Below are 72,089 nucleotides of genomic sequence, written 5' to 3'. Positions count from 1 at the left end.
TATGGACATTTGGGTTGGTTCCATGTCTTTGCTATTGTGAATTAGACATTTAGAAGTTTACATTAAATAATGACTTAAGGGCTAATACAAATTACTTTTCACACTATCTGAATGGCACATCTGTATTATCATTGGTACATGGTACTCGATCATCTATACAATAACTTTGGTTTTAAATGTGATTAAATCAAATCGACTATTTAGTATCTTTTTAATCATAGGTTCTGGCATTCATAAACCAGTCAAAATTTTAGTCCAACTAGCCTCTGCATTTTATCTATATTCAATTCTATGAATCTTACTGTTTGGTCCCACAATAGCAATAATTTTGCTTCTATTAATAGTTTTAATAGACACAATTTAATGAGTATATACATATATATTTTGTACAAACCACTGTTACAGACATTATTTTATTAAATCCTTGAAGCAACACTTTGAGGTAGGTATTTTGCCATTTTTATAAATAATTTAATACTATTCAGAAAAATTACCAAGTAAATAAATTAAAAAAAAATAAATTTGGAGCCTAGATTTTTCTAACTCCAAAGCCCATTTACTTAACCATTTTCCATGTAAGTATTCTTATGTTTCATATTCTACATAGGTATATTCCATATTTTACATAAGTATAAAATTATAGAATTAAACAACAATATCATAAAACATTATTTGAATGCCGATTGATGGAGTGCTGCTCTGGCTGCTCGCCGATTCCCATATTTTTAGTATTGTGTGTCTTTGTCTATGTCCTGTCCCAGGGGTCAGATAAAGTTTCTCTTCTGAACAGAGTTGTGAGAGTTGACACTTTTATTTTTTCTGTGTACATGACTTGAATCTAGATAGAGTTTAAGATCCCAAAGGATGAATCATAGCACATCCCAAAGGCCAGGACTCCTCTGTGAAGCAGAGAGCAAGCGAAAACATAACTTCAGAGTAAAATGCCACCGCACAGGCCCATCTATCCTCTGCACCAAACTCCACTGGGGGCCAGTGAACTCTCCAGATAGTGGCCAGGCTCTCAATGATCTGAAAAACCTGTGAATCTTATGAAGAACTCTTTAGTCAGGCCTTGTATTCACCCCTGGGAGAAATCCTGTGGTCTGAAGTGTCTGCTTACTGGACTTCACAGCTGCTAATTCAGCTGCCATTGGTGGGATTCCTTCATTCTTGTCTTCCCTCAGTGACAGCACCCCACTTGGGCAGCCCGCAAAGCCACTCAGCTTTCTCCTCACAGCTTCTCTCTAATCCTTGTGGGAAAGTAATGATCAGCTTCATATCTTACTGTCTGTGCCTATGATCCTCTGCAGAGAGATACGCTGAGGCCTGGCCCTCATCCTGAGTCTTCAAAGCATTGCCCCATGTGATAGCTCCAACTGTCTCTTCTACTTCCTCAGCTAGGGCCTCTGTGTTCAGTCCGCGTCTGTGATTAAGCAGCCCTCCATGTTGTTACCACAAACATATGCTTTTCTTTGATTTATACAGTTTGGATTCAATCTAACAAACAATTCTAGGATCTTGGCCCCTGATCTTTTTCACCTTAGCATGTTGAAAGTCCACTTAAGCAAGAACGTAAATATTTGAATATTTACTTAAGGAAGAGTAGAGATTCCCTACCCTCAATTTAATGAATTCATTAAAGGTGAAATATTCTCATTAGTATAATAATAGTTTTCAATTTCTTTTTCCTAATGCTTTTCTGCAGTATTTGTATCTAATTTTAGAAATGTTATTTTTGTAACTTTAAGATAATAATTTTGCTTCTGGGCTTATTTTATTCTCATTAGTCTTGAATTTAAAAATTTTATAGTGAATTTTTATTACTTTTCTTAGAAGAAATTACACACAAAACAAGGAACATTTTTGTCATTTGTATTAATTGATCTGGATTTTTTTTTTCAGATTGAAGGTCTCATTAGAGGGTTAAATCTAAGTAAGAAAACTAAGACAAATCTCTCTGGGGTATGTGCCACACTTTTCAGTTATAAAACAAAGATGCTTTTAAGATCTCTTTATCATCCCCTGGTCTTCTCAGAATTTTTCAACTGATCTCTAAGTCACTGCTCACAAAAATACCAGGAAATACTATTATCTCTGTAGCAAGTAATTTTTCCCTGACCCCTTTATGATTTTGACTAATTTTCTAACATGAGTAATAATGAGGTAGAAAAGTTCATATTAATTATCTAATCTGAATTCCATTTGATAGGTCTGTTTTTAAAATAATTTTCACACATCACAATAGGAGAAGTCTAAATGGAAATCAAGAAATAAGTTAGGTTTCTATTTTTCACACTTTTAGACTATGATTAATTAATATTGAGATATATTTGTTATCGCATCCCAGTACGTAGATGAAATTATATTCAAAACTGAAATTAGAGCTTTGTGTGAGAAGTACCTTTTCATGAGCAATACACTAATATTTATTCTATTTTATTTTTATTTTTCTCAGTGTCTATGAACACATAAATTTACTTTGTAACCCACTAATTGGAACATATTACTTGAGTAATACTCTTATAGTACATTTCTCTTATTTGTCAAGTGAAAGCCCACAGATAATCGTTAAGAATTTTAAAATAGTACCTGGTGGCAAGATGGCCGAATAGGAACAGCTCCGGTCTGCAGCTCTCAGTGAGACCAATGCAGAAGGTGGGTAATTTCTGTATTTCCAGCTGAGGTACCCTGTTCATCTCATTGGGACTGGGTAGGCAGTGGGTGCAGCCCACAGAGAGCCAGTAGAAGCAGGGTGGGGCATCGCCTCACCCAGGAAGCACAAGAGGTGGGGGAACTCCCTCCCCTGGCCGAGGGAAGCTGTGAGGAACTATTCCGCGAGGGTCTGTAGTATTCGGCCCAGGTACTGCACTTCTCTCATGGTTTTTGCAATCCACAGACCAGGACATTCCCTCGCGTGCCTAAACCACCTGGGTTTCAAGCACAAAACTGGACAGCTGTTTGGGCAGAGACCAAGCTAGCTGCAGGAGCTGCTTGTTTTCTCTCTCTCTCTTTCTGTGCCGCGGTGGTGACTGGAACGCCAATGAGACAGAACGGCTCTCTCCCCTGGAAATGGGGCTGAAACCAGGGAGCCTAGTGGTCTCGCTCAGTGGGTCCCACTCCCACGGAGCCCATCAAGCTAAGAACCACTGGCTTGAAATTCCCTTGTCAGCTTAGCAGTCTGAAGTCGACCTAGGATGATTGAGCTCCGTGAGGGGTGCGGCGTCCGCCATTCCTGAGACTTTATTAGGCGCTTTCCCCTGACCCTGTTAAGGACTGTGCAGAACCCGTTGCAGCACAGCAAAGCGGCTGTAGCCAGGTTGCCTCACTAGATTCCTCTTCACTGGGCAGGGCATCTCAGAAAGGCAGTAGCCCCTGTCAGGGTCTTATAAATAAAACTCCCATCTCCCTGGGACACAGCACCTGTGGGAAGGGGTGGCTGTGGGCACAGATTCAGGGGACTTAAACGGTCTTGCCCATGCCGGCTGTCTCTGAAGAGAGCAGCGGATCCTGACAAGGAGGATTCTCTCAGCACAGCGCTGGAGCTCTGCTAAGGGACAGATTGCCTCCTCAGGTGGGTCCCTGACCCCATGTCTCCTGACTGGGAGACACCTCCCAACAGGAGTTGGGAGACACCTCATACAGGAGAGCTCCAGATGGCATCAGGCTGGTGTCCCTCTGGGATGAAGCTTCCAGAGGAAGGAGAAGGCAGCAATCTTGCTGTTCTGCAACCTCCGCTGGGGATACCCAGGGAAAGGGGTCTGGAGTGGAACTCCAAAAAATTGCAGCAAACCTGCAGAAGAGGAGCCGGATTGTTAGAAGAAAAACTAACAAGCAGAAAGAAATAACATCAACATCAACAAGAAGGACCCCCCCACACACAGAAATCCCATCCAAAGGTCATCCGCCTCAAAGATCAATGGTAGATAAATCCTTGAAGATGAGGAAAAACCAATGCAAAAATTCTGAAATTCCAGAAACCAGAATGCCTCTTCTCCTCCAAATGATTGCAACTCCTCTCCAGCAAGGGCATAAAACTGGACAGAGAATGAGTTTGACCAATTGACAGAAGTAGACTTCAGAAAGTGGGTAATAACAAACTCCTCTGAGCTAAAGGAGCATGTTGTAACCCAATGCAGGGAAGCTAAAAACCTTGACAAAAGGTTATAGGAACTGCTAACTGGAATAACCAGTTCAGAGAAGAACATAAATGACCTGACAAAACAGACTTTAAACCAACAAAGATCCAAAAAGACAAAGAAGGGCATTACATGGTGGTAAAGGGATCAAAGCAACAAGAAGAGCTAATTATCCTAAATATATATGCACCCAATATAGGAGCACTCAGATTCATCAAACAAATTCTTAGAGACCTACAAAGAGACTTAGTCTCCCACACAATAATAGTGGGAGACTTTAACACCCCGCTGTCAATATCAGATCAACAAGAGAGAAAATTAGCAAGGATATTCAGGACTTGGACTAAGCTCTGGACCAAGTGGACCTGATAGATATCTACAGAACTCTCCACCCCAAATCAACAGAATATACATTCTTCTTAGCACCACATAGCACTTACTCTAAAATTGAACACATAGTTGGAAATAAAACACTGCTCAGCAAATGCAAAACGCCAGAATCATAAAAAACAGCCTCTCAGACCACAGTGCAATCAAATTAGAACTCAGGATTAAGAAACTTACTCAAAACCGCACAACTACATGGAAACTGAACAACCTGCTCCTGAATGACTACTGGGTAAATAACAAATTAAGGCAGAAATAAATAAGTTCTTTGAAACCAGTGAGAACAAAGACAGAATGTATACAATGTACCAGAATCTCTGGGACACAATTAAATCAGTGTTTAGAGGGAAATTTACAGCACTAAATGCCCACATCAGAAAGCAGGAAAGATCTAAAATCAACACCCTAACACAACAATTAAAAGAACTAGAGAAGCAAGAGCAAACAAATTCAAAAGCTAGCAGAATACAAGAAATAGCTAAGATCAGAGCAGAACTGGAGGAGATAGAGACATGCAAAACTCTTCAAAAAAATCAATGAATCCAGGAGCCAGTTTTTTGAAAAGATTAACAAAATAGTTAAACCACTAGCCAGACTAATAAGGAAGAAAAGACAGAAGAATCAAATAGACACAATAAAAAATGATAAAGAGGATTTCACCACTGATTCCACAGAAATACAAACCACCATCAGAAAACAGTATAAACACCTCTATGCAAAAAACTAGAAAATCTTGAAGAAATGGATAAATTCCTAGACATATACACCCTCTGAAGGCTAAACCAGGAAGAAGTTGAATCCCTGAATAGACCAATAACAAGTTCTGAAATTGAGGCAGTAATTAATAGCCTACCAACCAAAAAAGCACAGGACCAGATGGATTCACAGCCAAATTCTACCAGAGGTACAAAGAGGAGCTGGTACCTTTCTTTCTGAAATTATTCCAAACAATAGAAAAAGAAGGACTTCTTCCTAACTCATTTTATGAGGCCAGCATCATCCTGATTCCCAAACCTGGCAGAGACACAACAAAATAAGAAAATTTCAGGCTAATATCCCTGATAAACATCAATGTGAAAATCCTCAATAAAATACTCGCAACCGAATCCAGCAACACATCAAAAAGCTTATTCACCATGATCAAGTCAACTTCATCTCTGGGATGCAAGGCTGGTTCAACATGTGCAAATCAATAAATGTAATTTATCACATAAACAGAACCAATGGCAAAAACCACATGAATATCTCAATAGATGCAAAAAAGGCCTTCAATAAAATTCAACACCCCTTCATGCTAAAAACTCTCAATAAACTAGGTATTGATAGAACATAACTCAAAATAATAAGAGCTATTTATGATAAACCCATAGGCAATATTATACTGAATGGGGAAAAGCTGGAAGCATTACCTTTGAAAACCAGCACAAGTAAAGGATGTCCTCTCTCACCACTCCTATTTGACACAGTATTGGAAGTTCTGGCCAGAGAAATCAGGCAAGAGAAAGAAATAAAGAGTATTCAAATAGGAAGAGAGGAAGTCAAATTGTCTCTGTTTGCAGATGACATGATTGTATATTTATAAAATCCCATCGTCTCAGCCCCAAAACTCCTTAAGCTAATAAGCAACTTCAGCAAAGTCTCAAGATATGCAATAAATGTGGAAAAATCACAGGCATTCCGATACACCAATAATAGACAAACAGAGAGCCAAATCATGAGTGAACTCCCATTCACAATTGCTACAAAGGGAATAAGATATCTAGGAATACCACTTACAAGGGACCTGAAGGACCTCTTCAAGAACTACAAACCACTGCTCAAGGAAATAAGATAGGACATAAACAAATAGAAAAATATTTTCTGCTCATGGATAGGAAGACTCAACATTGTGAAAATGGCCATACTGCCCAAAGTAATTTATAGATTCAATGCTATTCCCATCAAGCTACCATTGACTTTCATCACAGAACTAGAAAAAAAACTACTTTAAATTTTGTATCAACCAGCAAAGAGCCCATATAGCCAAGACAGTCCTAAGCAAAAGAACAAAACTGGAGACATCAGGCTACCTGACTTCAAACTATACTACAAGGCTACAGTAACCAAAACAGAATGGTACTGGTATCAAAAGAGATATATAGACCAATGGAACAGAAAGGAGGGCTCAGAAATAAGACCACACAACTACAAACATGTGATACTCACAAAGCTGACAAAGACAAGCAATGGGGAAAGGATTCCCTATTAAATAAATGTTGTTGGGAAAACTGGCTAGCCATATGCAGAAAACTGAAACTGGACCCCTTCCTTATACCTTATACAAAAATTAACTCAAGATGGATTAAAGACCTAAATGTAAAACCTAAAACCGTAAAAACCCTAGAAGAAAATGTAGGCAATACCATTCAGAACATAGGCATGAGCAAAGCCTTCTTGACTAAAATACCAAAAGCAATTGCAACAAAAGCCAAAACTGACAAATGGGATCAAATGAAACAGAAGAGCTTCTGCACAGCAAAAGAAACTATAATCAGAGTGAGCAGGCAACCTACAGAATGGAAGAAAAATTTTTCACTCTATCTGACAAAGGTCTACTATCCAGAATCTACAAGGAACTTAAACAAATATGTAAGAAATAAAAACCCAAACCCATCAAAAAGTGGGCAAAGGATATGAACAGACACTTCTCAAAAGAAGACCTTTATGCAGCTAACAAACATATGAAAAAAAAACCTCATCATCACTGGTTATTAGAGAAATGCAAATCAAAATCACAATGAGATACCATCTCCTGCCAGTTGGAATGGTGATCATTAAAAAGTCTGGAAACAACAGAAGCTGGCAAGGATGCAGAGGAATAGAAATGCTTTTACACTGTTCGTAGGAGTGTAGATTAGATCAACTTATTGTGGAAGACAGTGTGGCAATTCCTCAAGGATCTAGAACTAGAAATACTATTTGACCCAGCAATCCCATTACTGGGTATACCCAAAATATTATAAATCATTCTACTGTAAAGACACATGCACACATATGTTTATTGCAGCACTATTTACAATAGCTAAGACTTGGAACCAACCCAAATGCCCATCAATAATAGACTAGATAAAGAAAATATAGTACATATACACCATGGAATACTATGCAGCCATAAAAAAGAATGAGTTCATGTCGTTTGCAGGGACATGGATGAAGCTGGAAATCATGATCCTCAGCATACTAACACAGGAACAGAAAACCAAACATTTTATGTTCCCACTCATAAGTGGGAGTTGAACAATGAGAACACATGGACACAGGGAAGGGAATATCATACGCCAGGGCCTGTCAGGGGTAGGGGGCAAGGGGAGGGAGAGCATTAGGATAAATACCTAATGCATGTGGAGCTTAAAACCTAGATGACTGGTTGACGTGTGCAGTAAACCACCATGAAGCATGTATACCTATGTAACAAACTTGCACGTTCAGCACATGTATCCCAGAACTAAAAGTAAAATAAAATAAAGTAAAATAAGAGAATTTAAAAATATTCTCTGAATTGACATAACCAGCTAGCATTAGAATATGTATCTGAAACTGTTTTTTGATTTTCAGGTTGGTAATCCTATCTATTCATTGAATTATTCTTTTAACATCTACAATGATTGGACAGGATGTTTTAAGCAGTGGTGGTTTCAAACTTTCAACAACAAAAATATTTTTCTGGTGTTTTAAAAACAAGCAAAAATGATACTAAGTTGTTAAAAAGAATGACTGTAGAAAGAACCTTTAAAAAAGAATTAGTACATCCATTTTTTATAAAATGTTTAGCATTACATTTTTATATATTTTTATTACTATTTTACACTTAAAATAAATTTTATTATGTATAATTGACATACAATTAATACACATGAAGTATATAATTTGATACACTTTAGCTTATGTATACTCCCATGAGATAATTTTGTCCTCACAATGAAGGTAATAACTTTTCCATATCTATCACCCCCAAAGTTTTCTCATGCCACTTGGTAACTGCCTCTCTAGTCCTTCAAAACCCTGTTATCACGCACTATCCCTGGGCAACTGTTAATTTAGTTTGTGTCACTATATATTCGGATGCATTTTCTGAAATTTTATGTATGAGAGATTATGAACATGTACTCTTTTTTGAATTCAGTCTCTTCCACTTAGCATATTTATTTTGAGATTTATCCATGTGGTTGCCTAGGTAAATATCCCATTTCTTTTTATTGTGTACTATTCTATTGGAGAGCTATACCATGATGTGCTTATCCATTCACATGCTTTTTGATGTGCTTATCCATTCACAGCCTTTTGGGCTGTTTTCTCTTCATGAGTTATAAAAATAAAGCTGTAATGGCAATTTGTATAGCTGTGATTATATACCCCATGCTTTTGTTTCTCTTTGTTTAATGTGAAAAGTGCAATGGCTGTGGATCACATGGTCAGTGTATAATTAGTTTTTTAAGAAATTGCTTATTTGTACAATTGTACTTTTTATATTTTACCAGCAGTGTATGAAAATTTTAGTTTCTCAATGTTCTTACCAATAATTTATCCTTTGTCAGATATATGATTTGCAAAATATTTTCTCCTGGTCTGTGGCTTGTCTTTTTTATTTCCTTACCAGTGTCTTCCAAAGAATAGAAATTTTATAAGTTTTGACAAATCTAGTTTATCCTTTCATGGATGATGCTTTTGTTGTGGTTGGTTTTTTTTTTTTTTTAGACTGAGTCTCGCTCTGTTGCCAAGCTGGAGTGCAGTGGCACCATCTCGGCTCACTGCCACCTCTGCCTCTTGGGTTCAAGCGATTCTCCTGCCTCAGCCCCCCAAATACCTGGGACTACAGATGTGATGACATAGATCAAATTGAACCATCACGCTCAGCTAATTTTTGTATTTTTAGTAGAGGTAGGGTTTCAGCATGTTGGCCAGGATGGTCTCTATCTCTTGACCTTGTGATTCGCCCACTTCGGCCTCTCAAAGTGCTGGGATTACAGGTGTGAGCCACAACACCCAGCCTCTTTCGGTGTTGTATTTTAACATTCTTTGTCTAATATAAGGTCACAAAGATATTCTTGAATATTTCCTTCTATAATTTTATAATTTACGTTTATAATTTAGGTATATGATCATTTTTAAGTAACCAAGTAACATGAGGGATGAGATTAAAGTTTTTTATATAGATAGGCATACGTATAGATATAGATATTTAATTGTTCAAGCACTGTTTGTTCAAAAGATGCATCTTTCTTCACTGAATTGCCTTTTCATCTTTGTGAAAATGTTTTTTCATATGTGTGAGTCTGTTTCTGGGCTCTCTATTCTGTTACATTGTTATATTTATTGATATATACATTGATCTATTTATTGATGACATTGTCACACTGTCTTGAAGACTGTAGCTTCTGCTAAATTTTAATGAATTGAGTCTATGGCCATACCACCCTCAACACACCCAATCACTTCTAAATTTTAATAAAATATAGTGTTAATCATTCAATACTGTCGTTTTTTAAATGATCTTCAATTATTCTATGTCATTTGCATCTGCTGATGAATCAGTTTGTTAATTTTTACAAAAACCCAGCTGTGGGATTATCGTGATGACGTAGATCAAACTGAGGAAAATTGACAACTTAGCAATATTAAAACTGTCTGATCTTCCACTACGGTAATACCTCTTTTTAAGGACTTCTGTTTTTTTAATCTCAGAAAGTTTTTATAGATTTTAGTATACAGGTCTTTCCCATATTTACCAGATTTATCTCTAAATACTTTAAACATTTTAATGTTATTGAAGATATTATTTTTCTAATTTTACTTTCTGATTGTTCATTCCTAGCACATAAAATATAATTGATTTTTATATTGACATTTTATCCTGCAAAGCTGCTGAATTTACTTCAGGGTTCCATTGAGTTTACCACATACAGAATCATGCCACTTACATATTAATATGATTTTCCTTCTGTCTTTCTAATCTGGATGCTTTCCTGCGTTTTCTGTGTTTTCTTGGCTAGAATATCCTACATTGTGAATAATAGTGACAAGAGAAGACATCTTTGCATTTTTCCTGATCTTACTGAGGAAACATTCAGTATATTATCATTAAATATTATTTCTGATAGCAGGTGGAGGAAGCTTCTTTCTATTCCCAGTTTGTGAGAATTTTCATAAGTATTTGATATTGAATTTTGTCAAACTTGTGTGTCTGTTGAGATAAACATGTTTTCTATACTAATGTGATTATTATATTGATTGATATTCAAATATTTAAGCTATCTTTAATTGATAAATGTTGCTTGGTTATCCTATATTATCTTTCTAGCATATTACTCGATTTAACTTGCTAAAAAGTATCAGTTTCAAGTTGGAACTTTAATTTGGATTTTCTTTTTGGCTTCTGAAGCTGGACATCTTTTTAAATCTTTATTTGCCATTGTTAAGTCCTTTTTAGTGAAATATCCTTGCACATTTTTAATTGTTGAGTTTATTTATTTATTTTTTAAAAGAAATTTATTTTTCTTGTTGAGTTTGGTGATTCTTTATATTTTTGGAATTGTGCAAGTTCCAGCTTCAATGTTTGTTTTACAATGTTTGTTTTGAAATATATCTTCCCTTTGCCCAGTGTGCTACTTTTTTTTTTTTTTTTAATTCTCAATAAGTGTTTTTCACAGAGAAAAAAAATTAATTGTGTTAAAGTCAAATTTGTCTTTTTTAATTTTATGAATCACATTTTTCATGTTATGTCTAGGAACTACTTGGATAATGCCAAGTCATAAATATTTTCTTGTTTTTTAACTCTTTTATACTTTTACATCTTACATTTAGACCTATAATCCATATTGACATAATATTTCAAAAAATTTTTATGGATACATAACAGTTGCACATATTCATGAAGTACATGTGATATTTTAATACATGCATACAATGTGCAATGATCAAATCAGGGTAATCAGGATGTGTATCACTTCAAACATTCATTATCGTTTTGTGTTGGGAACATTCCAAATCCACTCTTCTAGTTATTTTGAAATACACAATAAATTATTGTTAACTCTAGTCACCCTTTTGTGCTACTGCACACTAGATCTTATTGCTTATACCTAACTATATTTTTGTACCCATTAACCAACTGTCTTTATGCCCCAGGCTTTCCTGTCCTTGCTGGCTTCTGGTACCCACCATTCCACTCTCTACCCTAATGAGATCATTTTTTTAAAGCTCCCACACAAGAGTGAGAACATGTGATTATTTGTCTTCCTATGCCTGGCTTATTTCACTTAATGTAATGTCTTCCAGTTCTATGGATGACGTTGCAAATGACAGGATTTCATTTCCTTTTACGGCTGAATAATATTTCATTTTGTATGTGTACCACATTTTATATAAATGTTTTCTCCCATTCTACAAGTAATCTCTTCATTTTCTGATTGTGTCCTTGACTGTGCAGAAGTTTTTAAATTAATGTGATCTCTTTTGTCAATTTTTGCTTTGGTTGTGCTTTAGAGAACTTACACAAATATCTTTGCTCAGACTAACGTCCTAAAACATTTCCTCAAAGTTTTTGTCTAGGGATTTGCTGGTTTCAGGGCTTATATTTAAATATTTAACCCATTTTGATTTAATTTTTGTCTATGGTGAGAGATAGGGGTCTAATTTCATTCTTCTGCATATGCATATTCAGTTTTCTCAGCACCATTTGCAGAAGAGACTGTCCTTTCCCCATTGGATATTATTGGTGTCTTTGTCAAAAATGAGTTGTCTATAAGTGTATTTATTTCCATGTTCTCTGCTCTGTTCCATTGGTCTATGTGCTTGTTTTTATGGCAGTGCCATGCTATGTTGGTTACTATAGCTTTGTAGTATAATTTGAAGTCAGATAATGTGATATCTCCAGCTTTGATCTTTTCACTCAGGATTACTTTGGCTATTCTGGGTTATTTGTGGTTTAATACAAATTTTAGCATTTATTTTTTGTATTTTTGTGAAGAATGTCATTGGTATTTTAATAATGAAAACATTAAATCTGTAGATTTCTTTGAGTAGTAAAACTATTTTAACAATTACAGATCTTTATTTTTAAAATGTTGATTCTTTATTATGTCTTTCCATTTTTGTGTCCTCTTCAATTTCTTTCATCAATATTTTATAGTTTTCATTGTACAGATCTTACACTTTGAGATATCCTAAGAGCTAATAAACTTCTTAATTGAAGTTTATTCCTAAGTATTATTTTATTTGTAGCTACCATAAATGAGATTGTTTCCTTGTTTTCTTTTTCATATTGCTCATTGTTAGCCTATGTAAACACTACTGATTTTTGTTGATTTTGTGCCTACTTTTGGATTTTATTGAACTCATTTATCAGTTATAATATGATTTGACCCTGTCTCCCCACCCAAATCTCATCTTGAATTATAGTTCCCATAATTCCCACATGTTGTGGGAGGAACCCAGTGGCAGATAATTGAATCATGGGAGCAATTTCCCTCATACTGTTCTCATGGCAGTGAATACGTCTCATGAGATCTGATGGTTTCATAAGGGGCATCCCCTTTCACTTGGTTTTCATTCTCTTTTTGCCTGTCGCCATGTAAGACATGACTTTTGCCTTCTGCCATGATTGTGAGGCCTCCCCAGTCACATGGAACTGTGAGTCCATTAAACCTCTTTTTCTTTCTTTAATTTAATTAATTAATTAATTTTTTTGAGACAGAGTCTTGCTCTGTCACCCAGGCTGGAGTGCAGTGGCTGGATCTCAGCTCACTGCAAGCTCCGCCTCCCGGGTTTATGCCATTCTCCTACCTCAGCCTCCCGAGTAGCTGGGACTACAGGTGCCCACCACCGCACCCAGCCAATTTTTTGTATTTTTTAGTAGAAACGGGGTTTCACCGTGTTAGCCAGGATGGTCTCGATCGCCTGACCTCGTGATCCGCCCTTACCCAGTCTCGGGTATGTCTTTGTCAACAACATGAGAACAGACTAATACAAGTTCTACTAGCCTTTTGGTGGAGTCATTAGGTTTTTCTAAATATAAGATCACATCATCTGCAAGTAAGGATAGTTTCACTTCTTCCTTTCCATTTTGAGTGCCCTTTGTTTCTTTCTTTTTTTCTAAGTGCTCTGGCTAGGAGTTTCAGTACTATGTTCAATAAAAGTGTTGAAACTTGGAATCCTTTTCCTTTTCAAGATCTTATAGGGAAGGCTTTTAGTTTTTCACTGTTCAATATCATGTTGTGAGTTTGTTGTTTATTTGGCCTTTATCCTGTTGAGGTTCATTCTTTTTCTAACAAGTTTGTTTATTCTTTTATCATGAAAGAATACTGAATATTATTTAATGCTTTTTTGGCTTCTATTGAAATCATCATATATTTTTAGTCCTTCATTTTGTTGATGTGAATTTTGAGACAATTTTGGTATGAAGTATGAGACTTAGGTACAAAATTATTTATTTGCAGATGGATATGCAATTGCTTCCTCATTATTTGAAGAAAAGGTTATTAATTATCCACTAAATTGTTTTCACATCTTTAACAAAAATCGATTAGCCATATTTTTGTAAATCTATTTCTGAACTCTGTATTTAGTTCCACTGATTTTTGCAAAATATAACTATAGTAACTGTTTTATTTCCCTTGTCTGCTAATCTAATATTTGTGGGTTAGTTTTGATCAGTTAATATTTCTTCTCATCGTGGATCACAATTTCTGGCTTCTTTGTATTGCTAGAATTATTTCATTGAATACTAGACATTATGAAATGTAGTTTGTGTGATATTGGATATTTTTATTCTCCTATAAATGTTCTTGATTTTTTCTGTGACCAAGTCAAATTAAAAATAGTTTGATTTTTCAGATCTTGCTTTTATGATGTGTCGCAGGGCTAGATGAGTATGTACGCTAAGGCTAATTATTCCCCATTACTGAGTCAAGGTCATTCTACCTAATCTATCCAATGTCCTACAAATGATAAACATTTCCAATCTGGCTGAGAACATACAGTTTTGCCCCCTCTGTAGAAAAGATAAACCGATCCCTGTAATCCATCAGACAATTCATCCTTTGGCTTCATACACTTTCTTTACTTGCAAGTGATGATCAGCATTCAGCTCAATACTCAAGAGAGAACCTTTGCAGATCTTCATGGTTCTTTCTGTGCAATTCTCTTCTCTCAGTGTTCTGTCCTTCACACTTCAACTAACTTGTTCTCCAGGGACTCTGAGCTATGTCCTTCAACCCAGAGACCTTCCCTGGCTCTGGTTTTGCACCTCCTCCCTCTGCTGTGGCCAGGAACCTCTTTCAGTGCAGTAAGCTGAGGCAATCACAGAGTTTACCTCATTTGTTTCTCATGTCTCAGGATCACTGTGCTTCATTGGTTGTCTTTTGGAGTTTTGAATATCATCCTTTCATGTGTTTTCTCTGTATTTTTTTCTATAGTTTCAGGTGGGAAAGTAAATTCAGTTCCTGTCATTCCATCAAATGAGAAGTTTAGATTTCTACAGGTTTTTAAAGTAATAATATAAATCTTTTATTTGAATGAAACTGTGTCATATTTTGAGAAAAATTGAGAAGATTTTACTCATATTAACATACATAAAATATGACTTTTTATTATAATAACATTTGTAGTAAAATGTTACACTGTCTTCTCCTCCAGGGACTGACTTTTAGATATTGATTAAAAATTTGATTTTAATCTATGTTGAAATGAGGTAATTTGCACTCATTTGGATAAATATGAATTCCTTTCTTACTCTCGTCTCAATAATTAATATAATAAAGACTATTTAAGTTACTTTTATCAGAATACTTAAATAAACTTCTACAATTTATTTTAGTTTTTGAAGCAAACAAATGAAGATCTTACCTAAACGTATGAAGCGAAAAAAGAAATAAAAGCAGAATTAGACCATTTAGAGAATGAAACAAAATTTTTCTGAGCAGTGTTTTATAATTTGGCAAGGTTCAGTCAGTTGGCACTTTTTTTCTTACCTGTACGCGTAATAGAATAACATCTCTGAAGTGTAAAAAGAAACTCTTCAAAATAAGTTCAACAGCACTTAGTACTGCCACCTTAGTCATTTAAAATTGCTCTTTGATTTATTTTTTGCTTTGCTTATATAACTTGAATAAAGCATGCTAAGCTGAAGAGAAATGCCACAGAGAAATGTCTGGAATCCTGGAGAAGATGCACAGTCCTGTTGTCTTTAAGTATGCAAGTTTAGGGGAATTTGTGAAAGTGCTTTGCATTACGTGAGGAATCTGATATTTCTACCAAGTTTAAGCAACAACAACAATAACCAAAAAAGACGGAAAAGAAAAAAGATACTATAATGGTGTCAAGGAATAGGAAAATAATACAGTTTATATTTTTCTTAAAATAAAATAACATTTAGATATTTCTCATATTAGAACTTCTCTTTCAACTCAGGGTTGCTCTAAGAACTGTGGAACATATGTCACACATTAAGGGACAACAGCTGCAATCATTTTTATCAGGTCAGATAATTGTGTTTCCAACCCTAGAGATACCATTTGACCCACTTTCCTGGTTCTCCCTGAACCTAGCCTGAGTCGCTTTCAGAATCTCCATGGTGTCATGCAGAAGATAAGTTAGCTCACTTTAAATAGGCTTCAAAAAGACTGACATATACGTATTAAACAGTAAAGAGATTATTTTAATCATGCATATATTTTGTTGGGTTAATAAGATAGTAATCCAATAAAACAAAAAGTTTATTAATTTTATGATAAGTTAATTAGTAATGACAATTATGGGTCTTTTCCTTTCTAATAATCACAAATCCTCTTTGGCTGTTTAAAAATATAGGGATATCTTATCATCTTCAAGCATATATTTGCAAAATAGCTCACTACAAAGTATTATATAGTGTGGAAATATTACTGGTTATATGTATTTGTTAATCTTTGGATAGATAGTATTTGACAAATGGAAGAGACTCCAGAACATTTTGAGGGTAACTTTATTTAGAAACAATATAATGTGCTTTTGTTTGAAAACCTGCTCTATAAAGCAGGGTATAAATTTGTTTCTTTTTCTCAAAGTTTGCAAAATCATCTCAATATTTTCTGAATGTCTTCTCATATTTTTAATGTATCTGTTTTCTGACATATTTTACATGGTTTTCAGTAACATAACAACAGATGCAGATAAATATTAATAATAAGGAGAAAATTAATCAGCCCATATATGCAAATAAACAGCAAATTAAAGAAAATTTAAAAATAGTAAAATCTTCTCTATAAATGCTAGAGGCAACAGCAAAACCGAACTATTCCAAGCTAAGCCAGTCATTACATTCTAGAAAGAATAATATGCTGCTTGAAGTTCAAATATCTTCAGCCTATTTGATATTTGCTATCATCTAATAAATTAATTATATCAGTACCTTGACAAACACCATAACTGTTCTAGGAAGAAAAGCAAGAGATTTCAGAAATTATGGACTGTACTACATGCATAGTTAATGTGGCTCAACAGATATCTCTCTACTATGATATTCTGTCCGCTAATTACATAGAATTTCTAGTTCTTCAAGACATTATGAAATTCTTTGGAGGTTTTCCTTTGTTGGCTCTCTAATCTGATAGATACTGCAATGTCTTAACTCTAAATTTTATCGCATTTATATTTTAAAATCATCACTTATTTAAAATGACAGCACTAATTTTTAAAAATAAAATTGTAAATATGTATAATTTTCAAAGTGAAAAGTGTTTTAACAGAATATATAATTTAAAAGATTGAAAGATTAAAAAAAGAGGTTGATACCAGCAGATCAAATTGAGAGACTATTGCTTGGCTTTCTTTTCTCCAATCATATGAAGAATTGATGTACCAAAGGCAAATGATATATATTAGATAATGTATATCTTAAAGGGTTAATAATAATACATTTTAAATAACATAAAATAGAAACTTTGAAATGTAGTCAGTAGTGATTAAAACTGTTGACATAATGAATGCATATGCTGGATATTAAGCGTGCAAACATTTATTGGTATATTTGTGATATGGTTTGACTGTGTCCCCACCCAAATCTCAACCTGAATTGTATCTCTCAGAATTCCCACGTGTTGTAGGAGGGACCCAGTGGGAGGTAATGGAATCATTCTAGTGATAGTGAATAAGCCTCACGAGAGCTGATGGGTTTATCAGGGATCTCCTCTTTTGCTTCTTCCTCATTTTCTGTTGCCACCACCATGTATGAAGAAGTGTCTTTCACCTCCTACCATGATTCTGAGGCCTCCCCAGTCATGTGGAACTGTAAATCAAATTAAACCTCTTTTTCCCCAGTCTCGGGTATATCTTTATCAGCAGCATGAAAATGGACTAAGACAATTTGCTTTACATTTTCATTTTTATAAAGGTAATTCTGACACTGTTTATTTATTTATTTGTTTATTTATTTTGAGACAGAGTTTCCCTCTTCTTGCCCAGGCTGGAGTGCAGTGGCATGATCACAGCTCGCTGCAACTTCCACTTCCCAGGTTCAAGCGATTCGCCTGCCTCAGCCTCCCAAGTAACTGGGATTACAGGCATATGGCACCATGCCCAGATAATTTTGTATTTTTAGTAGACATGGGGTTTCTTCATGTTGGTCAGGCTGGTCTTGAACTCCCATCCTCAGGTGATCTGCCCACCTCGGCCTCTCAAAGTGCTGGGATTACAGGCGTGGGTCACCGCGCCTGGCCCTAATGCTATTTTTTGAATGCCTTGTGGTGTTATTTTAAGAGGTATTTAAAAATTCTCATGTAAAATTAAATTCATATTTATTCCATTAGTGTGTATGTATAATGTCCATATGATATATCTATACATATATATGAACGATACACACACATACACACACCCATATGTATTATAAATATTTGCCAAAAAGACTAGAAAGTTAGAAACATGAGGAATTTACCAAAATTTTAAAAAAAGAAACAAAACAACAAAAAATCCTAAAAATATGTTAATATAGTGTTTTATGTGAGAAAAAGTTGTCAGTAAATTAAAAATTAATATCCATTTATTTATACATAAATATGTATCAGTACATTTCCATCTAATGCATATATATAATTATATATATACAGTGAGATTAAAGAAGCAAAAAACTAAAGAATTGCTAAATTGTGTAGTTAGAACGTAATACAAAGACAACACGTATTTATCACAAAAATAGTAATTCATGCACTACAATATTTACTGTGGTTCAAAAGGAAACCACTGAGGCTTGAAATGGCTCCTTTGTTTTAAGTAAAGTAGAAAAAAGTGAGCATAGAGTATAATTACTGTGAGTTAAAACAAGCAATTTGAAGGCAATTATTTGGAAATGCATGATTTATATGAACTAATTTTAATAGCCAACATACTGAATTCATGTTCGTGTTTGCTATTGTTGTATACTTTGTGGGATGACTTATATCTACTCATGATTTCTTTCCTTACTACACAAACCAGTTGTGCATGCTAAATATGAAAACACTGTGCTCTTTGCTACCGTTCCACCTTCTCTCCCCCACCCCACAAATATCTTTTTCAATTCTACTGCATATATTCAGGTTAGGAGAGGGGGAGTCGAAAGTTTCAATGATACAGAACATTCAATAATAACTTAACTTTGTGTGTATCATTGCTCCTACAGTTATTCAAGGAATTTGTAAGACCCTCTAAACCTTAGAACATCCCAAAAGCTGGCTGGCCGTTATAGTTATCTTTAGGTTTTTACTTGGGGAAATAATTTTTTCAAGGTCAAGGGAAGAAATAGTTGCCAAAAATCTCAGTCTCCTCATGAATTATTTCCACAATGTGTTGTTCTCTATATTAAGTACTACAGGATGACTCTTTGAGGGCAACATCGTGATAATGAAGGCAGAGAAGGACTTACAATTTTTAAAGGAGTTTTGCTAGTAATCGTCAAACCTAGTGGGTCTAAAGACTTCTATCAGCCTGCAAAGTTGTATTAATTCTTAACATTTTTTCAAGTAGCAGCAGGTGACTCCTCTTATCGTCTTTAATTTATTTACCTTTCCTCTGGAGGTAAAATCATTGCCATATGCTTCCTGGAAAAACATAATAACCTTGACTAATGGTTAATGAAATCCTTCTTGAATACTGGAGAGGTAGAGGAAGAGGAAAACAGGAAATTTACTAATAAAATAAACCAACATGGATTTCCAGGTGTTTAGTAATAATTGAAATTTTGAAATTCTGAATATAAAAGCAGAATACTTTATAAAAACAATGACGACAAATGTTAACTTATTGCAAGTTTACTATATATCAGTCATGGACCTAAGCCTGTATGTAATATGATATACTTCTTAGAAATACCCTAAGGTTGCTACTTGATCTTTATTTATTAGTACACAAATCTGAGACACAGAGAGTTTATCTTCTGAAGGTCACCATGCACTACTTGAGCCATCAAAACGTATTGTAATATGTGGAACCTAGATGGTATTTTAAATATTACTTTACACAGAATAGCATTCTCTAAAATAGTAGTATTGCTTCAAAAGTCTATACATCACAAATGAACTGAAGTCCTGTAAATAATCTGCTTATTTGTGCCTATATATAGTTATTTGAAGTTAACAATATTCATAATACAAAAGTCTCATTAACTTAATTATTGTTGAATTGCAAATGAGTCTAAGTTATTTTACAATTTAAGGTTGTCTGTAACTTGCATATTTTGGATATTCTTGAATTTGAGTATCTATTTAATAATAGGGATCTTCCTGTGGAAATTTTTGGTTATATTTCAGATAATATTCTCTTAGATTTGAAGGTACAAATTTCATAGCAAACAATGGGATTGCTTTTAGGAGTGGATCAATGTTATCAGCAAGACTTCTAGTCATCAGTAAGCTATTAGTTAAGTTTTGGGGGAATCAAAAATTATACATGGATTTTGACTATGTTGGGGGCATCAATGACCCTTACCCCGCACTGGTGAAGGGTCAACTGTAATTGACAGTAGCAGAATCATTACATCTTAATGGGGGGGGGGTCTCCAAGATCATGTTACTTACCACTTACTCTGTGATAACTTTACCTTTGTGATTTCTTTGACTGAAGTTTGAATTTATGTTTAGACCCCATGATAAAAGGATATTTCAAAAGTAATTTGGAAAATGTGTATACTATAGAGCCATATTCAACATTTGTCCTGGTTCATTATTAATTTTAAGATCTTGGTCCCATGGTCGAATTTCTGCCTCAAGTTTTTCACTTATGATAGGGAGAATATTAATAAAAATATCTTTTCTACTTAACTCACAGGGTTATCATAAACCTGAAACAAAATAATATGTGTAAAATTCTTCTGCAAATGTTAAAACTCTAGGGAAATAGTAGCAAATGTTTATGTTTTGCTGTTAGAACCAGCAAGACACCACTGTTTCGAAGAGGGTGATTTATTTACTATTCCCTTTAAAACACCATGTGCATTTTTATCCCTTATTTCTTCTCCTCCATTTTCACTGGTTAAAATTATCCTTACTACTGCTGTCTGTGAATCCAAATTATTTTCTTCTTATTATTCTTCTTTCATCTCAAATTCCAATTTCTTCATGAATTCCAGAAAAAAAGAATCAGAGACTCGAACAAAACAAACAAAAAAAGGGGTTGACTGTAAAGTATTTCTTATACTTTATACTTTTTATTTCTGTATAGCTGGCTTGGTTAAATATATGCTAAGATACTCAGGAAAACTACTAACACTTTCCACTTTTATTGTCAATTCTGCGGAAAAAAAAAAAGTACTTCTTATCTCCTCCAGAAGAGTTCATTACAAATATAGAGACATTGCTTGTTAAGAGCCCATTAGATTGGAAACTCTGCAGAGGAAAACTCTATGGAGAATTTTTTCCCCTCTGAAAATGTGCCTAAACCTAGACCTTGGTACATAACAGGCCAATAAATACTTGCTGTTAAAATCTAAAAATAAATAAATAAATAAATAACTAGAATATACTGTAATAAAATGTCACTACAGAGAGCTATTTACTCTATATTAGAGTAGAAAGGAAGCTTTGATGTTATTCCACGACAGTGATTTGAAAGCCAGGCCTGGGAGAGAGGAGTGTGAGGGAAGGTTATCAGAAACACCTGTGCAGCAGCATTATTAACATACACATGTTCTATTCACACTTGAATTTATGGATCAGAATTTCCAGGATGGGGAGGGAAAGTTGTATTTTGATAATGCAATAAATAAATAAATAAAACTACTCAAGTAATTCTAGTAAGCTCATTCTTAGGAAAGAAAAGTAAATGTTGGCCTCCTTCAGATGTTATGAAAACAGGAACTGTTCACGACATGTTTCGTCTCCCTTTTCTAGATTCCATTATGACATTAGTCTCTGGTTACAATTATCTGAAGCCTTGGCGGTAAGGAGTTTACCTTCATCTTCTTTTTCTGTTTAATGTCTTTCTGGCTAGTCCCTCAAAAGTATATATTTGTTACCTGGTGTGTAGGGGTACACTGAAGAAACCACTTGGTGTTTTTCTAGTTATTGAGACAGATGATTCTCATGTTTATTTTTCATTTGGATATGACAAATATTTAATGCTGCTACTAAATTATTGGAATAGACAAATTGTTAGACACATCACAGACTATATTAATCTAGTGAATAGTAAGCAAAGGCACGTTTATATAATTATATCTTACTGTAGCTCTATACATCAGAAAAACTGAAGTCTGTTATATTCCTTGAAAATAAGCATGATTTCACTATTTCTATGATGCAGTTCCACCTCCACTATTTATTATTGGAGTTATATAAGCACAGGCTAGGAAAAGGTCAAGTTTTAAAATGTTTTAAAGAGAATTTCTCTCCTTTGGTAACAGATTTAAATATATGTTTTTGTTTTTGCCCACTGTGTAATTATATCCTCCCTTTATCCACAAGTGCATAGAAAGATGATCCTTTTGTAAACCAAAAACACCACCAACAACAACAAAAAATATTTTTGTTGTCTAGCAGGAAAATAATTCCTGGCTAGATTTCACATAAAGCACATTCTATCCTAAATCACAGAGGCAGATTACATGGCTCTGACCACCATGCAGATCAGAAATGAGCAGGATAATTGGGACATAAAAATCAGATGATGCCGGTTATTACTGAAGCCTGTAAAGCAGAACTCCTTAGAAGTAGTTAGAATGGAAAAAGGAGATTAACATGATGTTTAAAGAGTAGTTATTGTGTGCTATGACTTATAGTTACTGCACAAATTCTACAATATTTTGAGAGGTGGGGTACCAATGGCTGAAAGTGAGGAAGGAAAGACCAGTGAAAAGCTTCTCCTGCAGCACAGAAGGGAAGAACTGCATGAGTGGCCCAGGTTGACACAAACATCAGGTGCCACAGGAAAAGGAGGTCTTATCTTCCAGGATCAAAGACATAGTAGTATTTAAAAAAAAGTACACATGCAAAATTGGTAAAGCAAAGAACCAATATATGAAACAAATTACTTGTAATACCAGCACTTTAGGAGGCCAAGGCAGGCAGATTACCTGAGGTCAGGAGTTCAAGACCAGCCTGTCCAACAAGGCAAAACCCCGTCTCTACTAAAAATACAAAAAAAAAAAAAAAAAAAAAAAAAAAATTAGCTGAGCGTGGTGGTGCATGCCTGTAATCCCAGCTATTCGGGAGGCGGAGGGAGGAGAATCGCTTGAACCCAGGAGGTGGAGGTTGCAGTGAGCCGAGACCATGCCATTGCACTCCAACCTGGGCAACAGAGCGAGACTCATCTCAAAAAAAGAAAACCAATAAAACAAAAAAGAAACAAATTAAGCAGAAATAAATAAATAATTTTTTTGTAATTTTGACCAGATCCTAAATAATAACGAGGTTTGAAACATCCGACCATCATCAAGAGAGATAGATTCTACAAGAGAAACAGTTACACATCTCAGTTAGAATAATTACATAGTACTGTGCACTTGGAATGTTCTAAGATATTATTAAGAAATGTAAGAAATTTCATCCACATTACAAATAAGGCAATTGGAGAATATAAGTAAAAAAAGACCAAATCTAGAAATAAATCTTGAGTTCTACAGACCATGGCTAAAATATTTAACATAAATAATATATATTCATTAACATTGACAGTGGTCTGAAAATTACTTATGAGAGGCTGGAATGAAATATCCTTTTGGGTAAGGGCCACAGCAGCTTCATTAACCACTCCAGGTATTCTGGAATATATTAGGTGTCCAATAATGTCTGTTGGATCAAATAATTCTATAATCCTTTGTAAAAAGAATACTAGACTGAAAGTCAGAAAACCTGGGTTAGAGTCTTCACTCATTGGCTCCTGATCATGTAAGTGACTGCAGAGAGGATGTGTTCAATAAATAAATATTCACTAAATATTTCTAAATGCCTAGAGAAATCTAAAAAGAGAAACAGAGCTTTCAGCTAGTGGTATCTCAGAATTTTTTTGTAGAGAAATGCAATGGTTAGATATTAAAAAATTCAAACTAGTAAATTGAATATCAGAATAATTGAGAAGTAGTTTACTGATAAACAAAATATAATTTTCCCTGAAATTACTTGGCAAAGGGTTAACAAGGATAGAACTTAATTTACTTGTCATATTTTATAGTAGCTAAAATTTTATTTGAATTGTCATGATTATAGAATTTAAGAAATGATGTTACTATTCTGAAAAACACTGCTTGGAAAAATACTTCAAAAATTTTGAATAGACCCCAATTAGTCCATTGGTAAATAAGCAATATATGTCTCCACATATGCTTATAAAAACAAACTGTGACTCTACAACACATACATATTGCAATTCTGGAATCTAACAAAGTTTGAGACTCGGTCGTATTTCTCCTTAAATAAACTACTTTTTCCACTTGATAGTCCTCGAGGAAGTTGTATTTTTACCCTTACTATCTAGTTCTACTGAAAACATCCTTAGTTCCTATAGGCAGTGTAATGATTAATTTTGTGTCAACTTGGCTGGGTTATGGTGCCCAGATATTTGGTCCACTATTATTTTGGATGTGTCTGTGAAGGTCTACTTATGGATGAGATTAACATTTAAATTGATGAACATGATTAGAGACAATTGCCCTCACTAATGTGGGTAGGCTTCATCCAATCAGTTGAAAGCCCAAGTAGAACAAATACTGACCTCCCGTGAGCAAGAGGGAATTCTGTCAGCACACTGCTTTCAGACTTGAGTTGCAGCTCTTCCCTGAGTCTCCTGTTTTTCCACTTTCCTATGAAATTTTGGACACACATGCGCGCGCGCACACACACACACACACACACACACACCATCTATTGGTTTTTGACATGGTTTGGCTGTGTCCACTCAAATCTCATCTTGAATGTAGCTCCCACAGTTCCCACGTGTCATAACAGGAGTCTGGTGGGAGGTAACTGGGTTGTGGGGGAAGGTATTTCCTGTGCTGTTCTGATCGTGAATAAGTGTCATGAGATCTGATGGTTTTATAAAGAGGAGTTCCCCTGTACAAGCTCTCTCTTGCCTGCTACCATGAAAGACGTCCCTTGCTCTTCCACTATGATTGTGAGGCTTCCCCAGCCATGTGGAACCATGAGGCCATTAAACCTCTTTCCTTTGTAAATTACCTAGTCTCGAGTATGTCTTTACTGGCAGCATGGGAGCAAACTAATGCAGTCTTGTTTCTCTGAATAACCTTAAATGAATATCTTAGACATGTTTTTGTCTCTTCTCTGATTCCTTGATCTAGTCCATTTCTGAATGAGCTCAACTAGGGTAATGTTAAGGGCTGGGAACGTCTCTAAGCAATAAATTTGCTTCCTAGATTCCTCAGGACCAGGCTCATATCTAGTGAGCGAGCTTCTACATTTCCCTTCCAGATCCCTGCCAAATGAGAAGAGTGGAAGAGATAATGTGGATATGTGAATACATGATTTAATGTCTGCATTAACTTGACTACAATAGGGAGGGGAAAAAAACACAAAAGGTCAATAGAAACTAGAAGCTATTTCATACTGAAATGGCACTCATCCTCATTATAACATCATTTTCTGAAACACAATTTCCAACAAACACTTCTCTGGACCACCCTCTAAGGTCAACCCAGCTGGACCACACATGTAGCTATACCTCTTACTGAAATTTAGTTCATTTAAATATGGTTAAAGTTTCCCTAATTAACTTTTTTTTTTTTCTTTCTTGACTCTGCCCTTATTATAGTGCCATTGCTCATTCTCCCATTACCTGTAAGGCCAGGCTTCCATATCAGAGCATGAAGGTGTAATGAATATTTGACTCTGGTTAATTTCCTACAATATTCTTGGCTGCTCATATTTTTGTGGTTTAAATAATTAAGACTTTTTTAAAAAATAAATCTGCCCATATTCTTTACTTGTTTTCCTTCTCTTTACCTCTGCCTTGACTGAACCATTCAGCTACTGACAAGTATCTTATATTACTACTAGATAACTTTGATGCTTTTTATTCTTTGTCTATAATATAATAGTTTGTTTTCTGATTAATGTTTCCCAGTCAATATTTTTTAACCATAGTCTTCCTAAAAGCCTGGTTTTACTAGAAATTGTATTCATTAATTCATCATTTTTCTATCTTTCTGACTCTCTCTAGCTAACAAGAAATTACTTCTAGGATATCTGAGTAGAGCAGCTGATTACTTCCACCTCACAAAGACTTAAGGATTACAAGAAAACCATAGAATATGTATGATTTCATTAATATGTTCTTCATATAAGATTAACATTTTAAGGAACATTTACATTTGTCTTTAGCTGTTAGGTGAAGTATCTGCCTATTTTGTGCCGCAACAAGGCAAGTCCACTGGAAGTGACAAGACAGGCAGCCTGTAAAAGTGAGTTTTGAGCATGTCGTTTTATTCATAGAAATAATTTCCTTCCCTTCCTCCCTCCCTTTTTCACTCTCTCTCTTTCTCCCTCCATTCTTCTCTTTCTCCCTCCCTCCCTCCCTCCCTTCCTTCCTTCTTTTCTTCTCTCTACCCTCCCTTGCTCCCTCCCCCTCTCTTCTTCCCTCCCTTCCTCCTTTCCTTCTTCCCTTCTTCATTCCTTCCTTTTTTGTTTTCTTTCCTTCTATTCTTCCAGCTGTTGCTTTGTTCTGACTCTGTTCATTTACTCCCTGTTCTGTTTCATTCTGTTTCTGGACTTTACCTGGTTTCTGACATGTTGGATCACTCTCTCTCTCTCTCTCTCTCTCTCTCTCTCTGTCTCCTCTCTCTCTCTCTTTCTCAGATACTTCTTTCTGGTTAAAAAAAAAAAAGCATCTGGAAAGGTTACTGGGAAAAAAATTACTTCTTTGGTTTTTAATCTTTAATACTGTCTTAGGTTTGACTTACAATTTTTGCAACGGCACTTCCTTTTCCAGATAACCACTGTAGATAACCCCAGGTGACTTCTTCTTGCATTCACACATTGGAGCAATTTCCCATCAATTCTGCAGTTTCTCTAGAGGAAATTCAAACAATGGATCGTGTATTTTACTAAATGCATTTTAGAAGTGAGAAAATTGAGGCAGAAAAAAATTATACAATTTCCTGGAGGCCGAATAACATACTAGAAACAGAGAGCTTTAAGCCTTAGTTCTTTCTGATTAACATCACTATTCCATATTTAGTTGCAACTTCTCCAGGAATAGAGATTCAGAAAATAGATTTTACTTCTACAGTGATTAGATTTAAAAGTAAAGTAAGAAATGTTTATTTCACTTTAAGTAGAAATTTATTCACGGAGCTAGATCCAGATGTGGTAAGCACATTACAGATGTGATAAAACCCTTTCTAGAAATGGTATGTGAGAAACATAGAGGGGCTTTCACTCGTCCACTGTAAATCATGCATTCATCAAGCCTTTTGTAGGCACCATCTGTGACAGACCCTGAGACAAGTGCTAGAGATACAACTGTGAGCATGTCAGCATCCATGATTTAAATGACTTTATAGACTATCACAGGTAAAAGTAAAAAAAGAAAAAATATTTCTGAATCCATTCTTGAGGCAATATATGTGATGGCAGTGATTTATATATAAAAGGACAGATTATTTCTTTTCAATAAGTCTATAAATGACTTAAAAAGAATGATATGGTGTTAATCATGTAGTCATCGTGGTACCCCCCCATGACAGGGGCATGAATAATTAAAAATATATGTATTATTTTTAATTAACAAATAAAAATTTTTTAAAAATTTTAAATTTTTTAATTTAAAAATTAAATTTTGCTCTCAAAGGGAGAAAATTGGTCATGAGGGAGGAAAACAATTCCCAGGCATTACAATAATTTGTGTGTCCACAAAGAGCAACAGTACCTAAAAAGATATTAACTATGTCTTTGGAATTAAAATTTCATTTGGAAGTGGGGATGATTAAGAAAAATATGTTTTTAAATCTCTTTAGGAGGGAAATACGAACAAATGTTGAGAAACACTCGTTAACCTCTTTTGATGTTGGATCTATTACCAGTATCTTTATTGGATTATTGGAACTAAACAAAATTATTGCAAGTAGCATGGAATATATTTATGATTCCTCTGATTAGAAAGAAATGCACTTTAATATCATAAAAAATAGATCATCTAAATTATCCCAAGTATTTTTTTCAGGAGGAGGGACTTTTGTAACATTTATTTTTCAGATCTGGTAATGATTTTATTTTGTTCTGTGTACAAAAATCAGCGAGTGTTATAGCTATGAAACATTTCTTTCCCATTTTTTGGGTTCCGTGCACTCAGCACATACACTGTATAACCTTTGACCTTAAAGGAGTTATTCTCCCCATCAGATTTGCCAGCTTGAATGTCTGTCTTTATTCTCAACATGCTTTTCTATTCTCACGTTGTCAACTTGCACCTGATCTTTTAGAATCCTTATAAATAATGATTATAACCTATAAAATAAAAGGTGCTCCACAATAGAAAAGATTGATGATATTAATATACAAAATATTCTTTACATATTGAATACAGTCAATAAATTAAGAATTACCTCAAAAATTATCAATCTCCCTTTACTTAATGTGTCCAAGTTGAGCTAAGTGGATCCTGGACACTCTCTCTGTATTTCTTTTTCAAAGTAATATTACAAGGACTTAATAGAATGTCTGTAAAAATTATAAGACCTTAATACAGGTGGCGAATGAATTCAGATGTTCTTTATTTCCAATCAAAATTTCTTAAGAGAGTAAACTGTGAATGCTTTTATCAAATTATTGCCTTTCCCCTTATTCATGGTTTCACTTTCTGAAGTTTCAGTTACTTGTAGTCAATTGTGTTCCAAAAATATTAAATAGAAAATTCCATAAAGAAATAATTAATACATTTTAAATTGTGTTTGTTCTAAACAGGATGCACCATTCCACTTCATCCTGTCTTCATCACAAGAAGAACAGTGAGTAAAGTACAGTAAGATATGTAGAGAGAAAGAGCAATATCTTATTTATGAAACTTCTATTACAGTATATTGCTGTCACTGTTTTATTTTAGGTTATTGTTGTTAGTCTCCTACTGTGCCTAATTTATAAATTAAACTTTGTCATTTATACATATGTATATAAAAAAGCATAGTTTATGTAGAGATTTGTACTATCTTCAGTTTCAGGCATCCACTGGGAGTCTCAGAAAATATTTTCCTTGGATAAGGAAGAACAACAGTGACTTAAAGTCATTACCCTCTGTTTATTTAACTGGCTGTATCTGGGAGACTAAAAGATGAGAATTTGGGGCAGCAAATCTCAAGCATTAAAAAAACCTTCTATTTATACAAAATATAGCTTACAAAGGTTCTGATTATACAATATTGCCACCCGAGGCAGAAGCTTAATTTCGGTGCCCCTTTACTTGCATAATTTTTCATTCAGGGTTTTGTGTTCTATTTATTGAAGAAGATCCCCTAATTTGCATATAATTCATTTCCCTGGAAAACCTGGGTTAGTTCCACCCAGATGGCAGTAGTGACCAACTCTCACCTCACTAGTGTTTCATGGCTCAAGTCTTGGGGAAATTTCAGCCTACTTGACACAATTGCCAAATGGATCTTTTCTCTTGCCTTTCTCTCAAAAATCCATCCCACACACTCCTGCCAGATAAAACTTCCTAATGGCTTTTTCTGCTTCTACAACTTTTTTTCTCAGACATGTTTAATTCTTTCACTGACCCATAAAATTAAGTTCTTGCGGGGTGGCTCATGCCTGTAATCCCAGCACTTTGGGAGACCAAGGCGGGCGGATCACGAGGTCAGGAGATGGAGACCATCCTGGCTAACACGGTGAAACCCTGTCTGTACTAAAAATACAAAAAAATTAGCTGGGCGTGGTGGTGGGCGCCTGTAGTCCCAGCTACCCGGGAGGCCGAGGCAGGAAAAGGACGTGAACCCGGGAGGCGGAGCTTGCCGTGAGCCGAGATCGCACCACTGCACTCCAGCCAGGGCAACAGAGCGATACTCCCTCTCAAAAAAAAAAAAAAAAAAAAAAAAAAAAAGAAGTTCTTACTCTGACTTTCAATGCCACCTACCAAATGGCTGCAATCTCCCTTCGTTTATCTTCCTGCTAATCCACTTTATATAGCCTACTGTATTAATCAGGGTCCTCTACAGGGACACAACTAATAGAATAGATGTATATATGAAGGGAAATTTATTACGGTGTATTAACTCACACGATCACAAGGTGAAGTACCACAATAGGTCGTCTGCAACCTGAGGAGAAGGGAAGCCAGTCTGAGTTTCAGAATCTCAAAAGTAGGGAACCCACAGTGCAACCTTCAGTCTGGGGCTGAAGGCTCAAGAGCCCCTGGCAAACCACCATTTTAAGTCTAAGAGTCCAAAAGCTGAAGAACTTGGAGTCTCATGTTCAAGGGCAGGAAGCATCTGACACGGGGAAAAGGTGAAGACCCAAAGACTCAGCAAGTCAAATCCTTCCACGTTCTTCGGCCTGTTTTATTCTAGCCACCCTGGCAGCTGATTAGATGGAGTCCACCCAGATTGAGGGTAAGAGTCTGCCCCTCTCAGTTCACTGACTCAGATGTTAATCTCCTTTGGCAGCATCCTCACAGATGCACGCAGGAACAGCACTTTGCATCCTTCTATCCCATCAAGTTGACACTTAACCATCACACCTATTAACTGAGTTACTCTTTCTCCCCAGTGTGGTACTTACATCGATGAATTTGTTTTGTTTTGTTTTGTTTTGTTTTGTTTTGTTTTGTTTTGTTTTCTTGAAATACTTTCTAGGATGGCTCTAGATAGACCTGAAGGCATATTCTGGGCTGCCCAACAAGGACAGGGGCTGATAAAAGCACGTGGAGTTCCCGCTGACCCACGATTCAGCACTGTTAGCCTGCTTCAAAGTAACTCTGTGGCAGCAGGCACCACATTTGCCTATGATGGCTTCATTTTTCTCTTGGTTGGCATGCTTATCTCAGATTTTTTGATTCTGGTTATGGGACAAGAAGTTAAGCATCGGGCCTCTAATACAGGCTGCATTCATGTTATTAAACAGAGGATCATAAAATTCAAATAATTTCAAGAGATTGACACAGATTTTTTTTACTCAAGAATTCAAGTTTGAGTGCAAAAGATGTTTATCTGATTTAACTATATGGATTATTATTCTGTTTTGCAAAGAGATTACAACTGGGAAAAGATAATGAATTGTTAACTGAAGAAAAGTATTTCCTGTGGATGTATACATTTGGTTAAATGTGAAACTTAAGGCTTTGTAATGTATGTTTCTTATATGGTGATTGGAGTTCCCAAGGACTGAAATATATTGATTTTATTCAGACTTTCTTTGCCTTCCTTTAGGTTACCCTGGGAGCACAAAACAAATACTAAAAATCAAGCTCTTCTAACAGTAGCAATGGCCTCCATGTTTCCAAATCGGCCTGTAAAATCCTTCCAATACCCTTGTGCTCATGTCAACACGTTTGACATGTAGGGTTTCCTTAGTCCCCACCCATATGCCACCTTTTGCTCCTTTGGTCTGCACTTCTGCTATCTCATTTTCCTTTACATTTAATATTTCTACAATATCATCCATCAAATTAGCTTTTATGTTATTTGAAGATAGTACCAAACCAACATTTTGTTCAACATTGTGTACTCTGAAGATCTTCTAGGTACAGGTTAAATGTGTAAACAGATATTTACCATCTTTTCCTTTAAAATATGCTTCTGTTGAGACCTTTCTCCAAAAGTGTCTGCTCATCTCTCATTTTGTTATATTGATTTTAGAGCAGTTAAATGTGTTCTTTATTTCCCAAGTCTCCACATTCTTCAGGGAATTAGATGTTGTATTTCTTATCCTTCATGTCATAGGCAGCTACCTCCTTTGATCACCTTCCATTTGTTTGTGTCCACAATGCCATAACTTCTTTGATGTACTTTTCCAGACTGAGGTGCATACACACACACTTACACACACACACACACACATATATATATACACACACATATATTGATGAGTGTTTGTATGTATTGCAAAGAATTCTAAGTACTTTGTAATGGTTTCCTGTTTTGTGTATTACTAAAACTTGGCATTGCTATTTTCTATGTATCATATTCTTCCTCTCCAGATTGTTCGGTTGCTCTTTTTCTTGCCTGAATCTCAATGTTTGCTCCCACTTTAATTGTCTACCAGTATTTCTGAGCTATTTTGTCTCCCTGTTGTGACTTCACAGTCAACAGTGGTGTCAGAAAGAGAGTTTCCAATCTGTTATCATCTGTGAATATCATTAGTGTGGTTTTACTTACACCCTCTTTTAGCTCACTAATGAAGATGCTGGATAGATTGCACCATGCATCAGTTGTTTAGAGACAATACAGAGTAAGTTGTCATTTTCCTTTATCTTTCATTTTTGATCCTTTAATTATATCGTGGCTTATTTACAAGCTTATATCTAAATTTAAGAAGCTGTCATCCTTTGAGTGGATATAAATATATTAATACATAATTTTAAAATTCATTAACCAAATTGTCATATGTATGTAATAGGATTTTCTCTTCATGATCCAGTGATTGTTTTTTTTTTAAATGATATTAGTCAAACTCGAGGGGGTGTTTGCCTGAATTCATTATGTTGTTTGCATAGCATGTGAATTTCATGGGCATAGCAATCACACAGGCAAAATGTCATGTTTGTGTTTCTGCCCATGGGATGAATGGCGGTGCTCACAAGACACTATGCTTTACACTCTGTATCTTCACCATCCCATTCCCTTTTCTCTATCTGATCCTCTTTCCTTTGCACTTGCCAAATTCTTTTCTACTTGGTGCTCACATAACTTCTCCATTTCCCCTAGATAATTGTTGGTACTTCTTTATTTCACCTTGCCCTGTATTCCAGCTATAACTCTATAATCACACTTGTCATGTAACAGTGTACCTCTTTTTATTTACATGTCTATCATTGCTCTAGGCTATGAACATATGGAGGGCAGAAATCTTGTCATATTTGTTTTTATTCCTTAATGTTTAGCATAAAGTAGGCACTCAGTAAATGTTTGCCAATGAGTGAATTAACAGCTTGTTAGGGGACATCAATAAAAGCCTTAATTTGAATATATAAACTTTTTATAAGCAATTTACATTGAAATGGCCCTTCTCCAAATTTGTACTATTTGGTTAACACTTTACTTGAAAATGCCCAGTTACCTTCTCTTCTTTACGTAGTTTCAGGGCAGTTAATATTGTTCATAAAAGACCAAGTAATGCATAGTCAATTACTGTTATTATTTTGACTACAGAAGCTCTTAGGAAACAGTTATTTCTTTTATAAGAACAAATGTCAAGGGAATGAGCCTTTTTGTTTGTTTGTTTTGTTTTGGTGGAGTCTGGTTCTGTCACCAGGCTGGAGTAGGGGTGTGATCTCAGCTCACTGCAACCTCCACCTCCCAGGTTCAAGTGATTCTCCTGCCTCAGCCTCCTGAGTAGCTGAGACTACAGGTGCATGCCACCACGCCCAGCTAATTTTTCTGTGTTTTTAGTAGAGACGGGGTTTCACCATGTTGGGCAGGATGGCCTCGATTTGTTGACCTCGTGATCCACCCACCTCAGCCTCCTAAAGTGCTGTGGTTACAGGCATGAGCCACCGCCCAAGAACTTGATAAGGCCTGGCCTTTTCAGCATATTTAAAAAAATTCTTGTACATTCTGTTTTTATTAAAATATTAGACTAATCTCCTTTACAGTATAGATTTATAACATTTAAATCTATAGCTATTGTATTGATATTTAGTTGATGAATTTTGGATATTTTTATGATCAGTTTCCAATAAAAATTATAGAGTTTTCTAATATATGTTAAATTATATCTAGTACATAATACTCTATAGTGTGTATTAATGGGATTCAAAATGTATTTTAACACAAAGTTAAAAAGAATGATTTTTTTCAGTTAATTGGAAATGACTAAGATTTTTCTAACCTTGTGTATTCTACATGCTTTGCTTATGTTAATTTACAGGTTGGCATTGTTTTATATACTAGGTGCATTCCTAAAGGAAATAAAGGAGGAAAAACATGATTGACATTACTCCTCTAAACTAGGCATCATGATGATTCCCTGAGGGCAGAGATTTTGATAAACTTGACTTGAATCTTCAGTTTTATGAATCATGGAAAATCTCAATAGTTACTACTCATGGAACTTTACTGAAGAATTAAAGGACTATGAGAAAATAATAGTAAGTTGAGGGTTGCTTGGAAAAAAGGCACATTCCATAAATTAGATCTTAAAATTATACCTCCACCCTGGCCCCCTGCCAACTACCATTAAGACAACTGCAATTAAAAATCTAAGTTAAAACTGTGTGGTCTCAACTTTGAAAACTCATCTTCAAGTCAATTCTACCAGCCTCCCCTTCTCATCAGATGACTCCGTTGGAGTCAAAACCCCTTCAACACTGTCACAACATAGGGCTTATTCTTTCCCATGGTACTGAGATTCCCTTTTCTTTCTAGTTCGCTTTGTTTTCTCCTTGCTATTTGAAACAGCAATATTCTGACTTCTTCTGTGGTAAGGGTGCCTGAGATTTGTCTTAGTCACATATGATAAGACACACAGACACAGAAGCGACTCTCATGAAGGAAGAAGTTTTCACACTCATAGATTCCTAGAAACAGGCACAGCACATCATGCAGGGTCACATGGAGAAGTACCAGAGTTGGTCAAGAGGCGAAGCAAGTGAGGGGAAAGTGGGCTAGAGCCTTTATTGTGTTTTCTATGGGAAGGAAGGGGCAAGGTAGGGTAAGCAGGTTTAGGATTGGTTAGTTAGAATAATTTCCGTGGGCACTGGGACACAGGAACTGTTCCTAGTGGTCTGATTTCTGGCCTGGGGGTGATTAAGGCAGGTGGAGAGTGGGCCATAGTGTAAGCATACTATGAGTCTGATAAAGAAAGTGGTTGGGGATATAGGCTCTGAATTGATTGGTTTGCATATGAGAAGTGCATTTGTAAGCAAGTCTTTTGCTATATCTAGCACTTAGCTAACCCTGGAAGGGGCAGTCTTTTCAGGGTCAGAAAGGCCCCAGGATATCAAAGCACTAAATACAGAAACTAGAAAATGTGCTTATTACATCTTTTCTTGTCCAGTGTGCTGCTATCTGGTCATACCTTCTATTAAGAGCATTTAAAAATTGATTTTTTCAAATCAACATATCTATTATTTCATGAAGTAATGCATGCAAATTTTGCTGTACATGATGATTAGTAGTCTTTTGTGGGTTTATGTTTTATTTTAGTAAATATCTGTAACCTCTGTAAATGCTCTATATCTCCTGCCTACCACCTCATCTCAAGGTTGCAATGAAGCAAGTTTATATACATACAATGTATGAACATGATATATACACAGAAAATATTGTTACTTAGTAGGCACAAAGAGAGTCATGTAATCTGCTTTGTAATTTTAAAGAAGTCTCAACTCTTTGTCGTTTTGAGCACTTTAATAATACCTTTTATGAAAAGTTGACCATAGGAAAATAAACAAAGTCCTAAAGATAAGTTGTAGTAACAATATAGAGGATTTCAGAACAAAAGAATCAATTGGGTTAATGGCCAGGCACAGAACTCTTTATGAATCAACTTTCAAGTGCCTCTCTGATATTGGAGTTTCTGTCTCCTGGTGCCCTGTTTACTCAAGAACAATTGAATTTTCTCTACAATATTCATTTTACCTATTCCTCATAGCTTGAATGCCAATATCTCATCAAGGAAAAACATTTCCAACATCAACTGCAATAGTTAATAAACATGCATTTCTGATCTAAGAAAAACATAGCTACATCTCCAAGGCATGCCTCTGGAGTGTGGAGGCAGATAACAACCACTGAAATAGGAATTCTCAATTATGTGCACTGACCACTCCTAGGTTGTAGATTGGAACTAACACATTCACACACATATGATATTACACTCAATGCTTTGAAGGAATTACAGACTACGAAACAACTTCCCCAGTGAACTTCTAGCATCAGCTGCTAATTCGTTTACTGTCTTGGTATGTTCTCCCATGGGATTACAATTTGTGTGCTCAATATGGGTAAATCTTAAATAAAAGGAGGATGGGGATTTCAATGGGTCTGGAAGCAATAGGTGGAACAATTTTTGTGGAGTAAAAATAAATGAAATTTATAAAATAAAAGTAACACTTGCCAAGTAAACAAGATGTGGAGACGTACAAATTGAAGTAGGAGTTAGGGTTCAGAGTAACAGATTAAAATGAAATCGGAGTTAAATAAAATTCATTTATATTTGTAGTTTTCTTTGACAGCTATTATTCAGTGAATTGAAAGCATAGTTTGCTTCCTCCCCGGATCTTCTGCATACAAATTGTTTTGGGACATTTCTACGAATATCAATTTTCTTATCAAAAGAGATATAATAATCTATGTATCATAGTGTTACTGGCAGGATAAAAAAATGTCAGGTATGGGACCTAGGAATCTGTAATTTTAATATGTTTCCCAGGTCATTTTGGTGCATGCTAAAATTTGAGGGTCCTGAGAGCAAGGGAAAAAAATGCAGTTTTATTTGCAGACCAGGCTACATAGGAAATCTGAGGTATTGAACAGTTGCAAACGCTCCACCTTTTCCAGCCGCAAGGCTGTTTTTGGAAGGAATCATGCTGTTAGAGTATTGCTTAAAAAAATTTAATAGAAAAAGTGTTACTGCTACCCAGGGATAAGATTCTGTGGGAACACGTGTCTGTATTCTGGTAGGCCTCCCACAGGGGAAACACTGACATTTTCTGATAAGTAAAGAAAGATTGGGAAAGACCTTATAACCTGTACCCTTCGGTCAGCCAACATTCTCCCTGCCAATTCCTGAATACATTATTTTCGCATTAATTCACACTGAAACTTCAGTTATCTTTTCACAAGAGAAAAAGAAAACTTAAAAAGACACAGCAGGTGTATTGTATTATTTTTCTTTGCTTTATTATGTTTGATAAATAACTTGACATTTTGTTGGCATATTATTATTTTTATTTATATAAACCAGGATAGTTATTGAGTAAAAATGGTCTTAGTCGGGTTCAAAAAATGTGTTCACAAATATATAGATGTTTTACTATATGTATATGTGTATATATATGTCGATAGATGATAGATATAGATGCAGACTACATATACATCTCTCTATATGTGTATATACATAAACTCTATACAGCAAACATTGTATATAAACATACACATATATATTCCTTCACAACACGTAATTGTTTATTTTACTTTACTTGTGATGAAGTGTCAAGAAGCTAAATATTCGGCAGGAGGTGGTGTCTCACACCTGTAATCCCATCACTTTGGGAGGCCAAGCAGGCAGATCACGAGGTCAAGAGATTGAGACCATCCTGGCCAACATGGTGAAACTCTGTCTCTACTAAAAATACAAAAATTAGCTGGGCATGGTGGTGGACACCTGTAATCCCAGATACTCAAGAGGCTGAGGCAGGAGAATCACTTGAACCTGGGAGGCTGAGGTTGCAGTGAGTCGAGATCGTACCACTACACTCAAATCTGGCGACAGAGAGTGAGATTTCGTAAACAAAACAAAACAAAACAAAACAAAAAAACTACATATTCTACTACCTATGAGCAGGTTAACTAGCTCAGGCCAGGAGTACCAATAAGAGAGGTAGACCAGAAGTCTTAGACTTACCTAATAGATCTCTCAAGTCTCAAAAATAATACTTCTAAATTCAGTATTTACAAAGTAGTACTAGTACCCACTCTACTGAACAGTTGTTTTTTCTTAAATAAATTTAGATAACTTGCATAAAATAACTCTGTAAAAAGAAAAAAAATATTTTTTAAATGTTTATTATTAATTATACCCATTTTTTCATTCTATAAGTATCTTTAGAAATTTTTGTTTTCAGTCTGATTACTCCGCAACCACCTCTGATAATGTAGGCTACGAGAAGCTTCAATAGATGTGTATGTCTCAATAGATGTGTATTCCACACATGCTGGTATAGTTGAACTAAGCCAAAAAGAAAGAGGAAACTGTGTCTTTAAAACCAAAGTTTGTTTTATAATCGAAAGGGAGACAATATATTATCTGGTGTCTGACTAAAATATTCTTAATCCCTGTATCATAGTGAAGAAGTATGGCTGACTTTACCTCATCTAGTAATTTTATACTGAATTAGCAGATATTCTGCTCAACAGTGTAAAAGCCACTACAGATATTGATTTAAGCTTCTAATGAATAGAACAAATGGAAGCTGTAAACTATTTTTCTTTGAAATTTCTCTAAGCTACCTAATAATTAAATGTACCTGAGATTTCTTTTTCTATAGGATTCTAAATATGTGTGTTTGAAGACTTCTTAATTATTTCCCCACATTTTTAAAATTTTTTATTCTTATGTTTGCGTTCAATAGTTAGAAATCTAATCAAACAGTTGATGGCATTTACAGCAGTGTAACACTGACTGTGGTACTTAGAAGCTTCGAGTCACAAGATCACACCTACACAAAGCAAACATTTTTTTCTCTCATTATGTTTATTACCACCAGGTGATTAGTGATTCACTGAGTTAAGCTTTTCCCATGTAAACCTTAAAGAGAAAAGTGAAAAAGAATTATTTGAATGTAGTTTAAAAATTAAAGGTATATATTAAAGATAAGTATGAGTATGAGTATTAACATTAAATTAATAGAGATGCATAATAGAGTTTCTGGTGCTGAAGAGACCATGATAAATAAGATAAATATTTCTTGCTGTCAGAGAGGCAAACTTCTAAAATGAAGGGTGACAAACAAAATTATTAAATAAATAAATTTAACAATATCATGTCGGATTGTGAAAAAGATTACAAAGCAAACAGTCAAGGTGATATGATAGGTGTATTGGAAATCGGGGTCATTGGGTGGCACTTGACATATTCAGTAGGGGAAGGTGTTTTTGAGGAACTAAACTGGAGTTAAGAACAAAGGGTGAGAAAGGGCCAGCCATGTGAGGAGCTGGGGAAAAGCTTTCAAAGTAGAGGGAACACTACATGTGAAGAACTTGAGGTGGGGAAGAGTTTAGGTTTTTCAAGACCAGAAAGAAAATGAGTTTGCCTAGAGTCAGTTGAGCCTGAAGAGAATCATACAAGATGCATTAGGAGAAGTAGGCATGGACTACATTGCAAAACATGTCATTAAAAACAGTATCAAACTCCTAAGTATACATTTAGTGTTTATTCCATCAAAAATCACAACTGACACTTTTTATTTGTAAAATTAGAGTATATTTATCATTTTGCATTAAGTAGAATTATTTATCTTGTTCTAGCAAATATTTGTTGTGCACTTACTATGTACTAGACACTGTTTCATGTTCCAGGACTAGAATAATAAACTACAGAGACAGCAGCCTGCCCTCTTGGAACTTGCCTTTAATTCTCTTTCCTTGTTTATAGTGTTTTGAGTGCCGAAAGATGACAACAGTAGCTTCCAGGTTTCTCATTGTGGCTCTGTCCTGTTCCTGGTTCTAATTTTGCTGACAAAAGCCTTATGTGGATTTCACTAATCCTAGAAATTAACAGCTTCTGTACCCTTATAGGGGAAAAAAAAAAAAAAAAAACTTTCCTCTAGTGAAGTCAATTTTTGATTTTATAAGAACATAATTTCTTACTCTCTAAGAGACGACAGAAAATGATAGAATATGAAGCTATCAATTGAACTAACATCTGAAAAGGGATTACTTATGATGCTAGCTATCCCCCAAAGTGGACTTCCATTCTCTTTGTAGAGGGGAAGGCATTCATTAATTCCTTGGTGTTACTTAATACGAATGTTTATATAATGCAGAATAAGAATGACTCAGACTTCTTAAATAATCCAGCATTTTCTACCTTCCAAATAAATTGAAAAAAAAAGGTCAGAAAATAGTTGTAAAATATAGACATGGTAGTTTATAACTTTAGAGCCCTGTCTATAGACACCTCTCACTGAACGAATTTTTTAAATGACATTTTTAACTCCACCATTATATTTACATACTACTAGAAGTCTCAAATTGAGCTAATGTGAACAATAATATTTCAATTGTAAAACCAGTTTGATGAACAGGTGTGTTGTGAAAATTCGGAAGGGCTATAGATTGAGAGGTTTTCTTTTTTATTGTTGTTTTGGTTTATTTTTGATTGACACATAATAATTTTACATATGTAAAAATTGCAATGATCAAAGTTATAAATAATATATAATATATTACAAAATAGCTAGAAGAGTATTTTGAATGTTCTCACTGCAAAGAAATAATAAATATTTGTGATGATGAATATGCTAATTATACTAATTTGATTATACATTATATACATGTATGAAGACATTATTTTCAAGAGTTCACAGAACTAAAACTCTGGGAATGCAAGAAAAATGACTTGAGAAATGATAATTACAGGATGACAGTTGGCAATTTAAATAGCTATAAATAAATAAGCACAAAAATGAAATTATAATGGGCTTCACAGGTAAAACAGTAAAGTGCCATGACCTTTATGCAGGAAATGTAAAACTTTACTGACAGGTTTTCTTTAAAGTACATCACTTTAACTGCCCTAAAAGAGTTTAAGCAAGTTCTGTTATTTTGTTTATAGTTCTAGGTGTAAAGTGAAATAACTTTGATTTAGAAAGTCTGTACCGGAAGAATTTTCATATATATGAAACTTAACTTTGGAAAAGTCAAATATGATGCACAAAATGGCTCCAAGGGTAACTCATACAAGGAATTTCTCAAATAACTTTAAGTATGTTTTATATATATCATATATATATATATATGTTTCATAATAGTTTTCATTTTATTTGTTTCTTCATTCCCTGTGGTTATAAAGGGGGATATGAGGTCACAGTGGGTCAAGAGTTTTATAGATGATTTGACAACAACTGTTCAATACTAGGAAAATAAAGAGAAGTTGAAATCATACATGTATTCATAATTAAAGTCATACTTCAGCAAGCTGGCTTTAAATATACATCATGTAATTCTTTTAAATCGGACCCTCTGAATCCATGACTACCATGTCTTCATGAAGCTGTCCTTCCTCAATTCCCATCTGTTTTAAGGGTTCCACCCATGTTCTTCCTTAGCACCCTCAGTATTTACTCTATTTATGAATTTGTCATGCTGAATTATGGCATAATAAATAAGGCAAACAATTCTTGAGGTCTTATTATGTTCTAGTGCTGGGCTAAGTAAAATACTATACTCTACCACATTATTAAATCCCTAAGACAAACAAATATCTGGGTTAGATTTTATCATCTCCATTGTAGACCAAATGAAACCTTCTTTGAGAAATTAAGAATCTTGTGCAAAGTCACATGGCTAGGAAATTCTGGAAATGGAATTAAACATGGAATTAAATCCCATGTCGGATCCATTTTACTTTAAAACCTCCTACTTCTATTTATTTGTCTACTTTTCTATTATATTGCAAATTTTTGTGAGGTCAAAGGACTTAGACTTTTATCACAGAAATTTCAGCCACTGTCCCTGAAACATGAAAAAAAAAAAAAAAGTGTAAAGACCAGCAATTAGAATTTTAAAAATCTATTCCAGTGATTCTGTACTCTTAGAAATAAACGACACCTTCCTTGCAGTCTTATATTCAAGGAAGCTAATTTTCCTTATCTATTTGAATACTAAAGACACTAATATGCCACAGTGAACATAAGAATGCCACAGACTTTAGAGTTAGCATCCGTTATTCACAGAGAATAAGCAGAATTAAAGTCTGGTTAACAAAAGGAATTATATTTCCTGAATGCTTGTAATTTAAATCTATGTGGTTGAGTTGTCTTTACAAGAAGCAAGAAACAAATAGGTAGCTCCACAGGCAGTTGGTAGAAGGCACTGGTGTCTATACAACTACATGCCCTTGGGTGTTTTAACCTAACTCTTCAGCTAACCTCTTGGATTACACTATTTTAAACAGATCAAGGAAGTCAGAACCATACCTTTTGAAGAAATAATTGCTATCTAAGCTATACATGCTTGGACTGCATTCATTCAGGCTTTGTGGAGCCTTTATTTGTGCACATTTTAGCAAGTTGCTCAACTTTCTGTGATTTATTGTTTTCACTTATTGAATGGGGATAAAGTAATAACTATGGTCATTTTAGAAGTTTATCTGCATTAAATAAACTTGCTACCAACACTGTAACGGAGCGACTAATTATTTTTCTCATTTTACAAATGAAAAAAAGAGGTATAGTGAAATAAAGTAGTATTTAATGTGACAGAACTCATAAACAATGGAGCTTGGAACCAATGCCAGTTTACCAGACAAGGCATGCACAGACAGCCACCATAATTACACTATTTCAAAGGTTTCTGTGGAATAAAAAAGTAGTTTCCAGGAAATACTGATGTCTTGCTTCCATCCCCTGTACATTCCGTTTCATTGGTATGAAGTGCAACTCAGGCTTTGGAATTTTTCAAAGTTCCCCAGGTGATTTTAAGGTTCAAAGTTTGAAGCCAATGATATAAAGACTTTAGCAGAGAGCATGACACACAAAGTGAAGGTGATAAATACCATCTCTATTAATACTCCTATTATTATTAACGATATCATTAGAAACTGGTATGAAAGCAAAACAGGTGAATTATTTTTTAAATGACAAAATGTAAGGCAAGGACAAAACAAAACAACAAATTAAGTGGTATGTGGCCAACATGTTTTCCTGTTAAAAAGCTAAATTTTAAAATTGCTTTTTGTAAAAGATAAACTAAAAGAAAAGTGGATGCTCACAAAACAAACCAATGAAGCAGTAATAGACCTGAAACTTGGCTTTTAGTTGGATTCTCTTTTCTGGTTTGAGTCAGAGAAAATCCACTTTGGAGCTTCCCACTTAAATACCTGACTATACAGGGACAAAGCCTAAAATATTTATCAGGAATACAATCATTTCTCTCATGGTTCATATTTTTCATGAGCCTTGGAAGTGTTCTATAGTGATTACTGACTCATTATAGCTTTGCACAGAAGAAAATTTGCATTTAAGGAGCTCAGGCAATATTCAGCAGTTTCCTATCCTTATAACTGTCTGTAATATTTCTAAACTGTCCCACTGTGTCCAGAATTGGTTCCTTCTAGTGGGTTCTTGGTCTCACTGACTTCAAGAATGAAGCGGCAGACCCTCATGGTGTGTGTCACAGTTCTTAAAGATGGTGTGTCCGGAGTTTGTCCCTTCAGATGTTCATGGTCTCGCTGACTTCAGGAGTGAAACTGCAGACCTTCATGGTGAGTGTTACAGCTCATAAAGATAGTGCAGACCCAAAGAGTGAGCAGCAGCAAGATTTATCACAAAGAGCGAAAGAACAAACCTTCCACAGCATGGAAGTGGACACGAAGGGGTCGCCACTGTTGGCTCAGGTGGCCGCTTTTATTCCCTTATTTGGCCCCACCCACATCCTGCTGATTGGTCCATTTTACAGAGAGCTGATTGGTCCGTTTTTACAGTGCTGATTGGTGTGTTTACAAACCTTTAGCTAGACATGGAGTGCTGATTGGTGCATTTACAACCCTTTAGCTAGACAGAAAAGTTCTCCCAGTCCTTACCCGATTAGCTAGACACAGAGTGTTGATTGGTGTGTTTACAAACCTTTAGCTAGACACACAGTGTGGACTGGTGCATTTACAATCCTTTAGCTAGACAGAGAAGTTCTCCAAGTCCCCCATGCGACCCAGGAAGTCCAGCTGGCTTCACCTCTCACCTGTAGAAAAGTATATAGATTTTGTTTGATCTCTCAATGTTTATTTCGGTCTTATGATTTTGTTGATAAGATTATAGATTAGTAAAACCTAATGCTTACAATTAATATACAACTGAGGTACTAGGCACAATTTCAAGTTACAGTGAGTTTCTCTCTGTCTCTAGTTTTTCATCCTTCAGCTGTGGCTTGCTTTAGGCAAAGGACATGTGGTTACTAATTTTAGTTTGTCATTACTTGAGTTTCCTAAGGTCAGCTAGCTGTGGTGACTGGAAGGAAATGCATGGGTGCGTGAGTGTATTAGTCAGAACAAGGGAATTATTTTTTCATCAATCAGCAGCCTTTGTTTACTTGTCCTAGGGATGACATAAAAATATTTTCATACAATCTATTAATTTTAACTTACTTTCACATTTAACGTTTGAAAACTCTGTACATAAAGTGAAAATAATATTGACAATTTTGACTCTGAAGAAAGAGTGAAAATATTAATATATTTTGCCCTTTTCCCTCTCTCTATGAGTCTCTATGACAGCTGAAAGGTATATCTAGCCTAATGCTGAAGCTACTGAATTTATTTTCAGGATATCTTAATACTGTCAGAATATATACAACTACAAAAATACAACTAACTCTATTATCATAAGTACCATGATTGGCATTTCTGTCCACAAAAAGGTACATTATGTATCCATAATGTATTAGACAGAGCAAATGTATGAATTTCCCATGCAATTTTGTCATGAACAATATATGACCTAAAAACTAGGTTTCTTCAATTTGTTACAGTAAATGAATTCTAGCAAATCAGAATTTTCAGAGCATGAATATAATCAATGTATGCTTAACTATTCTGGTTTAGAAAAGTCAACTCAATTATTTCCAGTCATTTAGACATCCCTTAACAAGAGAACATTTGGTTATTTAAACAGTATCACAATAAATTGTGAATATTGTATTACCTGGAAATTATGTTTTTAATATCTGATTCTATACACACGTATATGGAGTCAGATATACAACACAAGAGAATTAAATTTTCCTTATGCAGAAGAAGCACATCAGTAGAAAAGCCAATGGTATTTTACTCTTTTACATGTTATGTACATGTTAAGAAAAATAACTTTCTCCTTTGGATTCATTGCCAAGACTTTGAACAGTGCTGCCAATTACTTTCAAATGTGAGAGAGGATATATATCTAGTTGGAATTCACCTGTAATTTAGCCTATAAAATGCAGACTTACAAATAAACATTAATTGTTGGTGTTTCCACCAGGCTGTAGTTTTCTAAACCATTAATTGACTTCCTAGTCACCAATGGATTTTGGTGATTTACAAAATTAAAAATAGACCAGGTGTGGTGGATCATGCCTGAAATCCCAGCACTTTGGGAGGCCAAAGCAAATGGATTGCTTGAGGCCAGGCCTTGGAGACCAGCCTGGACAACATAGTGAGATCCCACCTCTACAGAAAATCCAAAAATTAATCTGGTGCTGTGGCCCATGCCTGTAGTCCCAGCTACTTTGGGAGATTGAGGTGGGAGGATTGCTTGAGCCCTGGAGTTTGAGATTACAGTGAGCCATGATCTTGCCACTGCACTCCAGTCTGGGAGACAGAGTGAGACTCTGTCTCTAATAAATGAATGAATGAATGAATGAATGAACAAAAGAATAAAAATGTACAGTGAATAAAGCAGTGGTATATTCAGGACATATATTCCTTATACGTCCTGTGCTTAACTACAGAGTCTGCTCTTTAATTTGCCAAGTTTGATCTATATTTATATTAAAATGAATTTTCTTTCCACCAAAGAAATCTAGCAGAACAATCTTTAAGAGACTCTACAAATTATGACATAAGTTTTAGTCATTATTCTAAGAGTGATTTGCTATTTGACCTAGCAAGAACATTAGTAATTCTGGTAGAACCTTGTTCTGACAATCTTCAAGAAGACATAGATGGCCCATTTGTCTTCATACTTTTCCCTGGCTCAAAGTACCTGGTGTCCATTCCTGAAAGCTGTCAGCCTATCTCACTTTCCTTTATATATACTATGCACTTAATCCCAGGCCATGTACTGATGATAACTGCTATGCTTGATGACCTCTACAGTGGGCAATTACCTAGTCGGAACCTCTTTCAATTCCCAAAAGCTCTCCTTGTTTTCTTAGTCATTCTAGTATTATCTCATGTCAGTGAATTAACTCCTTCAGGAACATGCATATAGGAACTGCCAACCAAAGAGAGGAATTTCACTAGGTACGCAAAGAAAGGGGATATTAAAAGTGAAACAACCATATTGGATCAAGTACCTGAAACTTTTATTTTAAAGGTCACATAAGTGTTGAGGTAACTGGGGTAGTCTTGGAATGGCCAGGAAAGAAAATTAAGGCTACACAGAGAACCTTTCCAGAATAGGAAGTACTTTGTAGGAGAGTTAGTTTTGTTCAAGTGTGGCATAAATTGGAAGCCACCTTGACCCCCAACTATTTAGCAAAATGGCTGTGCTTTTGGAATATTGGCTGAGCATGAGTGTGTCAAGCAAAAATGACACAAACTAACAAACTGAGAGACCAAGTATGAGAAAACATGGTGTATTGTACTGACATCTAGGTAAACCAAATCATTTTATCAATGTACAAGCATCTATAGAAAGTGTAGTGTCTGTTTTTAACAGATACATCAAGTAGCAGTGACTAAAACAATTGTGTCATTGTGGCCTCCAATCCACTCTTAACCCAATACAGCTGTGTCCCCTTCTCCCTTCTCTTCCATCCCTATCTACACAGTATGGAATCCGGGTCCACCATCACAACCATTTGCTTGTCAATACCTCCAAATCCCTTTCTTTTTTCTACATCCATTGGAGTCACAGGGAATGGCTGTAGGTATATAATCTCACAAACGTGCTTGTGGTATCCACTTGAGTTTTTTTAAACTTTTTTATTATTTTAATTGATGTATCATAATTATATACATTTGTTGGGTACAATGTGATGTTTTGTCTTGATATCTATACATGCAGTATAGAATAAACAAATCAATCTAATTAACATATCTCTTACCTTTCTTGTCAGTTTTTTGTGGCAAGACATTTGTATCTTAATCTCTTGGTTACTTTGAAATACACAATACATTACTATTGTGAATTCAATACTTCTTAACAATTCTACTATGTTTAGTGTGTTTAGTTTCTCCCCTTTTGAAAACAACTGTTTTATACCTACTTTTCTTTCGTCAAACCACTAGCATGGTCTCCTAATTCATTCTGGCCTGAAAACCTAACCTCACACTTCATTGATAAAATGGAAGTTAATGGAAACAAACAAACAACAACAACAACAAAAATGCTACCTCATCTTCTCTTCACCACAGCCTGCACTTCTATTAAGATGAGTGAAATGTTCCCGCCCTATCATAGTGTAGTCCCTATTTTTCGGTTCTTGGCTTCATTTTTTTCTGTCTCCCGCACTTACCCTTAACATGCATTCTTTCTTTCTGCATTTCAACAAATCCTGATCCACTCGATATTTTATGGTCATGTATGGACACATTCAGGAATTATTTATCTTTAAAGTATTCCTCACATAACCTCATTTCTCCTTTCAGCTCCTACTCAATGTCTCATCTCCCTTAGAGAAAACTCTACACTCTATATTCGTTATCTTCATTTTTGTCCACATTACCAAGTCTCACCACTCCACTAAAACATCCTTTTCAAGGTTTCCATGGTCATGGTGTTGCTTTATTAGCCATTGGCCACATCCATGTTCTTATCTTTATTGAAACTTAGAATTTGAAACAACTGAATACTCACTCTTTCTTGAAATATTATGTCTTAGCTATTGGAATCCCCTGCTGTTGAAACGTTTTCTTTTTCCTTTCTTCCTTTACCACCTCAAACTGTTTATTTGCTCTATGTAGTAAAGAATTAACCTTATACAGAGAAACATCTGGCCTTTGCCCTACATTACCTTAAGGTGGTCTGTAGGCCCTTGGAATGTCCTGCCTTGATTAAAATGTCCTTATTTACCAGGGGGCCTTGGCCACTGGATAGTTTAAAAGTGTGATTTATAATGGAGGCTTTGAGCCCTAGAGGTATCTTCTCTGTCTCTAGAAAGGCTGGAGAGTGAAGGTCACCCATATTTGTAGTCAACCATGGAACCCCTCAGTAAAAATTTTGGATACTGAAGCTCAGGTGAGCTTCCGTGGTTAGTAAAACTTCATACATATTGTCACATATTGATGAGAGGCAACTTTCAGTAAGTTCTATGAGTAGTTCTAGAGAATTATCAAGTATAATGGTGGTTTGGGGAAACTCCTAAACATTCAGGTGATATTAGAAGTAAGGGAGGTCTTTTGGACTGTGCTTCTTCAAATTCTGCAGGCTCCTTCTCCTCTTTTTTGAGTATTGATGTGTTCTAGGGCTTGGTCCTAGACCCCTTTTCTCAAACTACAAACTCTCCCTATATGATTTCATGGAGTCCCGGATTTTCAAATGCCATCACAAATCAATATTTCTAGATCCAAATTTTCCCAAGGAGTTGGGGATTTATAATCATTCTCATTTGTAACATGTGTAATTTTATGATTATTAGCTGGTCAATTTCACATGCCCCATAGAAAGGTCTGCACTACCCCTTCTCATCTTGTTTCTCTTTAGTCAACGTTATCCTAGTTAGTAGCAACTATTTGCTCCAACTAGAACCTAAGATATGTTCTTGATTCATTCTTTCAATTACCTCATGACGTAATGAGGTGAATTCAATATCGGGTTGTATTTTAATTAGAACTGATAATTCAGTGAATATGCAAAGGTATGATCATTCTGTTGGTAAAGGTATGATCATCCTGAACGTTAAAATATTTTACTACCTCTAGACTAGTTTAAAAAACCCATTGCTTGAAGCAAGACTTTATTTATCCTTCACTCTCTGTCCCAGCCTCTCTGGTTGTATACCTAGTTATTTTTCCAGCTTCCTAGAATCCAGCGACTAAAGGGTTAATGCCTGTCTGGGGAATTTTAGAACTTTGTTTTGGCCCTTCAGCCAGCTTCAGTTATGGTTCGTGGAGGCTTGTGCTAGTTATATCAAAAATTTCTCCTCTTGAGCAATTCCCTTGATATCTCTTGGGGCTGCTGAAGGTCGATTGTCCCATACTGGCATGTGCCAGTTCTCCACATCTCCCACCAGTTCACTGTCGGTTTCCTGGGAAGGCCTTCTTTCCCAATATCTTCTTGATCTTGAACTCCAGAATGGGAGAAAGAGTGCCTACTAGCCATGACGGTACTTCAACATGCAAATGCCAAGTAATCATCTGGCACCCTTCAAATACAATATGCTTCTGGCCATTGTTCTCTTGGAATCACTATTGCTTATGTGACTTCTTATGTGAATTAAAACCTTCACAGTACCTTTTTCCTATAAGTTCATGGGAGAAACCTGGAGTCTAGGTAGGTTGATCTAATTAGGACCACCAAGAGCAGTAGCAGGGCACTGGCCATTCTGCAATTGCTGTGGGTGCTCCATAGAAAGTTGGGGGGCATGGACAAAAACACATGGAGTTGACAAGTCAGTTTAAAGCTAGAGGAGCCCAGGGTACAGATGTCTCTTTTAACCATTCTCATTGATGTTTTTTGCTGAGATATACTTCAAGTGTGAAAACATTCACCCTCTTAAAGTGCGTAACTTAAAGGTTATTAGTATATTCACAGTTACACATCCCTCACAACTATCAGATTCCAGGATATTTTCATCATCTCAAGAAAAAACAAAACAACAACAACAACAACAACAAAACACATAACTACTAGCAGTCATTTCCCATTTTCCCCTCCCTGCAGGTTCTGGAAATTACTAATTTACTTTTTGTCTTTATGAATTTGCCTATGCTGGACATTTCATATAATTGGAATCACACAATATGTGCCTTTTTGTGTCTGCCTTCTTTCAGTCAGCATACAGTTTTCGAGATACATCCATGTTTTACCATGTGTCACTATGTCACTCCTTTTTATGAATAAATCATAGTCCATTGTAGAAATATATCCATTTTGTTTCTCCCTTCATCAATTGATAGACTTTGGTTTGTTTCCACTTTTCGGTTAACATGAATAAAGTTGCAATGACATTTGTGTACATATTTTGTGGAAATATATGTTTTATATATCTGACTGTGGAATTTTTCAATCATATGGTGACTCTACGTTTAACTTTTTGTGAATTTGCCAAAATGTTTTTCCAGTTAGCTGTACCATGTTACATTCCAATGAGCAAGGTATAAGAATTTTAATTTCTCCACATTTTCACCAACACTTGAATTTTCCATTTTTATTATAGTCATTATGAATTATAGGAAGCAGTATTTTATTGTGCTTTTGATTTGTAGTTTTCTAATAATGAATAGTGTTGAGCATCTTTTTATGTACTATTGGCCATTTGTTTATCTACATTGAAATAATATCTTAATCCTAAGCCCATTTTTAATTATTCATCTTTTACTGTTGAATTGTAAGGATTCTTTTTATATTCTGGATGCTAGATACATACAAATACATATCAAATATATGTTTTTACCTTTTTAACTGTGTTATTGAAAAGAAAAATGGGTTTCTTGATTTTGAGAAAGTCCAATTAACCTATTTTTTCTTTCGTTGGTAAATTTAAAGTCAGGAATATTTATTTCTGTATTTTTCTTCAAAAAGTTTTACACTTCTAGTTTTTACGGTTAAGTCTTTTATCCATTTTGATTTAATTTTTTTGTATTATGTGAGATAGGAGTCTAAATTCACCCCCTTGCATGTTGATAACTAGTTGTCTCAGCATCTTTTGTTGGAAAAACTATTATTTCATCTTGAAATCTCTTTGTATATTTGTTGAAAAACAATTAACCATAGGTGTATGGCTTAATTTCTGGCCTTGATTCTTTTAATCAATCTATATGTCTATCTTTATGTCAGTGTCACAGAAGCTTGGTTATTGTAGGTTTGTAGTAAGTTTTAAAATTAGGCAGAATGAATCCTCTAATTTTGTTTTTCTTTTAAAAAAAGTTCAGACTCTTCTGTGTCATTTCAATTATCATGTTGCTTTTAGGACCAGCTTGTCAATGTCTGCCAAAAGAAGGAGGGGAAGTTTGGATAGAGACCATCTTGAAATTGTAGGTTAATTTTTAGGTTACTGCCATTTTAAAAATATTTGGGCCTCAAATGCTTGAATGCATAACATATGCATTTATTTATATTTTCTTTTAATTTCTTTCTGTAATATTTATAGTTTTCAGTGTACAGGTTTTCATTGCCTTTGGTAAATTTGTTCCTAAGTATTTTATTCTTTTTGCTACTATTGTAAATTTTTATCTTCATATAGTTCATTCGTAGAATATAGAAAAACAACTGTTTTTGTACATTGATAATCTTTTCTGTAACCATCCTAAACTAATTTATTAGCAATAATAAGAGATAGTTTACTATAGTATTTATTGTTCCCATCTTAATGTCCAAATGATTAACTCTCACTTATATGTGAGAACATGCAATATTCAATTTCCTGTTCTTACATTAATTTGCTTAGGAAGATAGCCTCCAGCTGCATTCATATCACTGCAAAGGACATAATTTCATTATTTTTTTTTATGGCTGCACAGAGTTCCTTGGTGTATATGTGCCACATTCTTTATCCGTTGTACTGTTTATGGGCCCCTAGGTTGATTCCATGTCTTTGCTATTGTGAATAGTGCTGTGATAAACATACAAGTGCATAGGTCTTTTCGGTAGAATGATTTATTTTCCTTTGTGTATATACCCAGTAGAGGGATTGCTAGGCTGAATGATAGCTCTGTTTTAAGTTGTTTGAGAAATCCCTCAACTGCTTTCCACAGGGGCTGAACTAATTTACATTCCCCTAACAGTGTATAAACATTCCCTTTTCTCTGCAGCCTTGTCAGCATCATCTTTATTTTTTTCCTGACTGTTTATTAGTAGCCATGGGAGTGATGTAAGTTGGTATCTCATTGTGGTTTTTATTTGCATTTTTCTAATGATTATTGGTATTGAGCATTTTTTTTTTTTTTTCAAATGCTCGTTGGCTGCTTGTAAATCTTCTTTTGAGAAAATGTCTGTTTATGTCTGTATATCTTTTTAATGGGATTGTTTTTTGTTGAATTGTTTAACTTCCTTATACATTTTGGATATTAGACTTTTGTTGGATGTATAGTTTGCAAATATTTTCCCCTTTCTGTGGGTTTTCTGTTTGCTGTGTGAATAGTTTCTTTTGCTGTGTATAAGCTCTTTATTTAGTTAATTAGGTTCTACTTGTCAATTTTTGTTTTTGTTGCAATTGCTTTTGGGGATTTAGTCATAAATTATTTACCATGGTCAATGTCTAAAATGGTATTTCCTATCTTTTCTTCTAGCACTTTTACAGTATAAGATCTTACATTTAAATCTTTATTTCATCTTGAGTTAATTTTTGTATATAGTAAACGATAGTGATCCAGTTTCATTCTTCGACATATGGCTAGCCAGTTATCCCAACACCATTCATTGAATAGGGAATCTTTTCCTTTTTTATTATTTTTGTTGACCTTATTGAAGATAAAATGGCTGTAGGTGTGTGGCTTTCTTTCAGTGTTCTGTATTGTATTGCACTGGTCCATGTATTTGTTTTTTGAACCAGTACCATGGTATTTTGGTTATTGTAGCCTTATAGCATAGTTTGAAGTCAAGTAATGTGCTGACTCTGGATTTGTTGTTTTTGCTTAGGATTGTTTTGCCTATTCAAGATCTATTTGGTTCCATATAAATTTTAGAAGAGTTTTTTTTTCTAGTCTCTGCAAAATGATATTGGTATTTATAGGAATCACACTGAACCTGTAGATTGATTTGGAGAGGACGGCCATTTTAACTATATTAATTATTCCAATCCATGAGCATGGGATGTTTTTTCATTCATTTGTGTCATTTTTGTTTTATTTCCCTAGTGTTTTGTAGTTTTCCTTGCAGAGATCATTCACCTCCTTGGTTAGATGTATTTCTAGGTACTTCATTATATTTTGTGGCTATTGTAAATGGGATTGTGATATTATTTGGCTTTCAACTTGAATGGTATTGATATATAGAAATGCTACTGATTTCTGTTGATTTTTTATCCTGCAAACTTTACTGAAGTAGTTTATCAGTTCCAGGAATCTTTTGGCAGTCTTTAGGGTTTTTTAGGTATAGAATAATATCATCAGTGAAGAGAGGTAATTTGACTTCTTCCTTTCCTTGTTAGGTGCCTTTATTTCTTTCTCTCACCTGCTTGTTTTGGCTAGGACATCCCGTACTATGTTAAATAGGACAGGTAAGTGTGGACTTCCTTGTCTGCTCCAGTTCTCAAGATAAATGGTTTTAGCTTTTGTGTATTCAGTATGATGTTGGGTATGGATTTGTCCTAGATGATTCTCATTATTTTGAGGTATGATCTTTCAGTGCCTAGTTTGTTGAGGTCAAAATATTTTCTAATGTTCCCTTTTATTTCTTATTTGACTCAAAGTCTTTTAAGGATTGTGTTTTTAATTTCCACATACCTTGGAATCACCCAACTGTCTTTTGGTTATTGATTTGTGATTTCTTTTCACTATAGTTGGAGAATAGACTTTCTATAATTTCAACATTTTAAATTGATTGCGATTTGATTTATAGCATAAACTAGCATGTGATAAAAGTTGGAGAAAGTCCACTTCCACTTACGAAGAATGGCTAGTCTGCTATTGGTGGAATCCTTCAATATTTAGAACAAAACCTCTATACTAAATTCCCAAACACTATTTACGTCTACAATGCTCTGTATGCTCAGGATACTGCCTATGTCTCCGTCTTATACAGAATTCTTCCCCTTTTTCACTAGTATCTGCTGATATTAGCACCTTATTTCTGTTCCTAAAATACCCCCAATTCCCAATTCAAGGTCTTATACTTGCTATTCCGTCTACCTAGCATATTAAAAAACACAAATTAATGATGTTCCCATGCTATATATTTTGATAATAGCATCATTTTATTTAAGAAATTATGTTTTTATAATTCTCATTTTACATATAAGAAAACTGAGCTCTAAAGACATTCATATATTTGTTCAATGTCACATACTAAAAATCTCTGAGAAAAACTGAAGAGTTAATACATATTATTTCAAAATATGCCTAATGTTTCTTGTATATGACATCACAGTGTCAGGATTCAAACCATGTGTGTTTGATTCCAGAGTCCAAACTTTTATCAGTGTCCAGTTTTGCTACATTAGTATAAATGCCAAATAAAATGATAGATGGAATACTTATTTGTACAATTTAAAGTTCTTTAGATAGTCTAAATAAGTGATGGATGGATAGGCAGTAAGGAATACTCTTATTTAACTTCCAATCTTCTGGCACGTTCTTCTCCTTGAAAATTTTGCAGATATATATATATATATATCAATGTACTTCTTTCTTACTACATCCTTTGCACACATTTTTCTCATTGTTTCAAATGTCGTCGTAAAAATGGAACAAATCTTTACTCATTCTTCAAGTCTCAGCTCAAATTCCTCCTCTGTGAAGCAGACAGAATCCCATGGATAGATTTAGAACATTTTTCTCTGATATTCTTATTACATTCTGTACCCATATCAATAAAAGTATTATAATATAATTGATTGATTAAAAGCACAGACTCTGGGAATCGAGTTCAAATTCAAATTCAGCCACTTATTAACTATGTGACTTTGGGCAAGTATCTTAAATATTTTGTGCCTCAGCATTCTCAGTTGCAAAATGTGAGAAATGATAGCATGGATCTCCTTAAACTATAAGTAATATGATGCATTTAAAGTTACTTAGAACAGTTCCTGGCAATTGGAAAACATGAAATATTACCTCTCTTTATATATGTTTATTATACACACAGATTATATTAATATATTTATAATTTTTTATTATTGCTACTATATACATGTAAGCATTCCTACTAGTTATATTACTTACTTTTTGAAGGCAAAAATGGCATTCTTTTTTTTTTAAACCATAGTTCTTCTCTCATTATATGCACACAATAAAAATTAAATATTAAATAAAAAACTGCTTCTGTCACCAGTTATGCAAAATTAGACAAATGACGGTTTTATATTTATGAAAAGTATTGTTTTAGAAAAAGTGGTTTCTCTTCTCTTTGCACCTTAAATGTCTCGCATAACTTTAAGAAAGCTCTTAGGTCATCTGCACCCGAAAATGCACATTCACTAATAAGCATATATATGTATGTGCATTTTCAGGAAGATATGTCATAAGAGTTTGTTGTGTGTGTGTGCATGTGTGTGTGTGTGTGTATACATTTCACCTACAATTTTATAGTTTCACAAATACCCTTAAGACAATTTATGGAAACTGTGGAGTTCCTCTGACTATATTGTTCAGAAACCTAATCTAGCCACTGTCTCTCTATTTTCTGGGTAAAATTGTGCTAAGTCAGCTTTAAGACCATGAACTCCTTTTTCCCAAATCCCCTTTACTGTGTCCTTGGGAGCTACAATGAAGTAAGTAAAATGACATCCATTAATCTTAGGAAGTCATTTTGGTCACCTACAATGATGGACAGATTCAAAGGAGTCTGGCACATTCCAGCTTAACTTTACTCTCCTTTGCTCTGCCCCTAGCTTTTCTTCCCAACTATTGACTCTGCTGCCCAACAGCGAACTCAGCCCCATACTCTTGTCTATAAGCCCGAAGACTTTGTACCTAAACTGAGACAACTACTTCCTTCATATCTTGCCACATCTTCTTGCCAGTATGAATTTGATGCCTCAACATGCTAGGTTACTTACATTTACCTGCAAGCTGCAACTTACCCCCCGTACCAAATTTTCTGGAAGATGGGTTAGTAATTTCTTCTCTGTTCCTCCACCCCTGGTTTTCAGTCTTTCAGTAAAAAAGCTCTCATTTCCATAATGCTCACTGTGCTCTGTTTCTCTAAGTACACTCTGATGATATATTCCTCAAATTTCTGGTATTTGATGATTACATAATCTCTGAAATTTCTTCATTTATTTCTAATGGACTTTATGTGCTGAAGCCTTGAAGATATTTCACTAAAAATATAGTTCTTTTAAATAAAGTGATTCTACAGAAATGACGTATGGAAGGCATGATGAGAAGAAAGGAAATAGGTAATTTCCCCAAATAATACAATTTTATAGCAGCCTATAATTGAGGAAAACTCTTTGTAATGTATCTTTTTCCTATTTCTGGTAAATTTACTGTGACCTGTAAATGCTGGCTCAACTGTTATCGCCTTTAATTTTTAGAATGCTAATTTCGGCTTGCAAGCATAGACACATTACAGGCATTAGCTAGTAATGGACTCAACTTGACCTTAGCTAGAATGTTTGTTTTAGTTACTATATGTACTTAATCATATTTAAAAAAACAAAGAATCTAGATTAAAATTTAGCTATGTTTGCCAACAAAAATGCAATGAATGTGACTTTTTTTATGTAAACAGACTTTATTTAAAAATTGGCCTTATAATAATGCCTCACATTCAATAGTTGCTAATAACATATGAATTTGTTCCTTGAAGTGAATAGCAGGATATTTTTCTAAAAGCTGTTTAAGTGCATTAGCAAAGACGAAATATTGCTATTATTTTTTATGTAAAATCAGGTCCATTTTGCCTTGTTTTTCAACTTGCCTGTTAATGAACTCTGAAAGCATTTTCATATTAGTAATTTGCTTCTAAGATCCTGTCCTCTTGTGACTTTTGTTCTGTTGATCACCTTTGATCTCTGGTTTTCCTGTATTTATCACTACTTGTTTTAAAGGAATTCTAATCACAGACCTTGAACATAAGCTGATAATGATGAAAGATTGTCTAAAACTAGTGTGTTAAAAAGTTGATTAAAAATAGCTCTTGTATTTTACTTGTAATAAAAAAAGCTTATAATTAATGTAAATAAAAGTTATAATATTTATAATTTAATATAAATATTAGTTGAATATACTTGTATGAAAAATGAAAACTTTTAAAATAAAATCTAGAATATAATGACAATAAAATAGAATAGTGGACATGTAGTTTTTCAGATTCCTTCTTTCAAATCATTTTTTAAATTAAAATCTGTATTTTTAATTTTTAAAAATTAAAAATCATATCTGATCTCAGTGACATGACTTTTGTTCAGCTGTCTTACCTTTTTCTCCAAGTTATATTACTTAATCCCCTATTTTTGACACCAATTGACCATTTTAGGAAAAAGCCATTCTAATTACTTTAGAGTTTCTAGTTTGCCTATTTTAGTTAATGTCATATGAGGTATGACTAATGTCTATTTCCAAATTAAAATGACTCATAGAAATTTATTATGTTTCTTCTACTTATTGCATAAAATGCTGCCTTTTTGTGTATGTTAACTTGGAAATTTCACAATTGTTTAATTTTGCTCCTGGATTAAAAAAGAAAATATAGAAACATACCTGCATCTAAGATGTTATTTAATAACTTAATAAGTCCTATGACATATATAATTATTCAAAAGATTTATAAAAACTAATTTCCTATGTATGTTTGGTACTTGGAATCTTGATTTATCTATATAAATTATAATCAGTGCTTTATCAATGGAAAATTTAGATTATGACAAAGAATTCCAAAAAGAGATAATGTTGCTTGGATTCTGACAGAAAAACAAATCAAGTACGAATCTAAATTCCAACACCAAAGCTTCCATGTGTGACCCTAGGAAATTACTTAAATTTTTCTAACCTTCCATTCTCTCCACTATAAAATGGAGACCAATAAAAGAAATGATAAGATGAAATAATAAATAGAAAATTAATAAATGGTACCTGTTTTGCTACTGCTTCCCTAACAAAACATAACAAAGTGAGAGTCTTAAACAACAGAAATTTATGTTTTCACAGTTTTGGAAGTCTAAGATCAAGGTGTTGACATGTTTGGTTTCTTCTGTGCCCTTTCTCCTTGATGTACAGATGGCCTCATTCTCACTGTGTCCCTACATGGTCTTTTCTCTGTGTCTGCGTAGCTCTGATGTCTCTCTGTGTTCAAATTTCCTCTTGTTGTAAGGACACACCAGACTGAACTGCAACCCACATTAATGGCCACATTCTATTGCCTCTTTAAAGGCCCTATCTCCAAATGTGGTTTCAATATATGAATTTTGGAGGATGCGTTTCAACCCATAATAGTAACTAACTGATTGTTTTTTTAATCTTGATAATGTAAGTGTTATCTTAGGAACTGTGTAAACATGTAGGTTCCCACTTCCATTGAAGCCTGTTAAATCAGAATCTTTGTAACTGGAGCCTGATTTGTTCCTGGCACAGGATAGTCATACGTATGTATGTCTGTGTATATGTATGCAATAATTAATTAGTGTTTTTATAGTAGTATTAGTCTTAATTGTAGTGGTTTTGTGGTAGATGGCAGGATTTTTATTAGTGATGATGGTAGGTATGACTTTTAGAGTTCAATTGAAGTTTAGTTGAAGGGACAGCCTCTTGGAAAGTTACATAAAGGGATAGTGTTGCATAGTGGTTACAGATAAGTCAGACTCTCTTTTCCATTGTTGATATAACAAATTACCACAAACTTAGTAGCTCAAAAGCATACCCATTTAATGTATCACAGTTGTGTAGGTCAGAAGTCCAGGTGGACTACAATGCATTTTCTCTCTATTCACGCTTTCACAAGGCCCAAAACATGGGACAGCCAGACTGGGCTCTTATCTTAAGACCTGAGGGAAAGAATCTATTTCCAAGATCATTCAAGTGGTTGGCATGATCCATTTCCCTGTGGCTTTAGGTCTCAGGTTGTTGGTCCTTGCTGACTGTCTTCTGGAAGTTAACTTTCTGCTTCTAGAGGCCATCTCCCTCATTCTTTCTCACTCGGTCCCTTCCATCTTCAATCCAGCAACAAAGCACTAAGTCCTTCTCATTTTTATAATCTTCTCTGCCACCAGCTGGGGAAAACATTCTGCTTTTATAGATATTCATGTGATTAGATCAGGGCCCATCCAGCTCCTCTTACCATATTAAGGTCAAATGTACCATATAACACAAACTAATCACAGGGTGATATTTCATCATATGAACAGGTTCTCAGGATTAGCGTTTAACATCTTTAGATGACATTTTCAAAATTTCTGACAACAATACCAACTTTTAAGGCAAGCCCATTTGATCCAATTTTCTAGTTCTTGCAGAATCACTTAATAGTTTTGTGACACTTAACTCTTTGACTTATCTCCTCCTGTAATGTTTATCTATAAAATTTTGTTTATAATAATAACATTTATCATGGATAAATGACATGATACATGCAAATCTTTGGTTTACATAAGACCTGTTAAATAGCCTGTGCTAAATAACTTGTCATAGTTGCTGCTGCTGTTGCTATTGTTATGGGTTTTACTATTGTATATGCTGCTCTGGGTAAATTGTTCATCATACTATAGGCATAATTACAGAGGAACTAAGGCTTAAATAAGGAAGAAATCTTAAATATTTTATTCCACCATTTTTAGTAGGAATTTTAATGTAGGAAAATATAGAATATAATAAACATCTATGTACCCACTAAGTGGAATTAGCAAATTTTAATATACTGTCTTGTTTCTTTAAATGATTTTCATAAAAGAAATTAAATAATGTGGGATTTCTCTTTGTGCCAGTACTTAGGCCTGTTTGACTCTTTATTGCTTAAGAAAGAATCACAATATGTACATGATGTTCAATATGTACCTCCCTGGGTATATTTTAATATTTTTACTGGATGTAAGTAGCATGTCTGTGGCATTACATTGTTTTAGAAATGTTATTCTACAGTTATCATTTGAAGCTTTCTTTTATACGTTAAACATTAGAGTTTCAATATTTCTCCAAATAGAAGAAATAACTCTAGTAGACAACACAAAACATTTTAATGACCTGAATGTAAAGAAGTAGTTTTTAAACATGATGTTAAAAGCAAAAATAATAAAATATTGATAAATTAGGCTAAATCTAAAACTGTTTTAAAGAACAAAATAATGTTCAGAAATAAGGGTCAGACATGAAGATACGTGAAACATCTGTAGCAGACAAGGGTTTAGTATAGAAAACACATTCATGAATCAATAAAAACAAATAAAAAACCCAGTAGAAAAATGAGTGAATATATGTACTGGTGATTCTCTCAGACTTTGGTAATGGAGACCCTGAGTTTAGTTTGGAGTTGCTAGTCTGAACAATTAGTAGACACTATAAGTAGGTCTCCACTGGGGCCTGCTACACTCAGCCCTACTACAGAAGTCATTCCTTTGGGAAAGGGCCAAGTTTCTCAAACACGAATATGTATATGGATCTCCAAGGATATTAGCACCAGTTCATCTAGCTAAGCTCAGTGAACATTTATGTGAACGATCATTACTTAATATGCGTTATTGGATAGATTATTTGAAAGCAACATTTTTGGAGAATAAGCCTAAGAACATACTTTTGTTTTGTTTTGTTACTACATGGAAAATGAAACCAGGAAAGATATCATGCTTTTCAGAGACTGTATCTGGAATCAATGTCCTAGCATAGCACTTATTGGGCATAGAGCCTGTTGGATGCTAGGAAGAGACAGAGGGAGAAGAAAGAAAGAATGTCAGGAAAAGATAAGAAGATGTTACAGAGAGAATCTTGTAATTTAGCTAAAGGCAGGCCTTAAGTTTTCGGTAGGGAAAACATTAATTTCTCATCTTTTGCTTCCACTTTTAATTAATTGCTGTTCTTATTATAAAACCATCCTAGTGTCCATGGCAGGTTGGTAGGTGGTGGGGAGTAACACAGGTCATTTCACTTTTTAAAAGTCTAATTTGAGGCAGACAGCATGCCAGGGTCCAACTATCTCTGTGTTTTAAATAATTATTGGGAGTGGTGAATGATTTTTCCTAGTAACTCCTTGAATCTAAAAGGACATGAAATGACCATCTAATTTACATCTCTAACCTTAGACAGGATGCAGGTCATTGCAAGACGTCACAGGCTGCCTTTAGATCTGCCCCAGTGTCCATCAACCAACCTACATAGATAAATCCTTCCTTATGTTTAATGTACCTCTTTCATTTCATTTGATTCTTTCTGACATCAGTAAAGATGTCAAACCAAAACCATTTTGCTTCTTTATCACTTGTATGTGTGTGTATGTGTTTGTGTGTGTGTGTGTGTAGAATTGCTTGGTGTTCTTTAAGATACTTATTGCCAGCTGAGGTTTGTTCTTGCTGTTACTATTGTTTTGTCAAGGAATACATGGATTGTGGCCTAGTATAGCCGGTCCCTAAAGTTTAGTGCTAATGGTATACACTGCCCAGGCAACTAAGCCATGTCTCAGAACACAGTGATCCTCCCACCTTGGCCTCCCAAAGTGTTTGGGTTACAGGCATGTGCCACCACGCTCTACTCAAACTTGCTTTTAAAAAGCTTCCCATCAGCTTCAAGAGAGAATAATTTGCTACTTCTCAGAAAAAGCAAATACATTATCAATGTCAAATAATTTTATCTGACCTGAGAATGCAGAAAACCTCTCCATCTAATGACATCAGAATAAGGTAAAAGAAATAGCTCTCTGTGGAAAGATGGTGCATTATTTTAGCCCACTTTCCACTGGAATTACAGTTTTGGAAATTAGTCTCTCATTGGTTCTTTCTTTGGACAAAAAGTCTAAAAGTCAGGTGAAATTCTGTAGGCATTCACATACAAATTAGAGGCTACCAGGACTCCTCAGGAATTTCTGTCTTCCTGGAGGCAAAAAGGCCTTGGAAGTCGTATCTATATGTTTTATATAATTGACTGATGTGCCCTCTGCATTATAGAAGAGAATGGTGAGAGGTCCTATTATTAAAAAACACAAAGTTATATGCATGTGAAATTAAGCAGTTGGTAGAGGGGCATAAACAGATGCTTTCCTGCCACCCTGCAAACTTATGGCACTTAGTTCTCTAAATATAACTGGGCTGTGCTGACAGATTTTTCTGCTTTGGAGGTGAGGACCTGGACAGTCAGAGATGTTTAAACACACAGGCTGCTCAGTTTGCATGTCCTGGTTAAATGTCTATCAAAAGCTTTAGCACCTAGCAGCTATGACTCAGCAGAGAGGTTGTGCTATAATGAGCTGAGATTTATTACCAGGTAACACTAGGGTTGCCTATGTTCATTAAAAAGATAGTGACAGAATACTACACAAAAACTCACAGCTCCAGGAACTGGGATTCGTTTTTATATGTGTTCTGTTTAACATTTGATCCTGCAAAACTGTAATTTAGAGATTATTTTTCCAGTTTTATAGAAGATACATGTGAGAGAGATTGACTAACTTTCCAAATTTACATAGCTAGTGAATGGCAATGTTTAGATGTAAGAACTATGAAGCTCTTGATGCCACGTTTTAAAGCTCTATATTGCTTATAAATACAGATTGCTACCAAAGTACAGAAGGAGAATAGGACTTAAAGTCTTGGTGCTCAGGGACACTTTCCCAACAGAAGCAATATATACATTAAGACATAATGAACCATAATATTTAAGGTAAAAGAGAGGGAAGGAAAAAATAATACTTGGTGGAGAGAAACATCACATGCTACATTTCATAGGTGAGTAAGACCATGGGGGTTTATCAGAATTACAAGTACTCATTATATAACTGCATGACACTGGCAAATTAAGTAGTAGCCAGATCATGAGTGATTGGCTTTATGCCCAAGGAAGAGGAAGTCCAAGGAAGAGGAAGAAGCAGAGCTAGTAATGGACGTGTTCATATTAGGGATCCTGGCAGAGGCCAGATGACTTTTATGTCAATGACTACAGTAATCAGCATTGGTTCATACTGAAGAGTTGACTTTTCTGGATGCTATGGAGCACAAAAATAGCAGCAACAACAGCTGAAAGAGGGTGCAGAAGATGAATTTTGACAGGCATCCCACACCTGGGCTGGTAGGAAGGAAATAGCAGCATAGAGACGGTAGCTCCCAGGCTGGAAAGGAATGGACGGTTGTTAAATGAGATCCGTGTTTATAGAGGTTTACTGAACACAGACATGAACTAGCTCTGACTGATCACTTGGGAAAGATGCCCACTCAAAGTGTGAATTAGTGTGATTTAATATGCTATTAGCATAAATGAAGGTATCCTCCACATTGTTTTTCCCCTGGTAAATAAAAAAAAAAAATTAGACAACTGGAGAAAGGAATAAAGATGATTTTTTTAGTGACTTACACAACATGACCTCTTTCATTATACTTGGTTCAACACTTCTAGAATGATTCAACCACAGATCTATGAAAAAGATTCTTGGAAAGATTATCACAGCTAGAGTATAAAGCAGACTCCCAAGTAGGAGTTTGATCAAAGGGAGAGGAGACTGGGAACTTTTCTGCATTTTCACAACTGTATTCCAGAAGTTAAGTTACAAATGACTCCATTAATCACATGAACTTTAACTGGCATGGAAATCAGGCATAACTTATGTGGGTCATTGACTTGTGAAAAATAATAATTTCCTTCATTAAAGCTCATCCAACTGTCATCTCTTTTTCTTTTCTAGCAACATTTAACAGCAGTAAAGCAGACTTTTACCACTTATTCCTGACTTACATTGACAACCTCCAAACTTGTCCTTCTCAACTTAAGTTTTTCCTCTCTAATCTACACAACAAACATTTATCCTCCCATTCCACCAAATTGCACTTACCACTCTATTGAAACTTTATTTAATGGCTCCTCCTGGTATACAAGATAGGCTTAAACATAACTTACATGACATAAATAGGTCTTGATCATGACCTCTACCTACTCCTTGAAATTTATTTCCCATCACTCTTCCAAGAAAATACTCTGCTCTAGTAAAACTAGTTCATGCATTGCTTCTTCATATGTATAGTTATGAAGCAGAGGTTAAGGCCTTTACTATCTTGTAAACCCATAGCCTTCTTCTGAGCAGTGTCCAAAAGAAATGATTGAACCACTGATTTTCATGGTTTGCCCCATCTATGAGGCCATTGTGCTTAAGAGCTAAGCACACACAGTGGGCTCAAACCCTGTCTCTTCCCCCACCTACCAGTGTAAACTTTATGACTTTTGCAAGTTCTTTAACCATTTTATACAACTGGTACTAACAATTATCATGGTAATTACTCTAAGGTATTGTTTTTTTTTTTTTTTTTTTTTTTTTTTTTTTTTTTTTGGAGACGGAGTCTCGCTCTGTCGCCCAGGCTGGAGTGCAATGGCCGGATCTCAGCTCACTGCAAGCTCCGCCTCCCGGGTTTACGCCATTCTCCTGCCTCAGCCTCCCGAGTAGCTGGGACTACAGGCGCCCACCACCTCGCCTGGCTACTTTTTTTGCATTTTCTAGTAGAGACGGGGTTTCACTGTGTTAGTCAGGATGGTCTCGATCTCCTGACCTCGTGATCCGCCTGTCTCGGCCTCCCAAAGTGCTGGGATTACAGGCTTGAGCCACCGCGCCCGGCCCAGGTATTGTTGTAAGGTTTAAATGATTTGCTGTATTTGAAGAGTTTGGCACATAGTAGGTCAACCTTAAATGTTAGCTGTTATCATATTATATCTATGAAACAACCCAAAAGTCCTGCCCACTTCTCTAAGGTTCAGAGATAGGAGGGGCAATTTCTGTTTAGGTTGAAGTAGCAAAATTTCATTTAAGAACTAAAGCGAGCCTCCGTAGAAAGTGCTTTGAGTCCCGAATAAACTTGAGCCCTGGACGTTGCTAGGCACCATAAGGGGCCCAGAGGACAAATATTGGGCCAGTTTAAATACTTTAACAGGTTTAGTTCTCTTTGAGGAGAAATGCAAGGCACAAGCAAGCAACAGTATAAGTTCACCCTCTTCTTCAAGACAGTTACAATACTGTTGAGGTCATAGTATTGTTGAGGGCCTTGGGCTCATATTGGATGACACCCAGATGTCTTGGTACCCATTTGTGTGAATTAGAACCAGCCAAACACCTAAGGGGCTCCATTTTATAGTCTGACACTTATTCAAAGATTCTATTTTATCCTAAACAGCATAACATGTAAGATACTTATTAAATTTCATTCTCCCAGGTATTTTTCCACTCCTTTTACTTCTCTCTCTTTCCCTTTATAAAAGAAATATTTTGTATATAGTAAAAAACCGTCAGCTTCCTCAGAGCTTCATATACAGGGCTATTTTATATGGACAGAAGAATATGGTAAAAAGTCTTTAAATCAACAGCTTAAATTGGTGGTTATAATTTGCTTCAATTGTTTACAATAATTGTATAAGAAAATAACTTGATTATTTTAAGAACAGTTTCAGTAAAATCACACTTCATGTTTATGTACTGCTGTCCTCCATAGGAAAGGAGATCAGTGGTGCCCTTTCTCCCTGCTCCCCTCCTCGTTTCATGCACAAGAAGGGCTCCGGAGCAAAGGGCTTTACAGCACTGTCTGGAGTTCTCCCATCTATTGATTGAGGTCAGTGGTACTGATGTGGTCATAGTCCCTGGATGTAGCCTGTCCCTTACCAGGAGGAACATATGTAGAGCTGTATTGAAAAACATATTCTGAGAGTGGTGGAGTTCAATATTTAGGTGAGGCCTCAGGGATGAATGGCCTTTCAACTCACTTTTGATGAATCAAACCACATACAGCTTAGGCAAAAGGAGTTCTGCCAATGGTTTAGCCCAGCTCATTAAAAACTTTCTTTGTGAACAGAACTGATAGTTTGGCAGGATGTCCCACAGCCGCCAGGAGCTGCCACTGGCCTCCAGTCCCTGACTCACATTCATTCTCTCTCTCTTCCACGGCAGATTGTACCCAGTGGAAGAATTTAAATGTATGTATGGAATGAGTGATAAAAAGAAGATAGAAACTGGGTAATTCCGAGTTTTCTGTCAAATACTCTATTCCTAATATCATCCCATCCTTATTAGTTTACTTAGTTCATGTGAGTTTATTCCAGCTAGAGTCTATCTTGGTCCGCAAATTAAACAGTGTTTGTTTTTTACTTAAAGGAAACTTTTGAAGGTTATCTATCAGTCTCCTTAGTGGAGAGTTAGCCTCTTGAATCAAGTGAGCTAAAGTACACAAAATTGACCCTTCACTGTTTTTAGAACTGTCAGTTTTGCAGAACTCCTCACTTACGAGTCATTCTAAGTGACATTTGCTTCACCTTTCTTTGAAGCTCTTATCACATAGACGCTGGTGCTATCAGCTGAGCTATTATGGGGATAACACATTGAAGCTGCAATAATTTCTAGTTTCCATCTTCAAAAAAAAATACATTTGGTCAAGTATGTGTTAGCCTTTTTCTTTCACATACAGCTTCTCAGTTTAAAACTCCTTTATTTCATCTTAGTAGTCTCCCTTTACTCCCTACACATCCCCAGGCACAATAGTTCACTATTCCTATAAATGGAGAGAGATTGTATCTTTTTATGATATATTAAAAACACAAACTGTATATTTGTGTGGACATACAGAGTCAGTCTCTCAGTCTGAGAGAAATTCAGGTGTGATAAGCTTTGGAACTTTAGGAGGTTCTGCTGGCTTGAAGTGTTTTGGGCTATGATAGAGAGAAGCCTATCTTCCAAGGGCTACAATTAGTAAATATCTGTAACAGTGAAAGATTTCACAATGCAATGCAATGCAAAGTGAAGTTGGACAAGTAACATCATTAAATAGACATTGACGGTGGCTCACGCCTATAATCCCAGCACTTAGAGAGGCCAAGGCAGGCGGATCACGAGGTCAGGAGATCGAGACAACCCTGGCTAACATGGTGAAACCCCGTCTCTACTAAAAATACAAACAATTAGCCGAGCTTGGTGACGGGCGCCTATAGTCCCAGCTACTCGGGAGGCTGAGGCAGGAGAATGGCGTGAACCCGGGAGACGGAGGTTGCAGTGAGCCGAGATGGCGCCACTACACTCCAGCCTGGGCAACAGAGCAAAACTCCGTCTCAAAAAGAAAAAAAAAAAAAAAAAAAAAAAAGACATTGATGTGATCCATTGCAAACTTTGGCCACATCATTCTGTTTCAGTTCTCTTTTTCTGCTTAGTTAGACTTTGCATTCATTTCCTCTCATTCTTAACTTCTGAGATTTTGTGCTCCATTCCTGCCTCCTGAATCTTCCCAGACTCTCCCTCCTGGCTACTTTTCAAATCAGCAAACCCCACATTATACATAACACATTACATTCTGCTGAGTACTGTAAAGAACATTAATACATTACAAAACTGTTTTTGAAATATGCATAGTCTTCTAAGGGAGACAAGATTTAACCAATGAACCAGTTCAAAGAGTGCTAAATCAAGCACTCTTTGAATCAAGAGGCAACACTCATAGACTATCAATAAAATGGTCAATAAAGAATCAAGTTCATGTCATCGTTGGCTAACAATTTGCAAAATCCTTCTCAAAGTTACCAAACCCAGCAATATAAAGAGGGGAGATAGCCTGACTGAGTCTATGGCATTTCACAAACTTCATCTCCTGGTTCCTAATCAATATTATGTTAAAGAAAAAAGAAATCAGAATGATGGAACAGCCTAGCAAAAATTCAGACATGATAGTGTGTCAGAGTGTGCCAAAGAGGTGCATTTGAAGGGTCTGGTTCTTGTGGGGAATGGCAGAAGATAAAGTCATTTTGCTTTTTTTAAAAAGTTCTAGACCACTGGTCTAGAACCACGGTATAGCATAACCCTCCTAGAGAATTGCTTTCTCATTAGCATATTAAAATATCTGGAGCCTTAAATAATTAAGATGTTAACTTTCCTTCAACTCATCATTTTACAAATTTGCTTGACCACAAGCCATTAATGACCCTTACTATAGAAATGATTTCTTATAGGCTACGCTGTAGGAAATGTGGGACTATGTATATCAAGTAGGAGATAAGAAATCTAGAATGGCAGCATAGAGTTTAATTTTTTTTAATAGGCAAAGTTATTGAGTAGGAAACTTAGGTGATCCAGTTGACACATTAAGGACACCCTTCTGTGTGATGAACTAGAGAAAATAAAAATCTTGAAATCAAAAACCACTAAGGAGATAACTGCAAGATGTTTGTTTGTTTTTATAAATTAGAATAGGTTGATGGAATTGAAAATAAAAAACAAAGAAACAATTCTTTGGGCAAGAGAGATGGCAAAATAGGTGGTGTCAACATCAAAATAATAAAAGAAGTAACAAAACAAGATCACTGAAAAGAAGAAGCTGTTGAGGGGAGGGAGGCACGACAGGAGCTAAGCCAATGGGAATACTATCTTGATATAGGCCATAAAAATAAGGTTGGAATAAACATGTTTAGACACAGATGGAGAGCACACTCAGCCCCAAGAATGCAGTGATGTCAAATAATGAGCCAGGTTCTTATTTTTGTTTGTGTCTTTCTGTATGGCTCTTAGCCATCAGTCTTATTATTTAACAGGTATACATGTTATGATCCCCTAAGGAGAGAAGGTGATTACAATAACTTTGTATATTTAAGAAAAAAATTGAAAATGTGGGGTTTGTTGTTTTTGATTTTGTTTTCACTGTTCTATGATATCAGAAATACCTGAGGTCCATGTTTCAAATACTAATTAATGGACAGGGACCCAATAATCTGTCGTTTAATTACTACTACTATTGATTTTTAAACACATTAAAGTGGAGAACAACTGCAGGATCTGCAAAGCTAACATACCTGAAAATTGCTACTACTTGTGGCAGCTGTGAGAATGTGCCTGGCTGATATCCCAGGGCAGGAAGCATCAGCCCGTAGCAACATCCCACAACAGCTGCATTCCAAAATCCAATTCATCCTGCCTTGAGGCTATGCCTTGCCTGGGTTGCTTCTGGCCAGTGCCTATTGCTGCAAGAATACTAAGGCAGACTCACTCTGGGGAAAGCAGGGGCCCTTTGAGTGCCAACCATTGGCTTTGTCAAACCTTTCTTGGAAGATCTGGTAGTCTGGGAAGGTCTTGAAAACACCTGCCCAGACCTTCTCTCTTTCTCCTTCACTCATGGAGATGCAGTTCTTTGTGCACCCTGGTCTGATAGCTCACCCAGTCTTCCTGAATCCCTGACAATTTTGTCATCCAGACAATTTTCCTAATATGGTCCTTGCATATTTAATTCCTTCTGTTGTCTGCTGCTTAGAAGACACACTAACACCCTTCTTTGCAGTTTGAATAAACTATGATGAACATAGTTTCTCTATTTGCTAATGGCACTTGCTGTATATTCTCATAACACAATTAGATTGTATAGGTTCATTGATTCAAAATCTACACAATAATTTTCTAATAATAATATCACCTTACTGAGTGATTATGATGGATCAGATAGTGGCTAAGTCCGTTACATCTGTTATTATAATTTGTGCTGTGCTGGTGAACAGACTTTAAAAACAACAACAAAAAATGTATTTTAGCTAATTTATGTGGTGTAAACACTCCCACCTCAGCCAATTTCAAGCTATTAACAGGATTAACAAAAAGCTGGTGAAATGTTTGAAGAGTTAATAGCTGGCTCCTGAAGGTTTGTGGGAGCCTACCTCAGCACACAAGATACACTGTTGTCCTTTTTATCGTTTTTGAGGCAGGGTTTAATCCTAGTTTTACTGTTGAAGACCCACAGAAAAATTACAAAAGTTAGGCAATTTGTCCAAATCACAGGCTTGAGATTTGCATCTAAGTCTGAAGGACTATTAATTGAACTACTTCCTAGGTGTCTCGAAGACTCTCCAAATCCCAAGTCATAGCTAACTTAAGCCAAATAAAAGGAGAGAGAAGGGCTTAGTGGAAAAAAAAACTCAGATATGTCTCATAGAGCTCAAGATCAGGCAACTACACTTCAGAGACTTATGAAGCCACCTGGATTCTCCTCATTGCTTCCTGGCTCCTTCTGTTCCACCTCAATTTATCTCTATGAGACTACCATCATGACCTGCTACTGTGTTTCATGTGGCAGGCAGAAAGAGGCTCCTGAGCTTATGAGCTCATGTTTTACCTATAAAATAACTCAGAGAAAATTTCTTTTTTTCTACACTAAGTTTAGAATTCCTTAGAAGGTATTCTTACTGGCCCAGTTTAGGTCAGGTTTCCCCCATGGTTCTATCAACTGCATTTTCCTTGTGGGTATGGTGATAATTAAAAGAGGAAAGGTTGTAACCTGAACAAGGTGCCCCAAATGGAGTCCACAGCATTGTTTTACGTGTCAAAAAATATTGTTACATTTGTAATATGGTAATGTGTATATAGATAGATAGATAGATAGATAGATAGATAGATAGATGCATATTTAAATAGTACATTATCTCTTTGTCAGTACAAGTGCTTAAGCACAATAATCTCTCTGAGTTACTCATTTTTAACTTGTCACCCTTATATTACTCCTAGGTTTAATGAGTCTTTTAAATTTTTATTTTTATTTACTTAGTTCATTATTTTTCTTAAGAGACGGGGTCTTACTCTATTGTCCAGGCTGGAGCACAGTGGTGTGATCATAGCTCACTGTGACATTGAATTCCTGGGCTCAAGCGATCCTCCCACCTCAACCTCCCAAGTCCTAGTACCACGGTTGTGTACCATCGTGCCAGGCTAAATTTTGAGTCTTGATAAAGTCAAAATCACAATGATTTCTTTACTCTTGACTAAGCCAAATATCAAGGGTAGATGGGAACCTCTAGGCTCAGACTCTTTGAGAGGCTACCATATATTTCAAATACCCTTAAACATGCATATGTATTCTACATGCATTTACTTAAAAGCTTATATTTATACCAACCATCATTCTCATGATAGAAACCAATAACTTGCTACATATCAAACAAAACCCCATTGTTCTTCCTTATTTACTGGCCAGGAATGGGAAAGATAGATAACTGATCTCCTCAGCCAACCACATATATTTAATACTAAGTAAAATACATTGTGTTTATTACATTGAGAAAGGGGGAGGGTAATGTATATTTTAATGGAGCATAATAAAACTTTATAGCAAAGGTATGATATGATTTATCCACAGGAAGGATACACATAAACAGAAACAAGCTGAACAGGTTCTTAAGCATTAATATAATGGACTGCACCATTTAATAAAATGTGTCAGGATTTTTAAGAATCAGAAAAAGTCATTGTGGAGTTCAAATGCAAAACACAATCTTATAAAAAGTCTTTTCTTTTTCAGAATATCTTTGGCTAATTATGAGACTAGTTTTCCCAAATATTTAAATAAATAATAAAGCTACAATAATAAAAGCAGCATGCTATCAATCAGTAATAGATTAATACCCAGTGAAACAGAATAGATAATGCAGAAATAGAATCATATAGAGATTGAGCGTATGATAAAACTGTCACTTACCATCTATGGGGAAAAGATAGATTATTCAATAAATCATTTGATGACAATTATCCACTTCAGAGGAAAAATAATACTGAATCTCTATTTCTGTTCAAAGATCAAAATAGACTCCGGATGAAAAAATACTGGCAAAACAAGAGGCCAAAAACTGCTAGACAAAAACAAGAGTAATTTACATTTTTGATAGTTTTAAAAGGAGCAAAATAATTTCTTAAAACAGGAAACAAAGTCCAGAAGCTTAGAAACATGGCTTAAATATATTAAAAACAATCTCCCTTTTACAAAAAGAAATCCACAATGAAATTAAAAGATAAGAAAGGGGGTTAAGATTGTTTCTTTTGATTCCTAGTTTAAATTGCAAGTATTCCTAAGGTGATGCTGTGGCAAGTCTACGTGGCTTGAGCACATGAGTTGGATACACTGGATCCCCTCTTCTCCGATTTACACAGTGGTCCACCATCAGCAAGGCTCTTCTCTTTGTGGAAGACCTGATCTCAGGGAGCATCTCAGACACTTGAGCTGAGAACTAGTAAACTGCAACTCCTCACCTGGAGTGAGGGCACTCTTACATTGCCTAGCTTTTGCAGGGATTTCCAATAGCCCTTGACCTCAGTGCTCCCTCTCTTAAAATATTTTGCTGTTGTTGTAGTAAACTTTATACTTCAGGTGAATTTCTTTCCTCATAGCCCTCCCTATCCTTCAGTCAACATGTGCTTTAATTGTTAGTGTTTTTTTTTTTTTTTTAATTTCAAAATCTTGGTTATTCATGGAAGTGAACTATGAAATAATTCTAAAATGAATCTATACTTTATAATTCTCATACCCAATAAGCAGTATTCATACTAATAAACAAAATATTCACAGGTTTCAAACTGAAATGGAAATTATAATAACTGTGAGTAGATCAGGAAGCCAGGGACTCCAGTAGG

The sequence above is a fragment of the Theropithecus gelada genome, chromosome 14 (assembly GCF_003255815.1).
Source record: "Theropithecus gelada isolate Dixy chromosome 14, Tgel_1.0, whole genome shotgun sequence".
NCBI lineage: Eukaryota > Metazoa > Chordata > Mammalia > Primates > Cercopithecidae > Theropithecus > Theropithecus gelada.
This window is presented reverse-complemented; position numbering follows the sequence as displayed.